A 72,089-nucleotide genomic window follows, 5' to 3' on the forward strand; every position below is an offset into this window, starting at 1 on the left:
TGATTGCCACCTGAACAATGCAGTGCTCTGCATTTCCACTCCTGTGGAAATACACTGCTATGCCATATTTGAAACAGGGAAATAAACGTATGATGGCTGTATAATGCATGGCTATATAAAGGCTGAGAGAGCTGGAAAGAGAAGGGCACCTGGCTGTCCCTGACAACCTAATGATTAGCTGTGGGGAAGATGGATCCATAGTCTTGGCACAGTGAAATGATGAGAAACAACAGACACAAGTTGCAGCAAGAGAAATTCTTGCTAGGTGCAGGAAATAATTCTTTACAGTTAGGGTGATCAAATGCTAGAACAGGTTGCCCAGAGTGCCTGTGGGATCCCTGATCTTGGAAATACTAAAAAATGCTTTGGACCAGATGGCCTCCAAAGGTCCCATCTATTTTCAATGCTTCTGTGATTCTAGATTAAGTGACAGTTTTCTTACACAAAAGCAAATATTTGGCAGTGATGCAAACAGGGCCAGGGTAGTCTTTTAAATCCAAGTTCATACCGGTAGAAGCTGAAGAAAGCAAAGCTGATGTGACTATGCCCAGAGCAGCCCTCAATCTGTCTTTTGGTTTGAGAGACTATTTATCTACATAGCAGCCATCTGCAGAAGCATTCTAGATGCCTCAAGGTGTGCTCAGAAAATTCTCGTTAGTTGCAAGACAAGATAGTATAAGGTGCACGTCACTATACTCCTCCTAGAAATACAGGGACAAATACAGGCCGTGGCTCCATTGTGTCAATTTGTCATGGACAAATGGTCCAGAGATCCCATGTTTGTTAGGTGTCCCCATTTTCTGTGCACTATGAGTAGAGATATACACTAGCTGCACTCTTCATAGCTATGCCTTCTGCACAGCTGTTAACTTCCTGTACCTTCAACCTTTTCTATATACCTCACTTAGCCATAAGATGGGCTGAAGAGTAATCATGTACAGTCTTCAATTTAATATGCTCTAGGTGATCCTGCTTGGCAGGGGGGTTGATCTAAACGATCTTCAGAGGTCCCTTCCAACCTCAGCCATTCTGTGGTTCTGTAGTCCATGCAAAGGCAATTTTTAGACTCACAGTAATGCCATCATTCAGTTGTTCTCAAAATATCAACTTCCTTTCACCAAAAGTTACAACACTGCAGTTGCTGAGTTCTGAAGTGTTCATCTCAATCTGAATCAGAAAAAAAATATGTTCTAGACGCAATTGTGTAGTTTCCGTTGTTTCATTGATATTTTAATGTTTGTTGTAACTGCTGTTCAGCTGGTATTTCAGATTGCATAGCACGTGGTGGATGAGGCAAAACATAACTAACATGTTTACTCAGCACAGCAGCAGTGTATTGTGTCACCGCACTTTGAAATAGGCTTTTTCAAAGCACTCTGTGCTCCAAAAATAGCATGATTCCCTAATTGCAGCACTTTTGCGGCATTGCTGATACTTGCTAACGATCAAGATATGACGTTGCTGAGGGAAATTTAGAAATGTCATACTGCCAGACTCTGGTTGCAAAACATTTTAAATCCCAGCTCTTTAACATGTAGGCACACCCATAGTTTTACTCTGAGGCCCTACTTGTTTCCACATGCAGTGTTCATGGTGCTCCTCCAACGCCCTGCAGCCTCCCCACAACACTGTTATTGGGGAGCATGAGGAGAGGAGCATGGACCAGAACAGCAGAGCACAAAGCAATCATTTTAATGACTTGCTGATCTTGAATATACATATATGTATATACATATGCATATACAGGCCTAAATTCCCCTTATAAATTCTTGTAAGTCTTGTAAGACGTATAAATGAACACTTACTGAAAGCATTATAACTTCATGCAGAGTGTTTCTTCACTGCATGCATTTTTGCAAGGATAAGGACTGTGTATATCAGATATATGTGAAAGCTGGGAGACATGAATGGGAAGCTTAAATGCTAAATGTATTTCTTTTTATATTTGTTTATAAAGTTTATATTTGAAGCTTGAGCTAATACTGAAAGAATTTAAAGAATACATATGTTTTGAGAAGAAATTTGAATCTACAGACAGCTTGATTGAATTATACAATTAGAATAATTTGCACATAGACATTATTCATGAATTATGAATTGTAAATATCTATATTAGCAGGTTTTGCATGGCTTTTAAAATATTTGATTTTGTTTTGTTTAATCAAATGAATTTCTTGTAAACATTGTCAACCATTTGTGATAATTGCAAATGCTCCCATCAATAAAGGAACTCAAATATGCTGAAGCAAATGATCTGGTTTCCTGGGTATTCTATCTGTAAAATCAAGTAAAAAACATTTCTCTTGTGGCTGGCTACTATTATTATGGCATTACCTGAGATCAGTAAGAGGCTTATGGTGTGTGATTATTATTATTATTATTATTATTATTTTTTATCGCTACTAGTTAGCTTAATAAATAGCTAAAGGTTATAATAGCCCTGTTGAACTGGTGTGGCAAAGCACACTGCAGGTTCTTACTAGTAGTGATAAGAAGCTGTACATTACTGCTATTAAAACATGTTCTTTCTGCTCATACCATAAAAGAGTTTCTCCAACATCTAGCAGTCTGGAAATACAACAATTTTTTATTTCAAAATTATGAACATGTAATTGGTGATTTAGAACACCACTTTTATAAAACTTTGTGTTTATGTTAACATGTGTGTACATGTATCTGTAAGGCACGTGACCTAACTCTTAAAATTAGACATTTGCTTCTTGCACTTGGCCCTGGTGATGACTGCCAGGGTGCAGCATGGGCACACTGCCACAAGAGGTTTGCTGAAGAGCAGAGCATGTCTCCGATGCTAACCAGGTCAGCCACAGTTCACTATGAACCTGTGAGGTCCACAGTGATGAGGCAGGTCTGAGGTCAAGCCTAAAAGTCAAGTTGTGAGGTCAGGATTACGTTCAGAGTCAGAGAGATTTGAGACCAGGCACATGTGTACCTACAACATGTGTTCCTACAAGGGTGAGAACTTCAGCCCAAATGCATCTCCCAAGGAAAGGGGAGAGCTTCTTGCTGAGACTTCCTCCAGGTTGTTTCCAGAGAGCTTTCTTCACAACAGTGCCAAGGCCTGACAGCTGCTTATCAAGCTTGGGTCATAACCCAAACAGCCAAACCCCCAGGAGGGAAGGACTGCACTCAGGGCCCTAGCAGTGACGGGACTGGAGATTTTGTGCCCATCTACTTGACTGTATTTTTCTTTATTTCACATTATTTATTCACTTATTCATTTCCATACAGTACAATCAACCTCACAGAGACAGCATAAGGCATAATTAATGCTCATTAAGTACTTTGAGATTGCTAGATGGAATATGCTCTATTTTACTTATTTTGAAGCATTATTTTTACACAGTGCTATTTCAGCCACTGAGCCAGAACTATAACAGGCATGTATGATTCTTTAAATAGAATAGGCACCCCATCTTTCAGTGTTCCTTGCGTAAAAGCAATGATTTTGTGTAGTCATGGTTCCCTTTGGAGCAGGGGATTATATATGTACTTGTTGGTAATAGAGAATGAACTACAGCTGCATTATTATTACAGAAAGCTACTTTATCTCACTATGAATGGACCATCTCAGTAATCAAAATGGTCATACTTTTCCATGTCAAAGTAGCTGTACTGCTGGTAAGGCTACACAATGAGGTCTTTTCTTTCCAGTAGCCCAAATGCTAGGACTCAATTACATGAGAATAAGAAGAACCTGAGACTTGAAAAAACTGCTGACTGAAGAAAATGGGAGGATTCAGGTTGTTGTAGGTATGCAAAGGATCAGACAGTGCCACAGCAACAAGCAGCAGAACAGGATAAGATCTTGGGGAAAACAAACTTGTCACTACAAACATGGGGGGGAAAAGATCTATCCAGCCCCTCTTCAGCTCGGAAAATAAATAAATAAATAAATAAATAATGAACTCTTTGAACATTGAGTTGCTTTCTGTGAACAATAGCTCTTGTACAAAAGCTTCAGCTCAGTAATGGTGTTATCCCATCAGGTTTATTGCAAGAAACTATCATAATTCAAAGTCTTTTATTTAAAGTAGTTTTAATTATTTTATTTTTTATCACAGGTAGAAGAAGCATGTATTTGTCATCTTTAAAATAATTCCAATGAAATACGTTTTTCATAATAATAGAATCCCTCAGTTGATCCAATCACTGTAATCATTATTTATTTACTATTATCATTCCTGTCACCATCCTAGAAAATAGTGGAAAGAAACAGCCTGACTTGCACAAGTTATTTGTGCTGCTTGCAGTTGCATCTTGTAAACCTCACTAGTTAATTTCATGCACGTACCAGAGATTTGGGTGGTTTTGAAAGGGTCTCACTATTGGGCAGTCAGAACTGATTCTTCTGCCATGTCTGGTTTTACCTTTCCTGGCTTAAATGGAGACAATACTGATTGTTAACTAGGGTAAGAAAGAGGAGATTACAAATCTAAGTGTTTTAGTTTAAATCTTCTGAGACTAAAAACATAAATAAAGTTTGCTAGTTAAATCTGAAATTGATTTTTCAACTAATGTTAGTTCCCCCCCATCTTTTTTTTTTTTTTTTCTTCACTGCTTTGCCTGTGGCAAGGACAAAGTGATGTTCTACAGGTTCATCCCTGGACATACTTCTGCAGGAACAGTTGCTAGGTTGCATTGCATTGATGAAACAAAGGTCTGAACTGTTTTGTATAGAAAGGATCATACCCTATGAAAGACTCCAACAGCTAAAACAGGACTGAGATGGAGTTCAGGTACCAATTCAGAAACTCCATTTTAATCCTGGGACAAAAGTCCATATGAGTTGTTCTGTGCTGCCTGAAGCTTAGTATGGTGCGCTGAGCTGAGCTGCCCCATTTCAAAAGGCTCCTCATCCAGCTCCATGCTAAATCTTGCTGGGATCCAAGCTTTAAGCAGAACAGGTCTTGATAGTTCTGTGACAAGTGATGAGAATACCTGTTAAATGCATGTTAAATTCGCCAGCTGTCTGCCTTTCTGCCCTCCACCCCAACACATCTATAGTGTTTTGCAAATGCAGGTGGATGACAAGCCCTTATTGTATGCAGTGGCGCAGTGGCCAGAAGAGTGAGCCAGAAGCTGGGGACCACTGGTTTGACTCCCTTCTCAGCAGGAGAAGATGCAAACCTGCAGCATCAGGGAGTACTGTAACAATCCAGCTATTTGCCTGGGAGAGGACGGGAGAAAAGAGCAGGGTTGAAACTGAGCTGTCCTGAAGCTGCATGATAGGGAGGTGGTTCTGGGCTCATGCTGGTTTTGTCAGTAATCTGCTTCTGCTTTCAGGTTTGCTTAAGCAATCATCGAGAAAAGAACCGATTCAACCACCACCCCCAACACCCAACCCTGAAAGAAATACTGCGGCAAGCTGACGTCAGAAGCCAGGGCTTGTAGCTGGTGGTTCTCAGCAGCAGTTTGCAGCGCTGTGCTGAATTTCTGTGCTCTCCTGTGCAGTAAATCATGCATGCTTCATTCCGACAGAAGAGGGCCTCCCAGCTTAACCTTTAACAAGACAGTTGGCTCCTGAGAAATGGGAATAGGAGCTTGAATGCATTTGGGCTGAGGAAAACAGGCTCTGGCTGTCGGGATGTAATTCAAAACATAGAGCCCTGTCACTCTGGGTGAGTAGTGGTTGTTTTCTGCAATCCCTCCTGTGCAATCAGTGGGGCTGTTCTTGTGACAGAGTGCTGCTCACCAAGCACCAAGGATGTCAGCCTGAAAAATACAGGCATTTTCAGACAGCATCTTGGAGCAGAAGGCAAGGTGCCTGCGTCAGTTTTGTGCATCTTTGGGCAATCTCTACAAATAATTGCTGGCAGGAGGAACTGAATGGCTCTCCCTGCCAGCCCTCCTCCCACACCGGCAGAGTACAGCTTGGGGTATCTCTTTCTCATTTTGCTAATTTCAAACTCAGCGGAGAACAGCGCGCACTCTTAGGAGGTAAAGGCCTCCTGTCATTTCTCACTGCAACTGCATTCCAATGAACCCTCATAACATTCTAACAGACAGTATTATTTTACTGGAAAGTCACTGTCATTTTATACTTAGATGATATTTATTTATTTACTTTTACTAGACATGTATATTTGTAATTATGCCTGGGCTGAACCTTTATTTTGGATGTGCTGTCTAGCATTGATTTATAGATTGAGAAGAATTGAACTTCTTGGCTGTCACACAGTTTTGGTAGGAAATATTACACATGTTTATATGGAAAAGGATTTAAAGTTCTTATATTTATAAAGTGAGATGAGACTGCCAAGTTATGAAACTTTATTTGGAAATAAAGTTTCTACTTAAGTGTACTTAAGATGCTAGTATAAACATTGGGAATGTAAATGCCAAAGATATGAGTGTCACCAAAGAAGGAGATTTAAAATTAGACTCTTAATTACAAATAAATATGCTGTTTTGACAGACTATCTTCTCTTTGCCAGTAGGCTGGTAGGCATCTGTTATGCTTCCATTCCTTGACAGGCCCAATAATAGTCTGGAAGTCCCCAGAATGTACATTTATTTGAAATCAAAAGTAAATTCTTCCAAACAAACCTTCATAGTTCAATCATGAACCTTTGCTTTGGGGTTAAGAGCAGTGCATTTGGGGGAACCATTAAAAGGAGTCATCTGAAAGAATTATACACATTACAAACTATAAATGTAGGTGCCATGAGGGGTGAAGCAAGGTGCAATCTACCTCAGGGGACTGCACTTCCAGTTGCTATTTTTGCAGTGCTCAGGATGATGCAGATTGAAGGCCTGATTCTCACATTTATATCACTGCCAAACAAGAGTAAACATTAAAGTCATTGGACTCATCTCAATGTTAGGCCACTAGTCAGGAAAGTCCTTCCTTGAGACAGCTGTCTAGGTTTAACTTTAAACATAAGTCTTAGCCCCATTGCTTTCAGTGACTAATTAGGCATTTCCTTAAGCACATCTTATATTTAATCCTCAAAATGGACATTAATTTAGGGTTTTAAAAGCTGGGCCCCAAGATACGTTTATATACTGTCCTCTGTTCATAAAACACAAACAAATTTTACATCTTTTTCATTATTATGTGAGATTTTCAAATAAAATATTGAATATAATTATATACAGCATAAGGGAGTCGCAAACACATTAAACAAAACAAAACAAACAAAAAAAAACTGAACACATAAGATGTTGTTATAATTAATGAATTTAAAGATATGTTGAACAGACCTTTTTTTTTTTGCTTTTTTAAATTATTTTCTTGCCATTAAAATATGACCTCCAATACTTAGCTATACCTTTTTTTTCTCTCAAAATTATTATTATTATTATTATTATTAATAATTTAATTTTCCAGCATTGCAACAGGGATATCATTGGTTCATTTGTGCCTACACAATCTCGTCGTCACAGCAACAGAATCACCAGAGTTAAGAGTGTTGCAACACTGACTTGAATTGAGTTGCTACACATTAGTATTTATATATCTTTGGAGACGTTCAGTTGGATGTTCATTCTGGCTGCAATACTTGCCAAGAGGCTGTTATGACCCAAGTCCCTAGCACAGACTCTGAAAAAGCTAAAGTATATCATAAGAGGGGGGAAGAAAGAGCATCCCCTCTTGAGCAAGATATTTAACATCAGGCAAGCATCTATCTTTTGACAGATGGAAATGTAATCTCCATGTAGGCTTTCAGCATTGTTTGACAGTTTGCTTTGAAAGCTAGAGAGAGCTGTCTGTGTGTGTAGAGCTAAGCATGAGCTTGAAGCGCTAGTGCCATGCAATGCATTACCGTACTGGAGATCTGCCATGTGCAGAAGGGACACGTTCATATGTGTGTGGTTCCGTGTGCAGGTGTCAGCCCTACCTCTCAGCATGGCTAATTAACTCAAGTTGGGAGTGCCTCATTAGCACAGCTACCCTGTCACTGGTTCTGTGTCTGAGGGTTATGGGGATTCTGCAAAATTCTTTACGGGGTGATGTAAACCTTTTGAGATCCTTGGTCTGTAGGCATCGGTATTAAAGTAAACTTACCAGCCTGAAACAAACTCAGATAAAAAATCTGCCTATCCATAGACAGAAGTCAGGGAAGGAGACAGATTCTAAATCATAAAGAAAGTTCTTAGTTTCCTCATTACTCCTAGGGGTAAAATAAGCCAATTGTCTGAGAAGAAACTGGGGGGAAGAGAATTGAGAGAGTATGATTTTTTTTTTTTTCTCAATTTTAAAGTCCTTGTAGCACAAAGTTAAAACTAAGTTAAACAAAGTTAAAACTTAGTTAAAACTAAGCAGGGAAAGACATGAGATGAAAGCTCTTAGCCTGCTGGTTGTTGTTTCAATATAACTTTGGTAAGACGGATAAATGGGGTAACTAGTCAAACATACTGTCATAATTCATATGCACAGGAAAGGAAGAATTAGTTTATATGGAAAATCTGGAAAGGGTTTAGGAAAGAAATTAAAAAAAAAAAAAAAAGTGATATCTGGAAATCTGCCCCACAGTGAGGGAGTTTAAGAAGCTCACCCAAGAGAAGGTTAAGACATGACTTGACCCCAATTTCTGCAAGGCTTCTTAATTTAGCAGACAATAGTATAATGAGAGCCAGTGCCTGGGAAATAAAGCCAAATAATTCTGCATAGAAACAGATTGCTTTAAAGTGGGAAAGTTTTTACTCATTGGAATAAGGGAGGTGATAGATTCCATCTTTTGAAGTCTTTAAATAAAGAGCAGATTTCATTCTAAAAATATATGTTGGTCACACAGATGTTATGTGATTGATATAAGAATTATGAGATCAAGTATTGTGTCTTGACCTATACAAAAGGAAAACATGGTTGGTCAACAGGTGCCTTCTACTCTAAAAATCTGTTCTGGTATTTCTTCATGTTTGAATGTTTTATATTACAACCTTAACAGAATTATTCATCTTTTTTTATAAGCTATTTTTAGCAGTTATAAAATAAAAACAAACAATCCCTTGCATGAATATCATCATACAGAATTCCCTGCTCTTTGTGGGGTTTAGATCCAAAACACTTGGGCCATATCAAGATCTCTGTTGCTGCTACCACAGTATTGGTACCAATCTTAGCTTACCATCCTTTATGTGTAGGGCTTACCAAAGGAGCTCTGACACACATACTGTGCCAGGGTACACAGCTAATAAATAGTCCTCAGAAAAATATTAGCTATTAGCATTCCTGGAATTTATGCCTGTATTTGGCAGAGGAAGACATCTATGGTATCAGTAAGTGTAGCAAACCACAGGAATTAAATGTTCTTAGTCTGTTTGGTTGGACTTCATGGTTTAGGTTTAGATTTGCCTAGTTTATAGTCTGTTAAATGAAGACAATGATCTATGTTTGCCTTTTTGGGATGGGGGAGGTAAGAATTTATTCAATACTTAACACTTTAAAGGATACAGTTGTATTTTAACAGAAGGGAAGAGATAAAGGAAGATACAAGACATGACCTCTTAGCTTGTACTGGAATGAAGTGGGAGGGAGAGAATAAAGGGGTTGCCTAATGATGTGTGGGAGGAGCTGCACAAGTTGTTGGTCTCAGTTACATCATTTGATGTGTCTCACACTAGCTACTAGTAATTGGATGTGAGCAGGAAATCCTAATGCCTCTTAGCTCATTTTAGATCCATGCCTGCTTTCTTAGGCATGCAAAGAGAAGTTGTGTTGACTCATATGCCTGTTTCTTATCAGTGGAACTATATGCAGAACTGTAGTGACACTTTGTAGTTCAAGGCTTTTTCAGTTGTGCTTCTGATCCTTCTTCCTCCATGCCTTCCTACTGTGTTCCCATTGCACATTATGCTACTTTGTCAAGACAGTTATTTTTGTGGATGCAGAGTCACTTTGAATTCATGTACATGGTCGACCTGTTCAACATACCATAACTGCACATATATTTAGAGGGACTCATGTTGCAGATTGTGGCAGGATTGAAACTAGATTTCAGAAGGGATCTCTGGAAAAAAAAAACCTTCCACCAATTACAAAGCAAAATTACACAGATGTGAAAATCATTAAAGCAACCTGCTGTGACTCAGCAGTTAAAGGACATAAAAGAAACCTTACAGCAAAACAGAAGTAACACCATGGAAACAAAACAAAACAAAAAACAAACAAACAAACAAACAAAAAATGCTAATTTTATATATGATCAGGTCTCATTTGAGGGAATCACAGAGCAACTGGGAGGCTGCTCTGCACAGTTTATCATTAGTTCTTTGGCAGAAATAGGTATGTCTGTCCTGTGTCTTAGTCATTTCTTTGACTACGAGCTATGAGCTATGACTTTGACTATGAGCTATGACAAGAGAGACCTTGGTGCAGCTCACTGGACTTTTTGCTCCAAATCAAAGCCGCTCCTTTCTGAAGCAGAACCACACTTCTATAGCCAAACAAGTCTCTCCAGACACATAACTTTCTGCTGAAATTCCAGCTACTGATTCATCCCACCCAGTTCACTCTTTTCAGTCAGAACACTGAATTGTATTTCCACAATGTTATAATTAGGAGGAAAAAAGGTCTTCTTGAGCATCACTCAGAGTTCACTCAGAGTTCCTCAGCCTGATAATATTAAACTAGGTGGGTTTCACATCTCCAATCCAATCAAATTTCGTTTCACACACACACAAAAAATATAGCTGTTTTTATTATTATTATTAGTAGCAGTAATAATAATAATTATTATTAGTAGTATTAATAATATTTATTATTATTATTATTTATTTCCTTATATATTTATTTAGTTTCTGGAGATTGTGAGTCCACTTGAATAACCCTTGTACAAGTTCTAAAAATATTATTCAAAATCTGTCTCTGGATGCAAGTACAACAACCTCACGGAACTTGGAAGTTTATAGCAGAGCTGAAGATGTCCCTCTGATACAGGAAGTAAAAGCTAGCTAGAACAATTTTAGGAAGAAAAGTTAAGTCTACAACGATACAGCAGTCTGATACCAATCTGCTTTTAGATATCTTTGAGCTTTTAAATTATAAAAATCCTCTTTTAACCCCTCAATCTCTGTGGGGCCTGAAATGAATAAAGATGGCTTAAGCCATTTTAATCCTTTTTTTTTATTGATTTTTAATCTATCTTCAAAATCACAATCTCAAGGAAAATTTCAATATAAATGTGACTATTAGTGATTATGGCTTACTGCATATACATTTTACACTGAATTTGTCTTTCCCCACTCTTCTTCATACATTCCCAGACCATCTGAAGGGATGTTCATATGTCCTAATGCAATTAATATATATTAAATATTGTGCAAGAAATGTATTTTTAACATATGTGCTTATCTGCTTATTTTCTCTACAGTTTGGAATAAGAACTGCTGACTGTTGTAAATTCAAAACGTGTGCTCTCATAGGCTGAAGTTCTATGAAATGCCAAGCATAGCCTAAAATATAGGCAAAGATGCACATTAAGGACATACCAGCTAAGTCCTATACACAAAGTTCAATAAGTAACCCCCTTCAGGAAGAGTGTTAGATCATTTGGCCTATTAAATAACAGCTGAATATCTCTGATGGAATCTGAGCCAGTATATGCTTTCACAGCCGCAGGAATCAGAAATAACTGTATCAAAGCCAATACATGCTTCATCTTATTTAGATTAAAATGGATTTGCACACCCAGCTTTCAAGCTATTGGTGTAAATGTGTTTTCTGGTCACATTCTGAAAATTAAAACCTCTGTTATTTATACAGTTGGATAAGCGGAATGAGTATTCTTTCAACTGCACCAGAAATGAAAACCTTCAGAAAATGCTTCCATTACATTTGAACTCAATAAGCAATTATAGAACAGAACTTCATTAAATGCACTGAAACATTTCATAGAATTACCTACCATATTCATATATTATAGTAATTTACTTTGATTTTAAGAATTTTGATTTTCTTTGTATGACTAAGGTAGGAGTAGTCTTTTTTGTGACATTTTTTCATAGGTCTCTTGAATTCCAGCTTTGCATTTTCAAGGCTTTTATTAATACAGGGACCAGCCAGTTTTTCTGCATTCTACCAACTTGGAACCAAAAGAAATAAAAAAATAAAATAAAATAATAATAATAATAATAATAAAAATAAATTATCTTTTGTTCTCTGGGGCCCAGATTTATCCTTTCTCACTCCAGCACCCCCTGAAAAATAGCAGAAGTGGTTCAGGGTGTATTTCTTAAGTTACAGTGAGGCTTCAAATATTGTGAACCTGGGAAATCTTTTATCCTTTCCTTTCCAAAGTATGAGATAGTGGCTGCTGCCCTGAACTACCCTATGTTGGATATAGAAGAGTTACCTATTTCCCTGCTCCATCACATACTCTTACTACCATGCTGGGAAATTAAGTGTTTGTGACAAGTAAATGGTTGATGTTATGATCTTTCATGTCATTCCTGAGCAGATTCCAAACTGCAATTCCAAACCAGTCTAGGATCTGAAGCTACCATTCCTAGACTTGAGGTGTCACACAATGCCTCTGTATGAACTGTGATTCTACAGTTGTCTTACGGAGATAAAGAGGAACCTTAACCAGAGAGTTCTGAGGTGGATTTCTGAGTCACTTTTATTTTGTTCTTGCTTTTCTTTGATAAGGGCCTTTTACACTCTACGCTGATGCAATGAGGAAGGGAGTCTTATGGAACCATCTCGTCTGGTTCTATGTCTGTTATGAATTTCTTCAACCTGTATGAAACTCCACAACCCACATAGGCACTAGTCATACCTTAACAGACTGTGCCCATAACAGCAGCAAAAGTGCCTCCAGAAGGGGCAGATGCTGGGGACAAATATAGCCCATGTTTCCTGCTGCTGAGAAAGAAAAGAATTAAGCTGAAAAGGAAATGGCAGTTATAAAGAGACCAAGCAGTGTGGAATGTAGGAAGAGAAGCAGTCTAATGGCTGGAGGGCCCTTGGAAAGGAAGCACTTTCCTTGAGCAAAGATGCTTTAGTATCAAATTTGCTTGCTATGACAGTATTCATGTTCTTGATGAACAGTCTCATTAGCAATAGCTAAAATACATATTAGTATATCAGGGGCATAGAGAAGATTCAAAAGCCCGATAAGATGATAGATATGTAAGGGAAAGACTCATGAGGCAGACCAGTTTTTGGCTCGTAAGCTTAGCTATTCAAATAATTTGAATGAAGTATAAGCGAGAGCCTTAAATAACAGTGGTTTCTTATGTTGTAATGGAATGCAAAACTCCCTTAAAGACTTAGAAAATCATAAGATAATTGAATTAAATATTATTTTCTACTTTGTAAATTCACAAAACAATTTAACATAATTTCTACAGGTTTTTATGGCAAGACTTGAACTCTACCGTAGGCAGCCTGGGTAGAATAATAAAGGAGCTTATTTTACAACTAAAAATACAACTTTGAATATTCCTTATTGACTGTGTCTGTACAACATGCTGTCCATTCAACACATGGACCAGTAGGAGGAAAGATTCTATTCACACCTGTCTGGGCATGTGGGTACACATCACCAGATGTTGCCAGTCATCAACAATGCCTGCATCTCAAACTGATGCTGAAGTTGTGGGCTTTACAGTACTGTCATAAACTCACTGTATAACATATAAGTGTTTTTATAGGAATATCTTATATGTACATTATGCTTTGTTTGTTCTGTTACAGATAGCATCTTCCATTTTTTGTGACCATATGAGCCAGTAGATCTCACAATAGAGTTTGGAGTCGGTTAAAGTTGTTGTCTGAACATGAACAGACCCCAAACTTCGTTGTGGGTGTTCAAAACTGCCAGAATGTTCTGACCTTGGTAATACTTCTGTTCAAACTTCCTTACTTCCTTTCTGAGCTTGTTTCATCCCTTTAGGAACCTTTTAATGTGTTATGCAAAACTGCAAGCATGGTGGTTCAGCCTTACAGGTGTTTCTAAAGAGAAAAAAATATTTAAAATTACTGTTTTGGATTTCATTTTATTTGTCATCTTTTATGAACAAATTACGAAATATACTTCATTCACAAATTGGAAATATTTACAATTTCTTTACAACAAGGCATTGTTGAGGTTTTGTTTTATGGCGTTCTTAGAGCATTCTGTCTTTCAAAACAAAGACATTGGTGTTTTCAGCACGCTGTTCATTTACACTCTGCATATGAAATGGGAGCATTTTGAAGGAGTAATTTGCACTGTTTTTTAATACAATCTACTGGGAAAACTGAGGCTGGATGCATTTGCAATGTGGGGAGGAGGCCTGTGCAGATGCATTGCTGGTACCATGCCACATGATCTGAAGCCATCATATTACATCAGATGCTGTTAACTGGGGAGGACAAGAAGATTGCCCTGAGCCATCCTTCCTCTGCCCTCTTCCATTCTCTTCAGGAATCCTGTGACTGGGCTAAATGTGGTCCAATTGTCCAGTTGAATTATTTCATTATTTTTTTCTGTTTTTTGAGTCTTCATGAGAAGAGTCTCGAGAAGTCCATTTCAAATACTATCACAATTCTGAAAAGTTATTCAGACCAAAAAAAAAAAAAAAGAATAGCCAGGAAGTGAATAAATATTGTATATCCGCAAAATGTTTAGAAGACAAATTCTGAACATTTCTAAAAGGGAAATGCAACTGTGCTGTTCTGCAGTTGTGACTGGAGCCATAAAAGCTAAGATACTTCCATTTTCTCAATCTCTTGGAGTCAATTTTCTTTTTCCTGAAGAAAATTCTAAAACCACTTAATTCCATGGAACTTTAAAAAATCATTTAGTATACGCTTCCATTATAAATCAGATGTGGGCCACCATTGCTTAGGTTGTCTGTCATTTCCTGTAACAAGAATAGAAAACATTGATTAAAACTACAATTAATTTATGATGTTTGAAATTTAGTTAGCTAAGGTTGTAATACCTAACAAACTGAATGTTTTATATTCAGAAAAATGTTACATTTTTTATTCGGCTTGTTAAATGTCACTGTAAAAGAAAGGAACCACATTTTTTCCTACATAAATTAAGTACATTTGAAAGCTGCTAGACTCATTGACACTGATTGAGTTGGACATTACTCTCAGACCACATATACAGCATTGATGGCATCTGTGCAAGTTTTGTGATGTTGTCCTTTAAAGTGCCTCAACTCAAACTTGTGTAGTAATCTACAAAGGAAAAAGATGGTAATTAAGTCTTCATTTCTGTTCAACCCTTTTTCCCATGCTGACATACTACAGACAGATGCCATTTGATGCTGGCTGGGACAGCCTTTGGCATGAAGGTCTAGATCCAAATAGGATTTAAGGGCTTTGACGCCTGAGTGGAGACTGCTTGCCTTGGGGTGGGACTGATTTTGGTTTTCCCTTAATATGCCAGACTACAATTTTAGCAGTTCAGCAGTTGCTGCTCAAGTGGCAGATGAGTCATCCCAAAGTAAGCTGACCTGCTCATGAGTCAGAATCCTAAGGCACCTAAAACAAGATTTATTTGGAGTTAGATTTTCTAAATCTCAGATTGCAGTCCAAACAATGCCTACTTAGCAGCTGTCTAAGCCTGCAGATGACTACATTCATTAAGCACTTCTCTGACCTTCAAGGCTGCAAAGCCATGTGGAGTTTATGTTCAGAACTGCCTAATTTTAAGCAGTTCTAAGCTTGCTTTATTTATTTATTTATCCCTCACTAAATTGAATCAGGATGCAAAAATAAAGTGATCTGCTGCTTATGTCCAACGACAGATCCCAAAGAACATCCGACTATGCCAAGAGGAATAGGCATGCATAAAAATGCAGTTTTGGCTATTTTTAAAATTCAGATAGATGAGGTAGAGTTGCCACTGTTATGCTAGTTCTAAAATTTTTGCTTGAGAACCAATAGCACTTTTCTGAATGGGAAGATTAAAATTAACCTCTTCTTCCTCATAGGTACAGTTGGAGGAAATGTTGAAGAAAAGGGATGTGGTTTTCACCATTCTTGTGGAAGTTTCTATGAAGAAAGTAAAGCAAGATTCACTGGGTTAAAAAGACAGGGAAAGACAGAAAGAAAAACCCTAACTCTATAGTATCATGGCTGAGATACCTGGTAAAGAGAAGGAAATTATAGGGCCTGGTCTTTATTTGCAGCCTTCCCCTTTCTCACTTCCCCCTTTTAATCCACAGTATTTCATTTATACATAGCTAGGGACACAGAGACCAAAACTCTGAGTTTCATATTAAGTAGAAGCATTGGTGCCTCCTCTCTCAGGTCTTACCAGATACATTTTAAAATAGATCACAGAACTTAATTGTTCCCTTCACTTTTTTCTGAAAGAAGGGATGTGCTGTTCTTCTCTACAAAGTAAGCTTAGGACCATCAAACCAAATAGACTTGCCAATCAATAATCTGTAATAAAGCACAAGCTTCAAAGAAAAGAAGGCGTGTAAACTTTATGAGCATTTTCTATCACCCAACTCTTCATCTGGCAGGTGATGGTGCTGGATGCTTTCACATGGTGTTTTATTCTCCTCATGAACTGAAGAGGAAACTGATGCATGCACTGGACTTGGGATTCCTGTCTGGAGACTGCCTGCTTTGAAGCAAGGCACTGCAGCTGCCAGTTTGTAGGTGCCTAAATCCTTTGTGGGTTCTAAGCTGAAGGTATTGGTCAGTTGGGAAAGGGAACAATAATACCAAAACCATGTAATATTAACTCTCAATTAGCCACAAGTAAAATATACTGCTCTGTCAGAAGGCAAGCCAGGAGTGAGTGACAAAGTGCATGTTTCCTTTTGTCGCTTTTACCACTTGAATCCTCCGAAGACATTAACTGTTAGAATACCATCTTAATATCAGAAAATATTGAAAACCATTTATTTTCCCCAATATTTCTATCCTCAAAAATAAAAGTACTAACAAATTAAAAAAAAAATGTTGCTGAATTCAAGAAATGAAGGAGCACACAGGTTAGAAGCAGAGTGAGTTAATGGTGGCAACATCCAAACCGGAGCATTTGGATGTCTGTAACTAGGGTGAATATTTTAAATACTCAACTTACTTCCAAATTGCAGCATTCACCACGTAGAATTATGTCACCACCTGGAAGCACTGTTCCTGACTCAGAGAGATGTCACAGCATCAGCCAACTTTGATTAGCTGAAGCTATGGCTTCCTCTTAGAGGCGGCACTTCCTGAAGTGACATAACAACATGGTAGCTCCCTAGTGTTCAGCGTACCTTGGAGGTAACTCTGGTGTCGGGGGAACCACCGGGCAGCTGGGCAGGTCGGTTATTTCAATACCCCTCAATCTCTAATATAAATATAACAATTATACAATAAATATAGCACAAATAAATGCACATGCAGTACATGTCTATATTACTGTATATCAGTATAAATATACAAAATAGTCTTATATATAAAACACTTTACAACTATTTTTATAAATTAGGGCTTAATTTGACATAACTTTTTAAATTGTTAAGTTGCCTTCATTATTTTTTAAGGGCATGCCTTGAGCATGCACTCAGACCCGCCAGCAGCAGGCGGTCCTACAGGCTGTAGGTCTGAGAAGTCCCAGATCAGGTCATCTATACATGCATACTTGATCCTACAACACACATGCAGTGAGTCCACCAGTGGTGCTCATCCCGCATTCGCTAAGCATGTGCAATAACGTTGCTCTGCACATGCTTCATGGCCCTTCACCCAAGATAGATGGGCATCTGGCAGTCCTCACAGCTAAGTGTGCAAAACCTCAACAGGCAAAGAAATGGGGCAGTGATCTACTGCTATGTATGGTCATCTCCTGCCCAAAGTGACAGGGTTGGCATTTGCTTGCATTTTGAAGGATTTTTCTTGCCAAGCCATTTCTTTTGTCTGTACATTTTTCTCTCATATGGGCTTCATCTTGTTGAGGCAAGAGCCTCTTTGAAAGGCAGGATCTAGCCTACCATCTGCAAGACCATCTGCAAGGCCTATGTAGCTCATCAGAATTATGCTTTGTTTTAAAATGAGAGGGAGAAATTTATTTTTGACTAGATTTTATGTTACTGTTGTAACCTATACTAAATAAGTTTTAAAAATGTGTTTCAAACATTTTCTAAAGTGAATTCATTCTATATTTCTGCTTGTCTCATTCCATTTAAAAAAATAAAGCAGAGAATAGTGACAAGTAATTTTTACATAATGGACAATTAGTTGCTCTATTGTATTTTATTGGGGAATCTGAAAACATTCTACAATCTGAATAAATTAATCCTTTCTCTGCTTTTCAGAGGTCTCAGTAATTGAACTTAACTGTAATGTAAACTGGCACATGGCAGTTTAGATAGGCAGTCTGCATGACATTTGTTCACTTCTCTAGTTATTTCTCAAATGAAAAACACTGGATGCTAAACTAAAATGTAAAGAACAGGGTGTCAGTAAATATTTTACTCCTTGAAAATTAATCACATCCCTAACTCCCAAGAAGCTGATTTCAATAATTTTATTTATTTATTTATTTATTGTCCCTATGTGCTTAACTTTGAGATCTTAAGTTTCAGCACTAAGCATGGACTGAGACACCATGGTAAGCATCATTTTAACAGAGAAAGGAAATAAATGCTCAGTGCTGCTGCAGATCAGACCGGTTTCATTTACATGCCTAAATATGTCTTAGGTGCTTAGGTTTAGTCTTCTAGGTTTTCGAGCCGTGGCTTTTGTGTTTAAATAACCTACTTTATAAGCTGAGTACTTGGGAGAGGAAGAAATTGATTAAATCCTGGAAGCATGCAATGATGTTGTTACAGAAAGCATTCTGTGTTTTTTCACAGTATAATACATGATAATCCATATTAATAAGGTTTCCAATTATTTATGAAGTGCTATATTTAGCAACTAAACCCCTTGATAGCTGTACAATGGAATTATGTTGAAAATGGATGTACTTCATTGAAATGGATGTACTGCAAATATACAGTACCTAAAAATAGCCCCATATAACGCAATACAATAAAGCTCACACAGAATGGCAGCGTTTCATTTCCCAGAAACTCTTTCTCATATATAACTAAAAATTGAATACACCCATTGCCAGTTGTATACATTAAGACATACAGTAGCTTTTTTTTAAAGGGAAGCAGAACAAATAAGAAAGACACACAACTCACTTTTTCTGCCATTTCATGGGAGTGATGCAATGAATGTTCTCTTTCTGAGAACATTCGCCTTTGTTCATAGCTGGCTAGCCGACAAGTGAGCCATGAAGAAAGGGTGCAACCACCAATTCCAATGCATGCAAGAGACATGGAGGCAAGATGCAATGAATAGAGAGCAGATGACTTCTTTGTCAGAGCACGAAGAAATTGAAAATTTAAAATTCCTCCGATTAGTCCACAGATGCAACAGGCAGAAAAAAGTATCATCTGTCAGGAAAGACAAGAGAGGTTATGTCACAGTAACATTTCTCAGAGACAGATTCATTCATATAAAAAATGAGACTAACCATAACTCAGTACTTTGACAGCATCACAGATTGCAATGAACTTCACTGACATTCATTTTTTAACTCCCACAGGTCCCACAGAACTCCAAGGGAATACAATACCCTCTGGTGTCCAAGAGTTAAGATTGATGTTGCATGTAAGATAAAGTTACGTAGAATTAGTTGCCTGTGTTAAAAACTAGACAATGTAAGGACTACTAGGACAAATCTTCTGATTTCCAGCATTTAATTCAAAACAACAACATGACAGTGTGTCATAATTTTCTATTGGGCGGTTTCTCACTAATTCTCAGGAGTGAATGCCTCATGTATTTACAGTGAGTTTCTCTTGCTTTGTGTAACAACCGACTGTGCCTCTTGTTCAGTTCTAGTTTGTTCAGTCTGATAGCAGATTGGAGGCTTCCTACAGCTTTTGTGGGTCTTCAAACATGCTGAAGGTGAGTGTGCTGGACAAAGAAGCAACAGAAACAACCAGAAATCTATGCAGCTTTACAGAAGGTCAGTGTGGACTACATTTTTTTTGCTTACTTTTTATTATTATTATTATTATTATATTTAATGTGGTTAAAATGTTTCTGGAAACTTTACAAGGAAGTGAAACAGGCTGCAATTAACAAGACATGTTTAAAGACCTCATCGCTTTAATCACAAAGATGCCATCTCTGGTTCAGGATGTCCTTGAGCCACAAATCACATGAGGCTGAAAGACCTTATTGCTAAATGATTGCCTTATTCACTTCCCTAGATGCTGCTGATCTGTCAGACATTCATCTAGATGGACCTTTGATGTGACTCAGTATGGTTTTGTATATATGCTTCTGTTGTAGAAACAATTTATGGAGCCTCATAGACCACTTCTGTACACAGCTGAGATGAGAATTTTGTCAGCGAAGTGGCATTCACTCTGTATTCTGCAGTCCACTAGGAAGTCACTATTGCATGAGACCAGCAAAACAGACAGCTTTTAGAAATGGAGTATGGTCTATATCCTTTAAGAAATGAGACCATAATTGTAACAGGGTTTAGGGTAACTCATTAATATTTAAAAATAATTATAAGAGAGAGATGTTGATTCCCTTCACACTTACACTTATTTTACATGGCTTACATTTGTACATGGCAGGATAACCAAGCTGACCGAGAATTAAAGCCAGACATTATAACTTACAATAAGATCAAGTCTTTACCATAAAGACAAAAGTTCTGCAGTGATTTGTGTTGCAATCACACCATTTTGCTGTAGTCAGAAAAATGACTATACTTCTTGCTCTTAGAAGAAACAGAAGATATCCATCATCATTTTAAAACTGTCTTTTTCATTATTCTGATTGTAAAAAGAACCATGAACAGTGAACAATATCTAAAATCAAACTTGGTCAGCAACCTCACTGAGTTGGTAGCCCAGTCATGCCACACTTTAAAGAAATGGTTTCCTGAAGGAAAGAAGATACAGTCCACTGCTGAGGATCTCTTCCTTGACTTGTCATCGATTTATGTGAAGAGGTTTTCCATCCAGACAGAGATAAATTTGGATATATGGCTTAAATTGGCATGACCTAAATAGGGCATTTCAGAACTGCTTTTTGTTGCTTGATGAACGCAAAGTGCTGATTGTTTTCTTTGGACTGCTGGCTTGCAATATTTAGTGATTTTTTAGCAGAAACACTTGGACACAGTATGTCCTAAGTAAAGTGTTCAACTTAGACAAGTATGCCTTTCAAATACTTATGTGTTATAAATGTATTGGAAAAACTTACAACAAGTCCAGATTTTTTTTTGGCGCACAATATTCCACATATGCCACAAAGCAGAAACTGAAAAGGAAAAACAAACAAACAATTATTTCATCGTTAAGGTCTCAAGTTTAAATCCTGTTGTGTTGCTTTAGTGGTGACCACAATAGTAGACTAGGCAATGGTTATAGTTGTTGTCAGCATTTTTATTACAAACCTTATGACTCAGGAAGTTATAACTCAGCCATAAACTTATACAAGAAGAAACTGGATTGGGAAGACAGACTGAGGATGATTAGTCATAAAAATAGAAAAAAAAAAGTAGAGAAAGAAAGCAGGCCTACTTTTAAGCTGCTTGAGTAAACAAAATATGAAAAAAACAATCGTGCCAGATGTCTTTATACTTTTTTTTTTTTATAATTTATTTTCTTAGAAAATAAGTTTAGTAAAGTAGTAATCAGTGATCCAAATCCTACTTCATCTACTTTCAAGCCTACCTAATGCCCTGATCCTGCAGTGGGAGCCACTGAGGGATTGTGTATGGACCGTTGTCCTCAAAACAGTGGAACTCAAGGCAAGAATGCAGGTTAGTTAGCTCCGTGGATGCAAATGTAAATACCATGTACATCTGTTGATGTGGCTACAATGAACATGCAGGAAAAAAACTGTTTCAGAGTCTGGATAGCCCACTCTGCAAGAGATAGTGTGAAGGGATCTGTCCTTTTTCATGTAGTTCCCTTTCACAAACTGATCTGACAGTTGTGACATCAAGTATTAGGCAAAAAGTGATTAAAAAACAAAACAAAACAAAACATACAACCCCATACCAGCTCTTATGAATAAAACTTAATGTGTTGTAGTGACCTGTGTCAAAGATGTTTTCTGATGTCTCTATTTCCTCATACAAGTTCAACGAGGGAAACATTGAACAGCCCCTGAGAGAGCAGTCATGATAGGAACTACACTAGTTGTATGCAAGCAATAAGGCCCTCTCCAGGTGTTTGCAATACTGTCAGAAAGTTCCTTCAATACCTCATAAACTCCATTGTTAAGAAAACTATGCTACTTATTTTCAGTAAAGCTGAAAACCCGACACCCCTACTGGGAAATAATTTTGTAGTTTTAAAACTGGATTTTTCCACATCCTTTTTGCACTGAGGTGGTGTTTCTAGTAAAAAGCTTTAGCTGACCTTGATTTAGGATTAAGTCACAGAACAGGCCTGGCTATTACATAAGAGAAAAAAAAATAAGCAGTTTCTCAGTATCTTTCAGGGTCCCTATGATATATTACATACGTACGTCATTTGCTTACCAGAACTTTGCAACTTCAGTATCCCAGCTGAGGAGCTGCTTTACTACATAGTTTATCTCCCTTCAGCCAAAGTTGTTCATGCATGTAGCTAGGCATAAGCCTTGAGATGTATTTTTACTCTGAGTTAGGCCATTGAATCAGTTCCCCACAGTTAATATAGTTTCATTTTGTACATTATTTACCTCTATACTAAGCATGGGATGTGAATTTAATACCAATCTAATCATGTAAAGGGCTGGGTCATGGCAGTGAATAGCTCAGGACATGCACTGCACAGCTGGTAATTGCTACTAGAGCTCACCAGTTGGAATAATAATAATAAAATCAGATGAACAAGAAGGGCTCCCTCTGCCCCTTTCCCACAGGTAGAGAAGATTTCAGCTAATAACTAACACACCTGCTTTGTATGTTATTACTCAAGCTTTCTGTGAAGTTTTAATATTTCACTCCCAATTCTGTCCTTGCGGATTGGCTTCAAGTCAAACCATGGTTTTCATACGCAGTGCTTTCCATTTTTCAACATTCATGCAGAAACCTCAAAAAAATTATTTATTCAGAACATCACTGTAATTAAGTTTTATTCAGTCAGTCTTGATAAAGCAGACTAATAATATCATTTCTCTCTATAGTGATTGAATAGGATTAAAAGGAAAAAATGTATAAAGAAAATCTTATGAGTTATAGAAAGTTTATGTAAAGGATCTGGAAGATATCATCAAAAGCAGTTTCAACTTGTAACAAGTGTACCTTAACTAGATTAAAAATAAAATGTACATTTCCAAAGATGTGTTTCTGATAAATTACCTTCAGAACTAAAAGAATAGGTCACTCACTTTTAAAAAAAAAAAGAAATGCTCTAATTCTGCTCCTGTTAAAATAGATTGATTTTTTATCATTGATTTCAATTGGAGAAGACTTTCTATTTCCATTGTACAGTCTATTCTATCCAGAAGGTAAAAGTAGGGCAGCCTGTGATGAACATGTTATATTGGTCTTGCACATGACCAAAGGAGCAACAAGGAAATTACAGGTTCCCTTAGCATTAGAACCCACCCATGTGGGCAGTTCTACTATTCTTTATTGTTTTTCAAGGACAGGACATACAATCTTCCAAATCACCATTATACAGTGCCAAATGCTTATGTTACCAAGGATATTTTCCTGTTGAAAGCCAAAGAATAGTGAATAAGCTGATCTGCAAGACCTAAGATACTGACTTCCATAGAGTAAGGAGTGACCTTGTTACTCCATAGACGTTAAAGTATTGGAAGGGACTACCTGGAGTAATATTTTATTGCATCAGGGTCTGTGTTTTCTGTACATCTCTGCATATCTACTCTCTCTCTCTCTTTCTCTCTCTCTCCACACACAGGAAATAAGGTGCCCTGTAGTTAAATAACTCAACAGAGACCTCAGACAAATTGAATTTTCCTGGTTCTTACACATAGTTCTCTGTGAGCTTGCAAAGGATATGCCAAATTTTTATAATTCATATGACTACAAGACAAGAAAGTTGTAAAACTGAATGCACTACTATTCATGAAGGTACTAAAAATCTTGGAAGAAAAACATTTGGGCAGTATCAAAGGGTCAGTATTATTTGTTTTTGTTTGAGATACCAGTGTGTCACACTCACACAGAAAAGGCTTGTCCAAAAAACTGTATGGTTATTTATTTATGACAGTGGGCATTTTGCTATTAAAGCCAATGGATGAATTTGAACCAGTGTTAGGAAACTAAACCTCATGCCATGCTTTGAAAATGCTTCTCTCTCTCTTCTAAGGCTGTAGAAAATTCTGATCCACTGGAAACAATGGAAACATGCTTTATGAAGAGAATATTAGCATTACTTGAGGCATGAGGACACTGCTCATGCAGAGTTGCCTTATCCAGGCTTCTCAATATACAGACCTCTAGAAGGGCTGTGAAGTCAGTGGGACATTATGTGATTGACTCTGATCATTGCTTTTTGATAGATCAGCTAGTGGCTCAGGATTTTAATGAATTTATTTATTTATTTATTTATTGGTAGTGCTATAGTAATTTTCTATAACGTTTCTGGGGTTCCAAAGTTATGGCCAACAGTAGTGAAAAGTAGATAGGAGAAGCTACAATCACTTTTTGTACCAGTAATTTCCTGGGTTCTGGTTTATCTTTTAATTTTGAGTTCTTCTCTTTATAATACTGCCATTTGGAACACAGCCATCAGGGGCTCTGCTGTCTTGCCACTCCCTGTCTATTTTTGGCTATCTTGAAAGACTTCATCATGTCAATATACTGTTACTATTTAAACTTGACTTTTAACAGTTGAGCTACTTTTGGCTTCATTTTACCCATGACTAACTAATACTGTCATGCTGAGGAATCACTCCTTTTTGGATAACCATTGGTTATACTCCATTGATTTTTACTAATCTCTTGGACTCTTTATAGTAAAATTTTCTAACTATGTCAAACCTGAAGTAAATTAAGGCAAACACTCTTACATTAAATACAGTAAATCAGGAGTGGAAAAGAAATATACCACTGAAGATTGAAGACCAAATGTTCAAGTGTTCACAACTTATGCTGAGAATAAGGCTAGAACATTTCATAAAGGATAAGCTAAATGAATAAGCCCTCCAAAATGCCCTAGAAGTTAGAGAGGGACTTGTTGAAGCTATGTTTCACTGTTAGATTTTTTATTTTTTTTTCTTTTGTGATTATGATTCATCAGAAAATTCATAAGAAGCTAAAAGATCAACATCTCACTTTAAAAAAAAACTACATAGATCACTATTTGCAAGCAATTCCTATTTTTTTCTGAGGTAACTTTTGGTTGCAGACGTACTCATACCTCCTATGATACATGTTATTTCATGTCAAGACTATCACAGAGAGGCAGGAACTGAATATATCATCTGATAATAGAGAGGAACAGAATCTCTCTTGGATGATTGGTTAAAAAAAAATACAAAGAAAAATGTTACAAAGCACAAAAGCCTCTTAGACTGCTTTTGAAACTCAGTGGACTGTGAGTGCCTTTGTCCCCCTTCCAGGAAGATTTTCCAGGAAACTAGCAGAGTCAAAGTCCTCCTGTTAGTGTGAGTGTGATTGCAACGTGATGCATTAGTGTCTATTTGCCTGTGGACCCTTTGCCATTCACACTGTGTCTGTGCCTGCCTTTGTTCAATATGCACATTTGAAAATCTCTCTTTTGGCCTGTTGAACTTTGGAATAAAGAATCAAAGACCTCCCAGAAAAGGAGAATGTTTATTTTGAGCCTGCTTTAATTTTTTATATTAAATACGGTCTTGAAACAAAACCTCAGATCCAAACACCCAGAAATTTTGGTAAGGAGGCTGAAATCTCAATTTAGATTCAAGTTTTGTGGTTTGGATCCATCCCTATTTCATATTTGCTGAAACAGAAGACTTGGCTTCATTCACTTTCTCCTGGAAAAAAAGAGGACTTTCTTAATTGTACTGAAAAAAAAAATAAAAATAATCAGTTTCAGTTGTATTTGCAGGGAGCCAAAGATTTGTTGGTTTCCATCATGCAGAAGAAAATGAACTGTTTTTATGCTGTATATTAAACCTAGGAAATCTTTTTTTTTTTTTTTTTAAGGAGGTAAAAAGGCAAAAGTAGTAGTGTAATTCCCTTGAGAAAATGAAAACTCTCTATGGGAACTCTTTCTGGAGACTGGTGACTGATGAAAATGTTAGAGAAAACCTGTTGAATGTAAGGACAATTTGATTGCCAGTTTTTGTTCATGACAAAGAAACTCAGAGTAAACCCATTGTATATAGAGCCCTCCAGCATTCCAGGTCATCCATATGTATCTGATGAAATAGAGGAAGGGAAATTATTCCAAATCTGAGTTGGATTAGTGTTTCCTTTCATCTGTTTCTAGGCCTTCAAAGACACTTTAAAAATGGGAAGTGCTTTTCAGAAGAACTTGTGGAAATTTAGAAGTGGGTCTCTGGACCTGAATGTCTACCTGCCATTAGTGATTCACAAAACCCCTGGCTATCTGGAAAAACACTCAACTTCTCAGCACAAAAGAAGAATATTTATTTACTTGTTTAGGATTTACTTTAGAATAACAAGCAGTAAATAATGTTTAATTATGCTATTTTGTATTAAATACTTAGAGCATGCTTCTTGCTTGCTTCTTGAAAACTAACAAATTAAGAATAATTTGCAGTAGGTGAACTAGAGTCTTAACAAAACATTTTAACATATGCTTAAGTCAATCTATATTCAGCAGATTCTCTTAAATCTGGCACTAGTCAGGCACTAGAAGTCTGCTTGAACAGGCCAGCTTGAAGAACGGCATGTGCTTCTGGAAGGTCTGAATGATAAAGAAAACCTGCTGAAAGACTCCTGAGCTCTAGTGAATTGTCCTGGTTCCACACAAGGCAAGCAGCTGCCACACTTGGTACATCCTCCCTCGTGTATATGTACGGAACGCTCTCCAGTTTCTACCGAGCTCACTGACAGTGCTGAAATTAATTTCATTAGGAGCAGGAGCCAGTCAGAAATATGGCCAGTTTGATGAAAATTCAATGCACATGTTAAAATAAAGTAGGATCACATCTGCATTTTGTCTGCATGCTGAACAATAATGTGTTTTTTTTTTGTGTGTGTTCATTTGAAAAAATAGTTTGACTGTTCTTTTCCAAAAGAAACTTGGCAGCAGTAAAAACTAGATGTAAAAAAATGAATGTTTTAAAATTTTAGGCCACCAACATTGATTTAACTGTCCAAAATAATACTCTTGCTCTGGGATAGTTCCCTACTGACTGAACCTTAAGATTTCCCTTCAAGTACTGTATTAAAAAAAAAAAAAAAGTAATTGAAATCAAGTATTTCAAGTGACAACTTGGAGCATATTTCTGTAGCCAAACTATAAATGCTGATTTTTCATGGGCAGGAAGAATTCCATAGTGCTACAGTCACAAATCATGGGAATAGTAACTCTGCCCCTACAGACAGACAGACAGATAAACTTCCAGAGAATGCACATCAGTTAAACACATTTAGATATTTGTCTTTACAAGGGAAGAGACTATCATTCTTGAGGGGCATAGCCAGAAGTGAATCATCAGGTATTTCTCTTCTAAGTGAAAATAGATGGCATATTTGACTAAGATGTGGCTTTTGTCTCATTCTCTTTCTTTCTTGTTGTGAGAGAGTCTTGTTTATAGCAATAATTTATTCACCACTGCAGAATAAATGAGAACTAGAGCCATATACATATGTGTGTGTAAATATATAGACACTAATCATAGTGACTAATATGTTCCAAATATAAATGGGAAAGTATGTGGCCATTGAAAAAATATCAGTGAATATGTTTTGAAAGATTATGTTCTGATTTTTTCTTTGTACAAAAGCCTTTCCAATGGATGGCTGTCATTCCTGCTGTGTTGGTGATAGTGGTTCAACACGCTCATGCGCTAGATCATTTCTATGGTACGTCACATAATTGAATTGGAACAATAGATTTCAGAACTATATCTCAGTTTCTGGTTACAGAAATCTGGGAGACACTGAATATAGTCTGTGGAGTAGATCATGTCAATGCAATCATAACAAAACATAAAGAAAATCCAGAAAGCAACAACACATCCATCTTAAGATTTTTTTGAGTTATATATCATTTTTTAACTTAGTAGCCATGGAAATTTTTTAAAAGATGGCATATGATGTAAAAGAAATCAGTCAGTTGTCTCCACATGTTCTAGATAATTTAAGAAGTCATTCTCACCTTCAGCTGTTTTCTTTTGGCTACTTTTTAAACAAATCTTAGCATCTTAATCTAGCTCAAATCCAATGAGAAGAACAAATGTTTCCCATTTCCATGCATTTTTGATGTAGACATTCTCTAGACTTTCAATTTCTTCACTGTTGTCTACTCCACTTTCCCTGGCTTGCTAATGTATAATGCAGAGCATGCAATGATCAGAGCACTTCAGCCCATGCTTAACTTCACTTGTATCTCTAATCCCATGGGTGGGATTCACATCCTTAAAGTTAGTTATGCTAGTAAATTATCTGGCTGAAAGGAGAAAATGGAAAAAAAAAAAAAAGGAAAACAAGGAAAACTCTTAAAAAGAAAGCTAACATATCAAATAGAAGCCATTGTAGGAAGGCAAGTATAGCAGATAGAATGTGCATGATTTTAAGATTCCGAAATGTTAGGAATCCAGGTTAGGGTTTCCATGGTGATGCTATCTTCATCTATTTCCTTACGAACTTGGGCCTCTGCTGAGTTCCACCCACTTAAGTAAAGAGTAAAATAGGGTCAAAAGTTTTTAGAATCTTTCCAAGTAAATTACTAGAGGAGACATGACACTGTTCAACTTAACTACAGTGTTTTGCATCCTAACATGTCAAAGAAGCAGTTATTCCTTTATTTTCTTTTCCTCATTGTTTATTTCTCAAGGGGAAACTTTGATTCAAGAAAGTGAATCAGATATATATCTGATATATATACATATCAGATATATCATACATATATATATACATATAGTGCATACATATTGTTTAATACAGCCAGCATGAGCTCAGTGTAGGATCCAGTGGGCAGAAAGGTGGATTATGCTATTTCCACAGCATCACAATTCTGAGGATTGTGCAAACAAATCTTTCTCCAATCATTTTAATTTGGACACAGTTATTCATGGCCCTAAACATCCCTGGAGAAAGGTAGGTCTGTGGCCCTTTTCTTATCCTGTCTTAACTGCCAGTTCTCTAGACAGAAGAACACAACCTTACAGACAGTTTGAACTGCTGGAGTGGTACAAAAAGGATGGCACAATGGTGATGAATTTGATCAAAGTTCAACACAAAGTAAGTAAACCTTTATAATGGTGTCACCCCAGTCTGCGCAGTGCTGTGATTTCTCATTTTCTCAACTACATGAAAAATAAGATACGTGCTTTCACTGTACAGTTTTTGTGTGTCCTCTCTCTGCCTACCCAGTGTGCTGTTGTTTGCTCAGTTTCTAACAGCTGATGCCTGCCTCTGCTGACTCTGGCTGTGGGCATCCTCCACCCACCTGTTACACATTCAAACAAGTCCCTTCAGTTTCCTTTCCATGACTCTGCACACACATATGGGGAGAATTTCCTATAAACATCTGCAAAATCACTTCATTGTCCTCTGTCTTACTCCTCTCTAAAACTCTACCTACAGACAGCTCGAAATCAGCCAGACTGCTGGTGTGTTAATGCAACCACCTGTTACACCAATCAATTTTGCTTTGCTGTTTCTTTATCTCCTTTAATCCTGCATCTGTCTCTTGCTTTGCTTGTAAAGTCCTTGAAACCAACATCTAATGTAATAGGATCTTAATCTGTGACTAGCATAAACTATGTGAGGTAACAGAAACCATAAAAAAGAATGAAGCAGTTGTGCAGGAAATGTGCATCGTCATGAAATGGGATCAGCTGTGATTGCATTGTCACAAAATGCAATCACTGCATAAAAATCAGATCGCACTGACTGGTCAGGATTCTCTGACTTCACTGAAGCCCAGGATATTACCCTCTGTCATTAAATCCTCGGATAGACACATGTTTTAAAGTAATCTTTTTTCTTCATCAGCAATGATCAGAAACCTCCTTTGAACTGATTTTGATAACAACATTATCTGCTGGCCAGTGTCCTATATTATCGTGTCTTCATTCTCCTATCTCGCCTACCTGTTCTGCAGTGCAGAATCATGTGTTTATGTACTGCTACAGATATTTATGACTGTTGTCAATAATTAATAATTATTGGCAGTGAGAATATTACATGAAGCACTTTGTCAGAATGAATCTGTAAATTACAGGAGTTATGCTGATGAATAACCATGAGTTTGTTGCATTTAACATCTTATCTCAAGCAATACAAACAATGCTTTTAGAAATATTGCTGTTCGATCCAAGCTGGCCAAAACAGCTTTGGAGTTCAAAAATGCCCACTCATGTTTAGGTTGAATATTCGATTTTTCCTACTCTTTTTTTCATAAATATAAATAACCATTTGGAGGAAAATGCTTCCTAGAAACATGTTTATCTCAAACTGAAAAAAATAAAGGTTTTTGAGAAGTGAGAAATGCTCACTGATATGGACATGCTTCTGCTGTGTTATGAACCTGTTCCTTCTATTAACCCATTATTGGTGTTGTTTTTTTTATTATTTTATTTTTATTATTATTATTCATTTTGCTAGAAGCTCAGGATGCCCAGATCATTAGAACATTTCTTTCATTTTCTTGCCCATTTTCTCTTTTGCTTTTTTCCTCCAAAGGCTCAGAGCTCAGCTGACAAAGCCTTGACATTCATTATTTTAAAACACCTTTTGACAGTCTAGTCATAAGGGACAGGGCTGTTCTTTTTTAAAAACAGAGCTCCTAGTCGACTGAAAGATTACAAGCTATGGCCCAGGCTCCTTAATGCTGGAAGCATTCGAGGCATCGGGCTTCCCCAGGTGTGAGAAGGGGTTCACGGAAAGTTCAATCGTTTACAGCAAAATCAAAACAAGGTAAAAAGCGAGCAAGAAGGGTGTCCCCCCTATCCCGACACACACACCCGGCTCTCCCCCCAGCCCCACGAGCATGCAGACTCTTCCCCATGCACATCGGCGATGGACCCGGCGCGGCTCCCGGCGCAGCATGCACACGCGGAGGGGAAGGCAGGGGAAGGGAGGGAGGGGAGGGTGCGTTCGCACGGTCTGATCATCACCGTAAAGAGTTAAAGAGAGAGTGAAATGGCTAACGTACACACACCCCGCTCCATACCGGAGAAGAGTCTCCCAGCTGAGGTTTATGCTCTGTGAGGACCAGGCTGAAACTGACCGCCCCCACGGCCACGCTGGACACCCCTAACCCTATCTCCAGCACGGAGAGCACCAGGAGGCTCCCGATGATCTGGCTGCTGGTGCACATCCTCCCTCGGTCATCCTTCCTTCGCGATCAGCCGGCGAAACCGCGCATCCTCCTTCTCCTCCGCCGCTCCGGCGGCCCTAAAGTCGCCCCCCAAACTTTTCTTCCTTCGCCGGCAGCGGGGGCGGAGCGGCGCATCCGCGGCCGCCGGGGGATGCCGAGGGGCGGCGGGGCAGCCCCGGCCCCGCGCAGCAACGCGCAGCGAGCCCGGCAACGAGCCCAGGAACGAGCCCGGCGGCGGCGCGGAGCTCTCCAAGGTGCCGGGCCGGCGGCGGGCACGGGGACAGGGCGCCGCCGGCGGCCGGCTGGGCAGCGCGGCGGTACGCAGCACCGCGCCGCTCAGGGGCTGCGCCTCCTCCAGAAGAGTCGACCTTGGCTCATCGCCTCCTGCGCTCTCATTGAAATGACCTCACTGGGATTTTTTTTTTTATTCCCTTTTTTTTTTTTTTTAACCTCCCCCCCTCCTCCCCCTCCTCCCTTTTCCCGGGTTGAGGGGTGTGGGTGCCCACCCCGGCGATATTTATGTATGAATATGGACCCAATGTACGGGCGAGGCGCTACGGCAGCCCCGCCCCAGTGCCACAAGGCACGGCACCTGCCTCCCGTCCTGCCCCCGGCACCCCGCACACCTCCTCCGGCCCGAGCCCACTGGGCTGCGGTGGGAAGCGGGGTGCCCCCAGGCAGCGTGTCCCTAAAAAGTAAGCCCCCTCCATGGGGTGTGCACAGGCCTCCCTCCTCCCAGGCTCTGCTGTCAGGATACAGAGGAAGTCTATCTTCCCTTTGTATTAGCACAAGGGCTTGAGGCTGGCAGGTCTTAGCCCTGCAAAACTCTCAGTTCTCTTCCAAACCACTGCTGCCAAATTAGGCAACATCTGTAGCCAGTCCTGTGACTCTGACAACGGCCAGAACTGTGTCGGTCCTAATGCAAATGACCAGCAAAGCAAAATGCAGCAAGAGATCCTGAGCCACTTCTTGAGCCATCCTGGATTCCTTGGTATCAATCTTTATTTCTGCTGCTCGGGTTCAGGGAATGCTTTGCCACTCTGCTGTTTTAAAACCCAGATGTGCTGCACAACATGGGAACACATTACAGTGATTCTGGAACCTTGGCTCTCCTAAATATTGATAACCAACCTGCAAACTGTTAGCCTTAACAGGGCAAAAGTGCTGCTTAAACAATTCTGTCCCCAAAGCACCAACATCATGCAGGATTTACCAAATTTTCTCTATTTGCATACCAACTTTTTCTTTATTCTCTAGGGAGTTATTCCCTGTATGCAAAAATCTGAAATACTTAACTTGTATGGAAATCCTACATCCAAGCGTCAGAATCCAGAAGGGTAGTCTAGACATATCCAGTACTTTGATGGTACAGTCTGGAGGCTAGAGCATAAAATATCAGAGTTGTGACTGGACTTCATTCTTTGGACTCCAAAACCTGTGTCTTGTGTTTTGAAAATACATCCATTGAATCACCGTCATGAGAGGGGATAGAACACCAATGTGCAGGAGAATACGCAATACATGTATATTATACACACTTGAGAAGGTCAGATTCACCAATACAGGCCAGAGTTTAGACCTCATTTATAGAAATCTTGCATACTTAATTGCCATGAGTGCAGATAGGCTGTGTTCAAAGTCACCCTCAGCTGTGTTCTATTTGTATCTAAGAGGGAAAGAAAGGGGTCCTAAGATAAGATTTTCCATGTTTTCTAGTTTTAAACTTTAACTATTTCATATTTTCTCACACTTTTCCCAGTTCACAGAAGCAGAACAGGTGACTACATCTGTACACACAGTCCATGCTTATCAAGCAATCCAGCTTTATAGTTAAAGCTGTATTGTCCCCTTTTCATCTCTTATGTTTTAAATGGTACCTGACATCTCTTATCATTAAAAATCAAGGCACAGCATAAAAGTTCCTAAGCTACTATATTTATGTGGGAGGATGGAGAAAGCACAGATTTTCAAGTACCCACATGGGTGTAGGAAGGTGTTTCTGCAATGACAGTATCCTTATTATGTCAGATTGTTATGAACGTTAAAGTGTGCTAAGGTGCAATGGTTTTACTGCTCAGAGTATATTTTATCAGGACTATAAAAACCAGTGGTGATAAGAGGGGAATTGCATAATGACAGATATAATGAATATATTTAATACTTGCAGCCAGATAGAGTGTCTGTCATATCAGGATAGAACTCATGTGACAGAAATAAGATTTCCATAAACAACTTGGTTTATGTAACATTTCCACTTCAGTCATAATAAGCTGTCAGAAAGATGAGGGGGATAGAGACCTTGTGAAAAGTGTGTCCTAGATGGAGATCACTTCAAGCGACAATTATTACAACTGGGATACAAAACTGGAGTCCAATGACAGGAGAGGAAGTGCTCTAGGTGCTTGCTTTCTAATCTGCAGACTGCAGAGACGTGAAGAGCTAAGCAAGACCTCAGTCAGAGTTAATAAGACTGCCCAGGAGGAGCTGCATGAGTTATCTCTGTTTTGCACCCTTTCAAATAAAGGCAGGAAGGAAATGTAGTATTCTAATCATGATATTTTTTAAATTAAAAGATACAGTCTTTGTCCATGTAATCCCTTTAGTTTATTTGTACTATGGTGCTGCATCATCATTATGTGCTGATCTAGGCAATTAACTTTACACATGGGACTATTCACGCATACGTTTTAGCACATACTTACATCTTTGCAGCATTAAGGCACTCTTTCCCAGGGTTATTTAACTGCTTACTGTCTCAACTGGCTGATTTAAAAGGTTTCCTATATTTTTGTTTCCCATAACAAAAAGATAATGATGAAATAACAAAATAAAATAAAATATATCTTTCAATGTGAAAGCAAGTTTTCATTACAACTGCAAAAGGTAAATACTGAAGTGCCATCTCCAAAGTGCAATTAACTATAATCATGAGGACTTTGGATCTTTTAATTTAAACTGTTGGATTCATGAACAAATGTCATCAATCTTATTCTTCTTCACTTCTCTGAAGGATTTTTTTCCACTTCTTTTTATCATAGGAGGCTTTAAAAATGGTTCATGACAAAAAATTCTAGTCACACAGTGGGATGGCAATTGGATGACAGAGTGTTAGTAATAAAGAAATAGAAATCAGAGTACAAATATTTTTTTATTTTTGATTTTTATATGGCTCTGATGGTCTACAACCTAAAAAGGTTGTAGGCTCTCCATCCACTGCAAACAACCAGCTTTATGTATCACTTTTGAGCATGACATGGAGTTATAGTTTGCATAGCTGAATACACCTTATTAAAGTGATTGAGCTTATTTATTCTGTTATTTCTTGTTTTTCTAAACCAATACTATAAAGATCTTTATTATGAACTTGGCCTATAGCATTACATAAGAATTCAGGCTATTAAATTCAATTCAGCTTAGGTAAATAGTGAATAAAATTGAAACTCTATAGCCATCCCATGGCTGCTTAGTTGGTGCAGTTCCAAGAGGGGAGGTACTCACCCCCTAAACATTGGTTTTACTAACATGCAAGTATAAGGTAGCACTCTTAAGCAAATAAACAGACACGTGAGTGTCTTTTGAAGCTGGATTACTCATTTACCTCATGGATTTTCACTACTAGTTAGTCCTAAGGAATATTGGTTGATCTATCTTGGAATAAATGACATTGACTAAATGACTGCTACCAAGACATCTTTTAGGAAATAGTTAACCTTGATGACAGCTTGCAAATCCTCTTCTTTTCACAGGCACCTTCTTCTTTCCCCTGACTTTGCATATTCCATCTCTTTACACTGATTTGTCACCTTCATCCCTTCAAATAAGTTTGACTGAAGTGAAAGCAGTGGAGACCAGCACTCTAATGGCTTTCAGTTGTCTGGGGTGATACATTGCCTTGGGTTCTACAGAGAGATGGCCATTGATTTCATTATAAAACCTGCTCTATCAATTCTACCCTATCTTTAAAAATGTGTACAAAACAGCCTTTAGAACATTTCCTCTTGTTTTTGTGCAAAATCAGCTCTTAATACATTTTACTCCTTAGCTTGTTCATACTTTAAATTAGCAAGTACTGTTGGTCTAAAACGGGAAACAAAACCCATCAGGAGAAGATAAGAAGGGACCATCATTGATTTTGTCTGTTTAAAATTCAATACCCAGACAATCTTTCTGCTGAATGGGTAGCTCAGCCCCGGCAAGCTAGTATCTGTGGCACTTATGTGGCTGTTAAGGTTGTTAGGTCACAATTTTTTTCCTTGGATCAAGTCATTAAGTTATTGGCTTATAACACACAGACAAAAAAAAAGTCTGATTGCATATTCTAAAAATACTTGTCACATGTTTTCATTCAAGAGAAATTAGAGGAATTGTCAGTCATTGATTTGGCTAGAAAAATTCACCTGTTTTCATGTCTGGGTTTGGTAGTGAAAATTGTATAGCCCCTATGTAACCCAAGTTAAAAGTGTGTATAAACTCCTTTTTCCTGGATTTAGTCTTAACTACCCCCGGTGGTCTACAGCTATGAGAATGCCTGTTCTCTTTGAGTTTAATTAGATGGCAGAAGGATCTTCCTTCAGTAGGAGAGATCAAAACTCTGCACAAATTCTAACTTTCCTGCTACTGCTCAAAGGAGTAATTGAATGCATGTGAAATTGTTTACCCCTGTGTAACATACCAGGCTATGAGTCACAGAATCTTAAAAATGATTTGCCTAATATTGTACATACAGTCTGTAGCTGAACTGAGAAGGTGTCTTTCATCCAACATCAATGTCGTGTTAAATAGATGTTACATTAATATAGTTTCTGTGGAAAGAGCAAGAAAGTATGTTAATTAGAAAATACTAAAGTTTTCCCAGGAACTGTGAATTTGTGGCTCCCCAGAAGATAATTCCCTCCAAAGAAGACCCCTGGGTGCAAAGCCTGGGTGCACAGCCATGTTCTCCCAGCAGCTCTGTTCATGAGTATAATATACAGCACTGAAATGCCTGATTAAACAAGTACTCCTCTGTTATTAATATGAATTTAATACTTGTAAAAAAAATTCTACCCATTTCTTGGTGTAGTAGCACCATGCTAAACAGGCTTTCATAGAGATCTGGGGAATATAAAGTAGATTTAATGATATTGGGTAACCCAGAAGCTGAGCTTTATAGACCCTTCACTTCTGATTCACTTAAAGGAGATGTGACCCACTTGGGAATCTGGGACAGAATGGAAAACTGGTTGCTCTAGGAACTGTTTTGAACTGTATAGTCCAACACTGTGTATATGAAGTCATCATGTATTTATCAGATTATTATTAATATATTTACCTTCTATAAAAGGTTGGATAGGTTTTTTACTAGGAGAGTTCAACTGTACCCACTTTCTGGTGGTGGCCTGTCAGCACAGTTTCCTTTGAAAAGGAGCTGTCTCTGCTTAGTAAGAGGAAGTAATTTAAGCTGTTAAGGGAATGGTTTCTGGAGATAGTATCCACCTAGGGTAGTACCCTGCTGAGTAAGATCTAGATGTAAGGAAAAATGATATTCCCATGGGATTATCATGGGATTCCAGATTAAAGAAGAATGGAGAAAAAATTATTTCTACCATGGAGAGAACAAAGGTTTAAACATATCTTCTTTTGGGGTACAGAAGTAGAAGGGCTGGAGACTGACAAGGCTGGAGGCCAGCCACTTCTAATTCTGAACTGAACTGTTGTTTTATGCTAATAGCCAGAACATTAATGGAGCCTCTTGTATTTGTTTCTGTGAGGAATGAAGGAAAACAAAGCCAATACTAGTCTTCTTAACAGTGTAGGCAAGCGTTACATTTTTCCACTCACTTTCGTCATTATTTTTGTGATAGCAAATGCAATTTGCTGATGGTGACAGCAAATCTTGTTGAAGAAGGGTGAGAAGAAGGCCAGAGAGGGATTGCTGGGGACTGACAGGGATGTGAAGTGTCAGCAGTGCTTATAGGAGTGAAGCAGTTTGGGAGGAATCGGTGTTTATTTTGGTTGGCTGGGACTGTGAGAGAGAGAAGATGGGACAGTTCCATAGCGCATGAAGGAGAAATGAGAGTGTTTGGAAGTACTGCAGGTTCTTCTTGTCTCTTGCTTATCCTTGAAAGCATGCACAGACTTGCTACAAACCCTTTACATGAATGTTTCTAATAGGTGAGAGGAAGAGAAGGTGCACATAATGCCGTTCTTTCCACATGAAGGGAAAAGAACAAATAGTATGGAACAGAGAACTGAGAAAAACCTTGCTGATGACTTTTCATTTTGATGTAAGGGCTTGTGAGTTAAAAAGTTTTGGGGCAAAGATTGCCTTGCACAACCTAATCTGTGTATCACCAGGAACAGAAATCTATGTTGATCCATTCATCTGTTTCATCTGACATATGTCTGACCAAATAATCTGTTCCACCCAGCAACCTGATGGCTTAAACTATTATGTTTAAGATGAGGCAGGAACAGGGTCTTATACTGAAGGAATGAGTCCTTATTTAACTCTTCATATGCTCTCCATCTAATGTGTATATTACAATCTGCATCTTAACATCTCTTAAGGTTAATGCTCTGAAAAAATCAGGACAGGAGGATATTCACACTATCTCTGGATCTACATTTGAAAGGAACTATCATCTAGGACCCTCGCCTAGAAGGTCACCCAGAAAATGATCTGAACTAAGACAGTAACTTAGGAACTTTGAATTTCTCCATCTCATTTTGAATCATCAGAGAATTTATTCCATAATGCTATAGTACATCTCATTGCTTCACTGCTGGAGCTGTGAAACTATGGACAGGTGTTATAGAAGTATAAAGCGTGCATATAACAACTCCACAAAGAAAAAGCCATTGACATGCAGTGCCTCATACTTGAACCAGTATTCATTAAACCTGCAGATGGAATGAGCATTTTGTTCAGATCATTTCTGAAATCTGCCTACAGTCTTGAAGTTATTGCACCTTATGTAACACACTACCATACTAACTGTGAGCATACAAAAGTTACCAGATACAGTTTCTAGCACCAGCTATGCCACAAGAATCTCACTGACATTTTCTGAATGCATCTCATTTTCATCTTGACCTCTGTGAACGAGCAGCTTCCAAATGACATTTATGTTGTCTCCGCTTGCTAAAAGTCTCCACCAATTTGTTCTACTGGTTGGGATGAACAGCAAGCATGCTGATCTGAAAAAGAAAAGAAAAGAAAAAAAAAAAAAAAAAAAAAGGAACACAAATCTTTATCCCAAATAATTCATTCCATGTAACGTCCGGGAAAAATCCTGACTTAGTCACCTTTTTTTTTCTTCTTCTTTTTTTTTTTTTTTTTTTAATACATTAACCTTGGATGTTCAAAACAAAGCAGAAGTGAGATAACATCATTACTGTCTTGCTGTATAAACAGAATGTATAAACAGTCTCTGCAGGATAGTAAATTAAAGTGCTCTTTGAATTGCTTGACTTACATAACCCATCTGACATTCTGCCATTTTTCAGTCTCTAGCCTTCACTTTGTGGGGTAAGTTTCATATCCCACGGAAGTCCATTAAAATGAGATTTAATTAAACTCTTTCAATCTGAATGCCGTGAAGATATTTTCTTACAGTAACAAAGCATTCTCAAAGCTAAAGTGCCATGGAGTGAGTGTCCAACTAGAATATCAGTACATTATACATTTGCCATCATTTTTTAGAATCCTGCAGTGCATTCAAGTCATAAAGGTTAGAAGGTGTCTTACTAATATCAGCCCTAATACAATTCAGCACTCTACTGTGTGTTCAAAATTCTCCTTATGAATAACACTTTCCTGAATGAGGATAAGCCTAATACATGTATAACTAAATATGCACTCAAAAGCTTTGAAAAATCAGAATAACAGCCTCCATAATGTATATTGACAAAGCTCATATTTGCTTAAATGGGAGCATGGCCTGAATGAGGGCTAGAACAAACCTGCACATGTTAAGTGCCCTGAAAGACTGTATAATAAATGCACAACAGGGACTTATGCTGCTGCAGTAACTAGGATTATTGCCAACACAGAAAGTAGCACTTGAGGACCTCAGGCCCGGTATCTGCTCCCATTTTTGGCATCTGATATACTGTAGAAAAAGTCCAAGTCCAGGCTCCAGCCTTTGCCTGCTCATTTTCTTTGGATGAGTCATGAAGGAGATAACAGCTGGGAAGAGCCCTGTTAACAACATTAACCTGAAGCCTGTTCGGATGGTTTTGCAGATGAATAAGGAGAGTGTTATTTCCCCTTTGCCTACTTTTTTAATTACATCAGAATCTGTCTCCCACTGAGTAATTTTTTTCCACTGATAAGTTAAATTGTGTCAAACAAAGTAATTCAGCATGTGGGATCTGGGCTGTTACTTGAGGAGATTTGGAACTGGATTTTCTTTTCTTGCATTATGCTTTTACAAAACAGTCATTAAATTTTTGTGCCCAAGGTAGAGTATAGGAAAAAATATATAAAATCCAAATTAAAAATGAAAGTATTTAGGGACTAAACTAATTCCCATTCTTTCAAGGTTAGGCAAAAATAGGAATAACCAGTTAACATAGAAGTTTTCCTTCAACCGTACATGCCTACATCAACCCCGTTTTTCTGCCAAACTGTAATAATCATTTTTATAGGAAACACTGTATGGAGAAAGTGAAAGAGGAGTCAAAAATGGTAAACTCAGAGGTCACTGAGTTGAAAGAGTGATTTGTAAGCATGCCTGGAAATCATAGTTTTTCTTGGACTACACCCAGCATATTGTTAGATTCTGTAACATCTGTTTTTATTTAAGAGCTATAGATCTGATCCAATTCCTTGTCTAGTTGAAAGAAATCTTTCTACTGAACAACATATAAGTTGAAATGGGCATAACTGTATAATGGTTCTTAATGGTTCAGCATATGCAAATAACTTTTACAGCTGAAACAACAAAGAGTATCTTGCTAAACTAAACTCTTGCTATATCCATCTATAAAACTGAAACCATTTTTCATTAATAATTTCTCTATAATGAGGATTTTTTTACCAGCAACAGCTAGATCTGCTGTCTGGCTGGGAATGTTTTCCAGTTACATCACTGTTGTAGGATTAGGGAGTTTATGCAAATGTGTCTGATGTTAGCAGTGGAAGGAGTCCAAAGACACCTTGGCTTTTTTTTTTTTTCCTAATAAGATCACATCTGGGCTTTATAAGAATATATGTGATAAATGTAATATTGTGAATTAGAATTTTGGCTTTCCAGATCATAAAAAACAAGCATATAATAAGGTGGATGATACTTAATTAGGAGGAGCTGCTGATTCCCTTGAGGGTAGAGAGGCCTTGCAGAGAGGTTTTGACAAGTTAAAGGGCTGGGCAATGACCAACCTCATGAAATTTAACAAAAGCAAGCTCTGTATTCTGCACCTGGGACAGGACAACCCTAGATATATGTACAGACTGGGGAAAGAGAGGTTGTAAAGCATCCCCACAGAAAGGGATCTGTGGGCTTTGGTTCATGGCATGTTGAATATGAGTCAACTGCATGCCCTGGCAGCCAGAAGGGTTGCATCAGGCATGGCATGGCTAGCCGGTCGAGGGAAGAGATTGTCCTGCTCTGCTCTGCACTGGTGTGACCTCACCTCAAGTACTGTGTGCAGTTTGGGGCACCACAATATAAGAAGGACATAAAAATACCAGAGAGATCCCAAAGGAGGGTTACAAATGTGATGGAGGGTCTAGAGGGCAAGACATATGTGGAGTGGCTGAAGTCACTTGGTTTCTTCAGTCCAGAGCAGAGCAGGCTGATGGGAAGCCTCACAGCGGCCTGCAGCTCCCTCATGAGAGGAGTGGAGGGGCAGGCACTGAGCTCTGCTCTCTGGGGACAGCGACAGGACCCGAGGGGATGGCATGGGGCTGGGACAGGGGAGGGTCAGGCTGGGTGTTAGGGAAAGGTTCTGCACTCAGAGGGTGGTCAGATAGTGGAACAGGACCCCCAGGGAAATGGTCATCAAATGAGGCCTGCTGGAATCCAAAAAGCATTTGGACAACACTCTCAGACATAAGTTTTGGTTTTTGTGTGGTCCTGTGCAGATCCCTTCCTGGTCAGTATCTTCCATGATTCTATGATTCTATGATATCTGAGACACTCATCGCTAGAGACACAACTTGAGTCCTCTGGACTGCTGGTTGGTCCTTCATGCATTTGGCTGCCAAACATTTCAGTCAAATCAGTTCACACACATCTGACAAAGAATCAAGGTTGCATCATCAAAATCTCCCATCACCTGTGTATTACTGATCTTTGAGCAAGGAGATCTCTACTTACACAGGTAAGAGATGAATTGGCACCTGCAGGTAATGGAACAAGATGCACCAAGGTTTCCATGTAAGTGTGAACGATCTGTGCAATCATACTGTATTCTTAATCAGCTTTCTGACTCTTTCTAATTAATGTTAAAAATAGCTACACGTCAACAAAGGGAGAGCTGTATTCCTTAGCTAAATTGTACAAAGATTAATTTAGTAGCATTTTAACCTGGGTGAGCAAGAAAAGAATGCAGCTCAGCAAGAAGTGCTGAAAAACATCTTAATTGCAATTGTTTCAAGACAAAATACTGAGGTCACAGGAAGGATTACAAATAATGATCTTAAAATTGCATCCATCTGGCACCAATTACTGTAGCTGAGGAAAAAAAAAATCACATACCTTCCCAACTAGCAGTATTTTCTTTCTTGAGTACTTTCTAATTGTAAAGACTGATTCTGTAATACATTAACATTGTAATACCAGTCATACTGCAATATTATTTTCACTTTCATTTACTGCTTTCTGTCTTGAAAAGGCAATCGCAGAGCTGGGTTTTTGTTTCTGACTCAGAATTCATTCCCCAACATGTGTTCCTGATACATTTTTTGATATTGTATGTTGTATCTCAGTATGATAATTACACCAAATTACTTTAAAAATGCATATTAATGCATGGGTATTTTTGAGGTATTTAATTTTTCACAGAATCACAGAATGGTTTGGGTTGGAAGGGACTATAAATACCATCTAGTTCCACCCCCCCTGCTATGGGCAGGGAAACCTCCCACTTGACCTGGTTTCTCAAAGCCCCATCCAACCTGGCCTTGAACACTTCCAGTGATGGGGCATCCACAGCTTCTGTGGGCAACCTGTTCCAGTGCCTCACCACCCTCTGAGTAAAGAATTTCTTCCTAATATCTAATCTAAATCTATCCTCTTCTAGTTTAAAACCATTACACCTTGTCCTATCCCTACAATCTCTGAAAAAGAGTCTCTCCTCAGCTTTCCTGTAGCCTCCTTTGGGTACTAGAAGGCCACTAAAAGGTCTCCCCATAGCCTTCTCTTCTCCAGACTGAACAACTCTAACTCTCTCAACCGCTCTTCATAGGAGAGGTGCTCCAGCCTTCTGATGATCTTCATGGCCCTCCTCTGAACTCACTCCAACAGGTGCATGTTTCTCTTGTGCTGAGGACCCCAGAGGTGGGGACCACAGAACTTTTTGTGTAGAGAGAAAACAAAAGTATCTTAAAACAATAATACTGTTAAGATATTTAAGAACCTTCCTAGAACGTCCCTTGCCTTCTTTAAAATGTTTCTATGAGTGCTGTGGCCTCTGATGGAAACTTTGATGGGTTCCCTTCATGGAAATAATATTTTCTTTCAGAACTGGGACCGGGCTGCTTGGAGAGAGAGAACGTTTTCATCACACCTTTGGTAGGGGAAGAAGAGCACACTGATTTGTGCAAAATACTCTTAGCCTTCTCCAGAAGACTTTCTTCCCATTTGCTTTTTGTGTTTCTTGTTTCACTGGGTTTGAACTGACTGTTTCTCACAAAAACATAATTTCCCTCACTGTACTTCCAAATTATCTCAGTTTAAACAATACCCCCAGAAGTGATTGACTGTGCTTTTCATCTTTTGACTATTTTAACACTACCATTAATGAAAATGTGGAAACTCTTTTTATGACATACCACTCATTTCAGGTTTTTTCCCTTTCAGTACATTCAATATGAGCTTTTTGTAATAGACACAAGTGTATTAGAAATAACTGCTAATGTACATTTGTATGAAAATTGAATTGCTAATCTAAAGTAAATATCCACAAATCAGTATTTTCCTATTAAAAATAAAATGCTAAATGTACACATTTTCTTTAAATAAGATGCTTTAAATTTATTTTAAATGAAATTAAGATATAATACAAATGGTTTCACAGATGCCTACATGAAAAATGCTAACATTTTAGAAATAGATACTTTTACACACACACAAAAAAAAAGTGAATAAAAGAGGGGCCACTTAAAAATGTTTACCAATGATCATACTACCTCATCTCCCTTCAATAACACTCTTGAGATAAACACATAGATTTCTGTTTATTCTATGGTATTTGGAAATTGTAAAGAACAGAAGACACATCACTGAAATGAGTGTATTTTAATTAGTTCATAGCTAATGTGCTCAAATCTAATTCAATGTAGATCAAACAAATATATTGCTGTCATGTACAGACTTAAACAGATTTAAAATTAAATATTGAGTATATTAATCTATTTTAAATCTGGTGGAGCTGAACCAATGAATATCACCCAAGAAGCTAATCTCTGGGAATATATATGAATAAAAGCTTTCCAAACCCTTGTTTTATCTACAGAATAATTATGACTTTTAACTTTGCCTACCACATGACATACACCTTTTTATTCCTCAGCTGTTTCTCAGAGCTGTATTACCTCACAGAAAACCATTGTCCCTGATACATGGTCTTGCCATTCGTACTATGTTTATGGTTGCCCTCACTGTAGATATAGATTACAAAACAAGATACAGAATTTGAAGAATATAGAAAAAACACATCGTTGTTTACAGGAGACTGTCTTTTTATGTTATATCTGCTTTATCATTGCTTTAAAATATTTAATGTTCATCATTCTGGTTACTAAATTAGAAGAATATTTCCACTTACAGGGAAGAAGGTTATTGCCCCACTTAGCCACATACATGTCAAACAAAAGATATTCTTAATTGCTTCGAATTGAAACAAAGCCTTTTCTAAAATCTTCCTAGCATGTAAAGTCGGATAAGCTATTTGTATATGGCTCTATCTATGTAAAATTGATAAAGAAGAAAACAGGGCAAGAGAACTTGGAAAAAAAAAATCAGAAAATATTCACCAGAGTAAAACCTGTAAGTCTAGTGAAATACACCATGAATTTACTAAGCCAAATTCATAATCACATTTAAAGTTAAATGAAGACCCATCTGGATGTACTTTGTATTCCCTTATATTACTATTTATAAGGAATATGCAACTGAAATTAGACTGACATCAGTGGATATAAAAGATGTAAAGGAAAAGGACCACTTTTTGTGGAAAAAAATTTGTTTCTACACCATATGCTCATGTATAACCCCTGCATTTCCAGAGCAACATAGAAACATCTAAGTATATATATGAAATGGAATTTATGCTTCTCAGTAAGTTACTCAGTCTATTAAGAAGAAGCTATTTTCCCCTGAAAACAACATTAAAATGAGTGAATAAGCTATTCCACAAATAATTTAAGCTCAGAGGCACAGAGTAAGAGGCTTCCTGTGCCATTGGATTGAGGTCAAGAAGTGGCAGGTTAGGTTTCCAGGTTTGCTTATGAGAGGGAATCACAGAATGGTTCAGGTTTCCAACCTCTAGAGGTCACCTCGTCCAATGCCCCTGCTTAAGCATGGACACGTAGAGCAGGTTGCCCAGGACTAAGTTTACAACATCTCCAGACAACGCCTCTGGACAACCTGTTTCAGTGCTCCATTACCTGCGCAGTAAAGAAGTGCTTTCTGATGTTTAGATGGAACCTCTTTTACTCCAGTTTGTGCCCCTTGCTTCATGTCCTGACACGGCACCGCTGAAAAGAGCCTGGCTCCAAAGAGCCTGGCTCCATCTTCTTTGCACCCTCCCTTCAGGTATATATATACATTGAAACCAAGTGAACCAGCTCACAAGATGATTATTTTTGCATTCAATTTCCCATTTATAAAGTAGAAATAATGTGTTTTCCTCCTCCCCCCGCCCCCCCTTTTTTTCTCTTCCCCCCTGCCCCCCCAATTTAGAGCATGCCCTTCTCAGAGACTAGTTCTTGTTAATTGTCATTGCTGTGCCTACTCTACTGCAGTTTGTTCACATAGAAGGCAGTAAATATATATACAGGTCTGAATCAGTAGGATTTTCTGTAGTGCCAGTTCAAGACATAGTATTCTGTCTTTATGAAACAGATACGATGATGCTTCGGCCCAGAGCCTGTCATCAAGACAGTACCCTCATTAAAATGAAGGTCCCCAACTGTTTATTGAATCCAAGCAAGGTTTCCTTGTGAGATGGTTCATGGTGACCATCCTGGCTCTTGAGGACAGACTATGTCCCTGACCCCCACTCTCATTTCAAGCAGAATAAAGGGCTCCAATTTACTAAAGAGACACTAAATGAGCCTTTTCTTGTTTCGAAATAAATGAATGATCTTGGTTTCAGCTTTTTTGCTTTTCACTTAAAAAAGTAAGTGAAAATAAACTCACATTAACTACAGTGGTTTTTTATTTATTTTATTATTATTATTATTTAAAATCTTTGCTGCTGGGCAGAGCAAATTCTGTATAATCTTTAGAATTCATAACATGCCTGTAGGCATACTGTTTTCTTAATGTAAATAAACAAAACAATTAGTAACTTGACAAAAAATGTTTACATTATTGCTTGTTATTCAGTTTCCAAAACAACCAACTATTATTCAGTGTATTTTAACTTCAGAACAACATTTCTTCAAATTAAACAGATTCAAAGAGATCTCAGGAAAATGCCTCAGGATGAAGTAAAAACAGCATAATCTCTGACACAGGCTATTTTAATAGATGTCTGTGGCTTCTGTCCTTTGTGTTGCTGTATAAGCATGAATCACAATTTGCAATTATTTGAGCAGTAATACAAAAAAAAAAAAACAATATCAAACAATATCTATAAATAGATTGGGTCAAACTATTTTAAGAGAACACATGAAAATGACTTGATTTCAAAAACATTTTTAATTTAAAAAGCGCAATATTTCCGTTATTCCCTCTTGTTAATTTTGCTTTCTATTTTTTGTGGATTGATGTTAAATTATTCTATGTATAATAATACCTATTAACTTGATGTTGATAATCTGTAGCAAATGGAAACATTTGAATTTGACTTTGTTCCAACAGGATAGAAATCAAGTTGAAAGTATTTCTCACAAGAAGAACATTCAAATTTCTGACATCCTCCATGAGTTATACCACTCTTCTTCACTACCTACAGGGCTGAAGGTGTAGGTCTACCCTCTATGGAACTTGAAAACTAATGTTTTCCATGTATAAAGAAATTGCCTAGATTAAACTCCTGAGAAGTGAGGTGCAGGTCATTTCCTGCTGTGCTAGTCAACCTACAAAAGAAAAATAGTTTCTCTTTATACTCAGAATGTTGTTCCCTAGTTGTTCCCTACTCAACATCTCTCATTAACTATTTGTCACTCTTCAGCAGATGAAAGAGAAGTCTCTCAACAGCTAACTGATACAGTAGAAATGTCAATATCTATAAATATTTCTCTTCTACTTTGGGTTCTTCAAAATACCACTTGCTTGAAACAAATATTTTAAAATACCAGCTTCTTCTTGTATGTGTCTGCAGGTGCTGGCCTTAAGTATTACAGGTTTGGTTCTACTATAACTGAAGTCACTTGAAAAACTCCACAGAGATCATGTACACTAGAATAGCTGCTGCAGTAAAACCTTCTACAAGATTGTAGAAATTAAATGATAGCAACATTGTGGAGTATATGCATTTTCTACTAGGTGGGAGCCCATCCCACTGATTTCATTGGTCTTCTAATCTGCCAGTGTGAATGGAGTTACCTATTTGCTTACTATTCCAACACCAACACAATACAACTACTGTATCGGCAACATACAGCTAAAACAGTTTAGGAAGAAAAATCTGGATTTTCATCTGCCTTGTGTATTAGCAATGAAATTGCCAGCTAAACCCTAATTGTGGATTCTTTATGACAGGTAATAATAGAAGATGCAGAGAAGAGCACAGCTTGTATTTCAGCTACCACGCTGAGTTGAAAGAGCTGGTAACTTAAAGAAAAACAAACAAACAAACAAAAACACGTTTTGATTTGTTATCAAAGCACATTTTATTTGGGTGTCACCAAGAAAGGATACATGAGGGACCGTTCTGTAGATGGAAGATGACCCTGGGGAAGTCAATAGGAATTTTCCCAATGACTTTAGTGGAACCAGGACTTCATCCATTATCTAGTTTCGCATTATTTTCTCAATATCCTGCAGCTTTGCAGGCTTATAATAAAAACAAACAATACTCATAAAGAACACAGTCCTACAAAGATTTCACTGCAGAGATCCATCTTTGTTTCTTTGTTAAACTCTCTGCCTTGCATTGTAGGTATGCAGCTCCCACTGACTTTGGCAGAAACAAGGCATACTCATGCAGCGAAGAATTTCACTCTTGAGCTTGGTGCCCACTTAGAGTTTTGGCATACAACCGTAAGACCCTTTGGATAGTAGTCTTCTTCCTTCTGACTATGCATAGAATGGAATTTAACATTAGGTCCACAATTAATCTAGGTCTTGATGTGTCTCAGAGCAAAGTGCAACCTCAGATCATAAAAGAAACTAATTAAAACTTCCAGCTGACAGAGGATGGTCTCTAAGCTAGCTTTGCTGTAATATTACATAGGATATTTTGTTTTCATCAGTACAATGTAACTCTTGTTATAGATAGCATTTTTGCAGTAACTGGCTCAGTAAATTTCTCATTTAGAAATGTACTGGAGCTGATGTCTGAACTTGGAAATACATAGCAGGGCTTTTAAAGTGAATCTCAGACAAGTTTCCCAGAATATGAAGTCTGCTCAAGGTAGCATTTTTAAATATAGTCTAGATGGGAATGACTTTTGCCCTCACCACCTTGTAGTTGTCAATTATTTAGACAGGCATCTGACATTCCTGAGTCTGGTGCCTCTTGTAAAGTCTGATGCCTGGCAGCAGAGAAGAGGTCTTGAATCTCATTCTTTACTACTTTGCACCCATCAAGCTCATGCTCAGAAAAAGCATTAAGTGACTATAAAGCATCACTAAACTGGAATAAAGTCATCTCATCCCAAGAATACATGTCATAGGCAAAACAAGCTACCAGGAAGGGAAACTCTGTACCAAATTCTGCTTTCTAATGCATGATATTGTTATTCTTATTTTTATTTTCTATCTCTTCTTTTCTGTGGCAAAGTAAAGGTATAGGTTAAAACCTGTCTTCACAGGTGTCTTTTTGATGTCTGTGTCTCCAGTCCCTGAAAGCTGCCATTACTTTTGCCATGTGCATATTAAATGATTCAACATCATATTACAGCAAATACCTTAGAGCAAGCAACTTACAAAATAGATGCTATATTCTCTTCATAAATTGTTTGCAGTGTGCCCAGGCTGTTTTCTGATTTGTTTGCTGTTCAAGTTTATCACCTGGGTGGCTCCTGAAACTAATTCTTCACGTGTAAATCAGCTGCAAACTCTTCATGGTAAGTATTCAGTACTCATAATTCTAGTCACATAACTCCAGCGCTGTATTTGCCATCCAACATGGGTTCAGAATGCCTCCTAAAATCTTGTTCCTGGTGATACACTTCTATTCAATTTAACATTTCCTTAAAATACAGATTTTATAAAAATTCCTATGTTCCTATCTGTAGATTCATTTACTAATAGAATGACTAGAAATAGTCATTGAAATGGGGGGAAAAACACACAGAATAAATTCAGTATTTATTCCAGTAAAATTGTGAAATATTTTTTTTCCTTATGTATAATTCAGTACTGAGTAACTGGGAAAGAAACTGCAAAGGTTGATTTAAGATGCTTTTATACCTTCAGTTGTGCTGGTAATTCTCCACTCTAGATCCCAGACTGCCAGGTGCAACAAGAGGGCACTCTTTGGTAGCTGAAACAGGGAAACATCCACGTCATGAAAGCTCCTCACCAGCCATACCCTGTGTAAGAGGAGCCCTTCAGCATTCTTGTGACACCAAAGCACTGTTCCAAAGCAGGAACTAGGTTCTTCCTAGAGCTGAATCTTAAGATAGATTTTTGCTCACTATAATAAATAGTTTAGACCAATATCCTTAATTTTTCTTCCATGGTCTTCCTGATTAATTTTTGTCCAAAATTTTTTCCATTATGTTGAAAGCTGGTTTCAATGAAAAGCTTTGATTAAGTCTGTGCAGAATTTGACTTACATACAGACCAGACCAGAATATAAGACCTTGATGATCCTCAGGATATTAGAATCATAGAATCATATTTTATGATTCTATGATTCTATGATTCTAATATCCTAAGGATCATCAAGTCCAACTTCTGCCTCCACACAGGACCACCCAAAAATCAGACCCTATGCCTGAAAGCATTTTCCAAACACTTCTTGAATTCCAGTAGGCTCGATGACATGACCACTTCCCTGGGGAGCCTGTCCCAGTGCCCAGCCACCCTCTGGGTGAAGAACCTTTTCCTAACATCCAACCTGAATCTCCCTTGTCACAGCTCCATTCCATTCCGTTCCCTCGGGTCCTGTTGCTGTCCACAGAGATAAGAGATCAACACTTCCTCCTCCTCTCCCCATTTATCACCAGGACACCTTTATCTATTTATTAGCATTATATATTGATTCTTCAAAGTATAGGCAGAATTTTTGTTTTTGCTTTTGTTCTTTAAGGTAGATAATTCATTGACCTAAAGCTTCACAGAAGAACAATGAAACTCTGAAACAGAGACTTAATTTTGATGGAATTCATCTCTTTACTCCTTATTTTTAATAAATGTTTGTAAGGAAGAATCTTTTAGAGACACCGATCCTTGAATTTCACATCAGCATTGTTTTGCTGGTGCTACCACAGGAATGCTTGATAAAGGGAGGTCTTTTGCTGGCTGCAGTTTCTTTTTATCTGTTAGAATATAAATCATCTTTGGGAAAAGGGAAGACCATGCAGAGATCTGTTCTGCTCTCCATCACAGCCATGAGGACAGGTCAGTCCCTTCTCCCTCAGCTCATGGAAACATCATTTCAGCAGCACTTTGCTGCTCCATGCACTGGCTACTAGGATGAGACCTCAGCTCCTCCAGAGAACTGAGTGGCTGGGACTTGTGAATGAAAGTCAAGTTAAAAAAATTAAAAAAAATAAACAAAAAAGAGGGAGAGGGAGGGAGAAACAATATGTTTCCTCTTCATCATTTCTATGAAATTAATTAACTTCCTTATATTTAGCTACTCTGAAGATAATTGTTGAGAGAGCTATGTCTTAGTCTTTTCTGCATTAACCCGTGGGACAGAGCAGCAAAGGTGTCTCTCTGTGGCACACACTAGTCTGAACCCATACCAAAAGACTGCTTACCATCACTCCACATCAACACTTCATCCTTTTGAGCTCAGGAGTAAGAGGTGGCTGAGCCAATTCCCTGTGTGGTGGTGCTCATTACTCAGTCTGCTTTGACTTAGCTACATTGACTCAGAGGATCCTCGAGGCTTGGAGTGAATCATTGTGGTCTAAAACATCTAACCCTGCTAAGTATTTCAGCTGTTAATTATTCTTGTGGAGACTTCGTCTCTCCACTTCTTGGCCTTGTACTCAGTTTTTGCACTGGGAGGTGCTTTGTGTCTGGAGGGCACTAATGAGTGCCTGCTCATGAGTCAGTATCAGTGCAGTTTTGACAGCATAACTGTTGCAAAAAATGCAGATCATTTGCAGAAGTATGTATATACACATTCTAATGAGACTGGTTGCACCAGTTTCTCCTGTCAGTAGCACTCTTCAGGTTCCACCAATAGCTTAGGCATAGAACTTTACAACCTTTGGATCAGTACCAGATTTAATATTGCTAGACATCTTAATACTAGAGGGGAAAAAAAGCCATCCACTGCAGGTGCCAGCTGAGCCAGCCCTTTAGCTCCACAGAGCTTCTTGTGTCTCCAGCTTCATTAAGACCCAATTCTTCTACTTCAGTTGAGGTCCTCATGTACTATAGGGCCAATGCTGAAGATTAGTACTCTGCATAAGGTCTTAGATACAAAACTAGGCAGTACTCATATTCTGGTAAGGCGTGCCCCCTAAATTATGTTTTATTGATGAAGAAAAATGTCAGTCAGGCAAGCAACTATTGTCATGCTTTTTTTTTTTTTTTCAAGCAGGAAGTGTGATTTCATAGCAACTGAATTCATTCTCTGTAATAACGTTGCTAATGCGTGTTAGGGGATAAATTGAAAGGGTTTTGGTAGTGGTGGCAGGGAGGACTTCCTGACTGCTCTCTGCGTGAAGGGGTCAGAGCCTGCCCTGTGCAGGACACAGCTGGTTCCAGCCAGCTGTGCAACCGACCAACTGCAGGACATAGCTGAGCCCATCGGTAGAGTCTGTGAATCACTCAAAACCGCATGCGTTTGGATAAGATGTACTGACAGAAGTACAAGTCCCCAGTAGCAATGTTCATATGTTTCTTTTTTGTTTCCGTATATTTAAGGTTTGACAGGTTACATACAATTTCAATTTCAAGTTAGCTGTTGGGTTTAGTTTCTTCTAAGTGCACAGAAATTAATTCTTTGAAGAAAACTGCATTACTAGACATATATTTTCAGGAAGCAAGCTGTCAATGTCAGGGTAAAAAACTCATATTTGAATCCATCCAGCCTTTTCTCTTCTCTGTACAAAATCAACAGTTAAATTTCTCCAACCAGCAGCTGTGAGATCTTATTCATTTTTTATTTGGGCACTGTGTGTGTTTATATACAGGTAGCTTCCTTCCATTTTAGCTCAGACAAAGTTCAATATAGACAAAAGTGGCACAGCTCATCTGTTTCAATCATCCAGAATAGCTTTCTATATTTATCTACCTCTTCAACTCATTTCAAATGATTAGAAATACTTTTTCTCCTCTCCTTAGTGTACCTCTACTAATCTTCAATTTTTAGTTATTTTACTCTTTAAATGTACCTTGCTTATTCTGAAGTTTGCTTCTTTGTGATATCTGATATTTTATTATTCAACAGAGGATATAACATTTTGCTGATTACAAATATAACAGTTACTGACCTCACTAAAAATAAAGACTAACCAGAGGAGTGTTGAGCAAAAATACTAGAACTTACTATCGGACTTTGTAAATTTCATGTGCAGTGCAATTTGTTTGAGAAGACTCACTTCACTTTTCAATTTTCAGTTTATCTTTTTTTTTTTTTTTTTTTTTTGCTTGTTTTGTTTCAGTTTGGTTTGGTTTGGTTTGGTTTGGTTTGGTTTTCCTTTGGAGTGAGCTCTAGAATATGAATCTTTAATGAGCAATTGTCCAACAGGAGAGGTTGCTGTGCAGATATTTCTGAAGTACAAAGAAGTATCTTAAAAAATAAAGTCCTATATATATTTCAGATAATGCTCCACATGAGCAAGAACCCATACAGATGATCTGTTGAGTGACAAATCTAAAGAAAGAGGGAAGATGCATCCCACTATAAAAATCTCTTCTGGAAATAATAGTAAAGCTGCAGAGTACATGAGAAAAAGAGAGGTTCATAGACAGTAAGAATAGATTCTGGATTACCTTTGTTAAAAGGAGAAAAGTATATGAAGAAAGAGAGTAAAATTTTATTTATTTATTTGTTTGTTTATTTTTGTCAGTAACTAGTTCTTCCATTCTATAATTTAATGTCTCAATATACATGAGCTTCAGGCACCTAATAATGATAATGAAAAAGTGTTTTGCCTTTAATAATATACATATACATGTAATGAAATATCCTGCAGTGGTATTTCACAATGTTATCTTTGGAAACCCTTAAATAAAACCCAAGTAAATTAGAAGCTGTATACACTTCATAAGGCTGAAAACAAGTTAAGCACACCAAGAACGAATACTCAGCAATTATTTTCTCCTCAGTGTCTTAATACAGGGTGGTTCTGATCAAAGCATCTGAAATGTGCACAGGAAGAGAAGCTGGGATATTTGCTGCTGCTTCCGGTAGGGTGCAACATGCTTATTCTGGATCTGGTCAAATTGTAAAGTGATAGCCTAGTGTTGTGCTCAAGTGAAAGCACCTTCATGCTCTCCTTTTCACTCAAGCTCGTAGTCTATTCTTCTCTGGATATTTGCTTGGCCTTCAAATCATCTTAACTATCTTCTCACTGTCTATTTTGGTGAAATTTCCAAACAATTACCTCCTATTACGTGCTTATTTTTTCTAGATACACCATACTATTTTTTCTAGAGCCATACTAATGGCACAATTCATTTTTCTACCAGGTGACAGAATGAGAAGTAAACAATATTTCCTCATGGTCAATTTTTAATTTAAAAACAAGCTTACTTAAATAAGCACATTTATTAAAATCCTTCTCACACAGTAGGTTTTTAGTTTGGAATTTTGCATAGAACATTGTTCTACAAAATGCACATTAAAAATTAATGAAATCAGAATGAATTAACATAGTAAATCACTTCTTTGTTTGTCTGGCCACAAACTTTTGTAGACCTTTCCTCTGTTTACTTTAATGCAAGAAGAAAAACATTCACAATATTAGTCCCACATGACTGTGGGGGTAGATGGTTTCTCTTCATCCTAATAATGAAGGAATTTTATTTCCAGTTCTTCATTCATTACAGTCCACAAACAATAGAGCTTTAACTGCATTGTCAAAGTGTAAAATAATTAAGCAACACCACCAACAACAAATTAGACAATTAAAATTCAAAATACAAAATTTCAACCCAAGACAGCCTATTTATACATGAGTAAATTTTCTACTGTAGTAGCAAAAGTAAATTCTTTGAATCAAGGAATCAGTGGGAAATTATGATAATACTAAGACAATGTCAAAATGGCAAAGAATTCTTTTAACCCTGATTTCATGAAGGTGTGGACACAGCAGGACACATTTTGGATGCTGTTAGAATGCAAACACTAAACATTTATAGCTGCCTACAATAGCTGCTTTTATAGCCCAGAGCACTTAGATATCTAACAGGATGTGTGTGTTTTCAAGAGCTCCTCTTTCAGAGGCTCACTTTGATCCCATTGGCCTTAGTGGGAGGACTGCTTGATCAATGCTGAGTGTTTTGGCATCCCCAGTTGAGGAAGCCATAAAAAGTTTTGGACAGAGTCTAATTGTGCTCCTAAAAAAAGTTCCCTCTGCAAAAAGAAGTTTAGTTGAATAAAGCAGAGAAGTTTTTTTCTGTATTACTCAGGAGACCGAATATCTGTCTGGATAGCCAGACTGGGCTGTAAATCACACTGGGACATCTTGCCTGAGGAAGAAATTTTTCTAGATAATACTGGAGACAAGTCAGAAGGATTGGTTATTGTAGACTGGCCTGAGAAATAATCAGTTCTCTGTGATGGTTCACAGCAAGCTAATAAAATATATTCTGTAAGTCTTTGCTGATTCTGGAGCAGTTAGCTCTCTTGAATGCTGGGGAAATAAAGCTACTTTTTAGAACTTCCTCACTAGTTCCTTCTCACTCTGTGGACTGTCAGAGCATTTATTGCTATCCTGATAATGACTACGTAAAGCAGAGGTAAAGCTGATGCAAAACACAATAAGAAATTACTGTGAGGTCTACCACAAATCCTCAATGAGTTCAAAATAAATTGGAGATCAAATAATGTTCATATGTTATGGGTTCAAGTAGTACTGCAATACAGAAAAAAAAATTAAATCTAAAAACAGGTATGAAATTCCTCCCACAATCCAATTCTCAAGTAAATGTTTGAACTTGCTTTCCAAATATCTTGCCACATCAATCCAGCTGGGCAATTCCACACACCACAATAGACTTGCAAAACGATAGGTTTTGAATGATCTTTAAAGTCCGTATGTTTTGTTGCTGAGGAAGAGAGAAAAAATGGTGACTGATTGGACTTTCCTCAAACCCTCTTTTTCAAGCACCACCCTGGCTAGGAAGATTTTGTACATGGTGTGAACAAAGCCATACTGACCAGGTTGTGCAACACACCAGCCTGTTTTCAGAGTCCTTTTCTTGGGAAGTCTTACCCATGTTTAAAAAGTGGGAAGGAACATTTTTTGGCAACATAGTCTCTGAAAGAGAATCAGGAATATAACTAAGAAGAAAAAAAATCACAAGTGGTGAGAAAACCAATAAATAAATAAATAAATAAATAAATAAATAAATAAATAAATAAATAAATTCAGCCTACAGAAGTCAGCTCCAACTTCATTTTTATTTTACTTGGTACCACAAAACTATCAATAGGTAACCTAAACATTTGATACTGGACCTACAGCATAAGTAGTACTATTCTTTCCAAAACTGCAAAATAGTTGTTATAGTGCAAAAACTTGCAGTATTACTTTGATCAGCAAGGACATCTCTCTACTCAGTAAAACTGCCAACAAAACTACAAAACACAGGATTTTGCACTTCGGGGAATGAAAATAAAACAATGGAAGACTCATAATTTTAAGAGGGGTGAAGAAAAGAAGGAAGTTATAGTCTCCAGCAGAAGAATTCCTAGTAGCATGATTTATTGATGAATGCAAAAGCCTGAACAGGGGAACAAGTCTCTGAATAAGACACCATCTAATAAAATACTATCTAAATCCATCAATCTTGAGTTATAGTAGAGTGCACTTCAGAAAGCATTGATGATATTATCTCTCCAAAGGTCACAACCCAAAACCATCACATACATTTTTGTTCAGTCTTGTATACATAGTAGCTTCATCTGAGATAAAACTGAACTACAGCTGAAGTGAGCTGCATAATATATCTTGACTCCAGAGAGGAGTTCCTTTAAAATTTGAAGTGACATTAAATACATATGTTTGTACATAAACATATTTTGTGCACAGTAAGTCTTTCATATGTAGCATCCATAAAAACACTTACAAGAAATTATATCTATCATAGTAAAATGAGGTGAGGGAAAAAACATGCATCAAATTTACAGTTAATATAAATCCATTAGTATCACATTGCTCTGTGATGTGTATCTCAATTCAGTTACGGCAGAGATTAATATAACCCATTGTCTAATTTGCTGAAGGCTTGAGCTCAAAGTGCGTATATGTTAAACTTGTATGTGTCTAATTAAAGCAGACTAATAAAGAGAGAAAAATGCAACCAATATCCTGTTAATGTCTAACATTTGTCTGACAATTGTCTGACAAATATTTTAAATTTATGCTTCAGCTCGCATGTGTCAGTTTGCACCAAATGAGGTCCTGCATTTCAACATTTCAACAGATTTATTTCTAATTTAAATGCATAGGATTGCCCGGAGAAGTTGTAGATGGTTCTGTGGTTCTGTCATTCTATGGCCCTGTTTATCAACACCCTTATCAATAATGTGAAGGAAGTGACGGTGTGCTGCTTGATGATCAAGTTTGCAGATGACACCAAGTTGGGTAGAGCAGCTGACATGCTGGAGGAAAAGGTTGCCATCCAAAGGGACCTAGACATGCTGGAAGAATAGGCCAAGATAAAATTTAAGAAGCTCAAATAGCAAAGGTCCCTTCAGATCCATGGAATAATCAAATCTGAGATGACTCAGCACATAGATCACATGGTATGATTCTGCCCCATTCCTGGATGAGTTTATTAACTGTGTTCAGGAACGAATACTGATAGTTGTGAAGGATAAACTTCCCTTTTAGTACATGCTTTGTAATTATCCCTTACAAGTCGCCGTTCCAGTAAATTTAATGGAAACTGGATTCATTTATCAGAACATTAGCAGAAATATAAGACAAACACTAAAAATGGAAAGCTTTTTTTAAAAGTTTTTTAAAGGTGAAATTTTCCAGTTTCAACAATTTTAACTGTTATTCAGTTACTGCTAACATGTACACGTATAAGTGGCCGGAGAATCAAAGCTCATTGTTCATCTAGCTTAGAAAATTGTGATATATACAAGGAGGGGAACTGTGAAGACAAATATTGTAGTAAGTCAGCTTTTATTTATTTATTTATTTATTTATTTATTTATTTTAAAATGAACATAAAACTCACGATGAAAGGCTTAGTCTCTTAATTATCATAGGTGTTAAAAAATCTCTGGATAAGATTAAATTAAAGTAATTTAAGTGGAAAACCCTTATCAGTACTAGCTATTCTTTTCATGTTTCCTATACAGCCTTTCTTCCTATTTTAATCATTCCAATCATTTTAAGCTCTCAGGGGTATGTGCTCATGTAATTTTCCTATAATCATTTCCTCTTAAGGTTATTGAATATCTAGAAACAATTACCACCGGGAAATAAAAGTATTACTAATTTCAAAGTAGTATAATTTAAGTACAACTTGAAAACATGAAGGGCTACTCTAGAGAATTTAATATGGAGCAAAATAATCCATTGCAATGAATATTTCATTTCGAAAGTGGAAATGTAAGGCTGTAGTTATAAAAGATTCACGTACCATTTATAAAGCTTTAGTTAGCCTAAACTACAAATGTAAAGTCATTCGTTCATAAATGCAGTGCACAGCTGTGTAAATTCCAGGGTTTGGGGGTTTTCCTCTTGGCCATAACCTGTTTGCCATTACACTCAAGCCACAGATGACAATTTGAAAAGACAGGAAACATGAAAACAGATGTTTCAACTTTAAAATAAAGGAGGGAGGAGGAGACAAAGAGAGAATTATAACGCCAAAAGTGAAAACATAATGAATTTACTAAGTATATAAAAAAACATAGGTAAGGAACAGATGAACAAGCTGGTCAGGAACAGGTCAGCATGGTCATTGCCAGAGTCTTCATCTGCTAAATTCTGCATCTTTATTAACACAACCCAGAAGTCAATTCCTCAGTAGATTTTTATAGCATGGTGGATCTGTTTAGAAGGTGATTATTGTCCAGAAATTAAGAACAATAGAGTTTCATATTTTTAAAACTAATGAAATGAAGGCAAAGTATTTGACTGTAGAATCAGATGCATCAGAGTGAGGAAATCTAATCTACAGACACTGCGGTAATTCAGTATGAAAGTTAAACATTAAAGACTCAACAGAAAAGGCTTGGAGTGTTGCAGTTACCCATAGCTGCCCTATAACATACGACACACTGAGTCAGATTCTATCTTCAGCCTAAATTCACTTGTTGCAGAAGAAGTACATGATCACTGAAAGCGAACTGTATCTATGCTGCAGTGGCTGTAGTTTAGTTTGCTGCTCACAGCAACATAACCTAGGGCAGCCCTAAGGTTCCTCTAATTTAAAATTATTTCTTCATGCCTTGTAGGGGAATGCATACTTGTAATTTAAGGTATTAAAACTCCCTTCTGCTTCCGCTCTTTATCAGATATAAATACAGTTTAGCCAGTTGTATCGAGACAAAGAATAAACCATCCCTTTATGAGAAAATCATATTAACAATGACAGCCCAAACTGTCTGTTTTGTTGGAAAGTGGTCAGATTATCTCACGAAAGGGACAGAAAAACACCAATACAAAATATCTGAAGCATATAAGTGGCCTCGATATAACCCACAAAATTTGCTCTGTTTTTCCAAAGCAGAGCCTGAGCTGAACCCTCCAGTCAACATTTGCAAGAACAAAAAAATAGAAAGCCGTAAAATTCTTGGTTCTACTTAAAATTCTTTTTCCTGTTAGATTGGTATAGAAAGATTTTACACCTGCTGTATGTAGGCAGCTCCAATTTAGTCAGCATTTGGGAATCCCCAGATGGCAAAAGAAAGGAAAAAGCTTTTGCACAACATACTGTAATAGTTCTGGGCAGAAGAACATTCCTAGGAGAGCTAGAACAACACTTCAATTTACTTGGGAACTTGTTCATCTCTGTGCTAAAATCACCAAAAACATTGAACCAGCTGAGCTGGTGAAAATCAAAGCTGTGTAGCTCCATTTTTCAGCCCACAGCGTGGCCCAGGAAGTGATAATTATGTCAATATGACAAGCAATTCAAAAGAGTCTGATCATTTTGGCTTCTTCTCAGGAGAGCAGGGAATCATTTTAAGGCAAAAGTTGAGTCATCCTTTCATGTTCACTCCTAAAACAGAAAGAAAATCTAGTCCAATGGATTTCCCCAGCCTTTACTAAGGAAAGTCACAAAGAAAATCTTGAGAAAATCAAGAATAATTGCCCACATCCTTTCCTGATCTTGACACAGAAATCTTAAGAACAGCTTCACTGAATTACCAGCAAACTTGGGTGCTTTCTATACAAAGCAAATATAAAATGTTCTAAAATCAAGATCTACTGTCCTTTGTCACCACAACTTCCATTTGTCAATCCATCTTGATGGGGACAAATAGCTACAGAGAGGGGAACCAGATCTTTAGGTAGAACAATTTGTTATATTTCTTCCATTTTAAATGTCACTGCATCATCTAGACCTTTCTTTCTTACAGAAAAAAAAAAAAAAAGAAAAAGGTATTCTTGAAATAAATACAACTCTCCTGTAATGAAGTAAATAAATGTCTAATTCATCTTCTGGTTTGTGGACGGTTTCTGGAAAATTACTGAGCTTCTGCATTAAATTATAGTCTACAGCTAATATCCCTCTTGCTATTGTGCTTTTGAGTCTGGCTAGCATTGTTGTTAGACAATTGCCAAAAACATCTGGGTTTTGGTATACAATGCCATGCAAACTTGTCCATTTTTTTGGGTTTATCTAATACAGTTATCGTGAGATATCTGTCTGGGTCTACTTAATTAATGTAAAAGTGTGCAGTATCATTAAATGCTTTTAATTGAGACTAGCAGAGTTTTGGAGGCAGCCGGTTTGCAATCTGCAGCCAGGCGATATGGGCCTACAGCAAAGAGCTTTCTGCTAAGCCAGGATTTGTGAGCAGTCCAAGACTTCAGCATAGCACAAAAATAACAATTTTATGTGATTTTCTTTGCAAATGTACATATTAGGATGGTAAATAATTACATACTTGGCTTTCCTTTCTGAGAGGTTATTAGTCTTTCTGTTCAATGAGGAACAATTTTCCATTCTGTTAATCTGTTTAAGCATTCCCATGAATGGTTCACTAATGAACTCCACTGGAATTTGGCCTTCTATATGTATGTAAAAAAATGGAAATCAAGAACCTGTAGTTTTGCCTATTTTTTTTTTTTTTTGGTATCATGTATCAAGAACAATACGAACTATGGAGGATGGGGTTTAATATTATTCTGATATTGTGATGAATGATTTCAGAGAAGTAGCAAAAGAAATAGCTTTCAAGGAATTCTGTCAACCAGTTAATAAAAAATGATATGAGTGCAGAAATAATAAAAAAAAAAAAAAGAAAGAAAGAAAGAAAAAGAAATATAAAATATAAATTGGCACCTTGAATCAGAAATTAATTTTTGGTTTCACCAGAATCCCCATTAGCCATTCAGAAGAAACTCTTTTTTTGAAGTAGCACAAGATGGCATCTGTCCTTGAATATTTTGAAAGCCCTTTCCCCTTTTGTATTTCATTTTTTCTGATAAATGCTTTGTTTGACCAAATCGAGGGGACTTTAAGAATTGGTGAAGCAACTCTACGAACTGAATTCTGGAAAGACAGTCATGTGAGAAGCATATGATTAAAAAAAATAAAAATAAAAATAAAAATAATAAAAATAAAAATAAAAATAAAAAGCTCTTTTTAGAAAGAGACACAGATAAGGTAAATATATGTATCACTGTGCTGAATGATGGAGATGATATGAAAGGAGAAAAGGAGAGGAGACGATGATGGATACTCTACATTTTAAACAAGCTGCCTAGGGACTAAAACAAAGCTAAATGTTGACCTGTTAAATGTGAGCTATGCAATTCAGACTTTCCCTCTGTTTTCATCTAAAATGGCTTATTTGATAATTGATTTTGGCCAACAGAGTTTATTTTAATACTAAATTATACAAAAGACAGAAAGTTGGCTGTCTTTGTATTTAGGACATTTACATTAACTTCCACGGTAACAGGACAGCCATGAGCACACCTATAAGCTAGCATTTTAATGTAGTGATTTTGTGCTTAATTCCTTTCGATTGCTTGTGTAAATTTTACATTATTATTTCAAGTTAAGCAAATGACAACATTTTCCAATTAAGTTAATTGAAATTTATTAAAAAATTGGTCTTACATTTCCTTAGATGGAAGCAAATTTTCACCCAATGCAGAGCTCAAAGAATAAACCCTTTAAAACAAACTGACATGTTAAAGAACAAGGTTCAAAATGACACAGGTTTTTAAGCAATGAAGATTCAGGAAAGACTGAAAGAATATTTCCCTAAAAGGTTGAGTGAGAGATGTATCTCCATTGTGAGAAGTATTGCTGAGATTTGTTTGACACTTCATCACAATGAATCCAGCATAGTTATAAGCATTTGCAAAACAGTTGCATCTTTGAAAGGAACACTATCACTATGAATTATTTATCTACAATGTTATGATCCAGAAAAAAAAATCTATAAAATCTATAAATAAAATAATAATAATAAAAAATAAAAGCAAGAGACATGTAATTCCAAAGAAATATTTGTATACCCATTCTTTTGGTTTTGTATCAGTTTCACTAGTTGCCACTCACAAAGCCAAGATTTAAATTTAAGAGTGTTATTTGCCTCACAGGTTTCCTGAGTGGTTTTGACATATTTCTAAAATAAATAAATAGATAGAGAAATATAAATATGGGAACTTCCTGATTTTTTCCATTTGCCAGTATGAGAAAAGTTACAAAAGTCTGTAGAACTGGGGAAAAGAAAAAGAAGAAATTAAAAAAAAAATACATTTGTTAAAATTTAAAAGCAAACAACAAATCTTGGGCACTTGACCTTTACTACAGAAGTCTAGTCAGTGTAACAGATGTGTTTGGAATGTATACTTGCTTTGAGTTTAGCAAGAAATTTCACACACTGCAAGAAGATTAATGATGGATACATAATGAAGCACTTTCCATATGTCAAAACAAGCCTTTCCCAGCATTTTTGCTAGAATTCTGTAAGAATAATTGCAGAGGTTAACTTCTCCATGTAATTTATGAACCCAAGAACCTGCCTCAGAAAAAAAGGCCAAATTAACTACATTGGCTGGAAATGGGTGATATGGATTTCTGAGGTCAACTGAAACAACTACTCCAAGAAATGCATTCACTTGTAGCAAAATGCTCAAAATCACTCATTTATATCAGAAAACTTTACATTCAATCACTTTGAACCTGTGTGATGATCTGCATGTCTGTTGTGGTTTAACCCGGCCAGCAGCTAAGCACCACACAGCCATTCACTCACCTTCTCCCTGCCCTCTGTGTGGTGGGGAAGAGAATCAGGAAAAAAATGAAAGCCTGTGGGTTGAGATAAAGGCAGTTTATTAGGACAGAAAAGAAAGGAAAATAATAATGATAATAATAACAGCACTACTACTAATAATGTGTACAAAACAAGTGATGCACAATGCAATTGCTCACCACCCGCTGACTGATGCCCAGCCTGTCCCTGAGCAGCCGGTCCCTCCATCCTGGCCAGCCACCCCATATTAATTGTCCAGCATGATGCCATATGGTATGGAATACCCCTTTGGCCATTTGGGGTCAGCTGTCCTGGGTCTCTCCCCTCCCAGCTTCTGCTGCACCCCCAGCCTTCCCACTGGCAGGATGGCGTGAGAAGCCAAAAAGTCCTTGGCTTAGTGCAAGCACTGCTCTGCAACAACTAAAATACATGTGTGGTATCAATATTATTCTCATGCTAAATCCCAAACGCAGCACCCTACCAGCTACTAGGAGGAAAGTTTATTAACTTATTAACTTTCCTGTGCATGCAGCATGCAAAATAATACAACTTGGCCTGGATCGTGATTTCTACACAGAAGGTTAAAAGTAAAAGATTAGAGAGCAGGTGTTTTAGGACTAATAGGCCTACAGAATCCCACAGGTTACTTACTTTCTCTGTATCTAAATTCAAGGTCAGACTTTCAAAGGATGCCTTTCACTTCTGTAAACACAGAATTCACTTGCTTTTTAGAAGGGATAGTCATCAAGTTATCATGCATGTAGGTCTCTTCACAAGCATTTGAATAGCTATCATTTGAGTACTGTTTCATTGTCTTGGTAATACTTGCTTGTGAGTTGTTTTGCTCTTTTGCATATAATATGCAGGGGTGCATATAATATGCAGAGGTGAATTAGGGGAGTGCACAGTCAGCAGTGCTGTGGACATTGTAAGTTTCTTCCTAATTCTCATTTAGTACGTGTCCTAGTAGTAAGAGAAACGTGAAAATTAAAGAATATGTCTATTAAGAGAAATATGGCAAGCAAATTTTTGTTTGTTTGTTTGTTTTTTCAATTTATTGTTTGATAATATTGATTTATTTTTTTTAGGAGCTTTGTTTTATTTACACAATCCTTTGTATCAGTGCTGCCTTGAAGGTTGTAATGAACTCGTCTTTCGTTTTCCTTTTCCACAGTAGATGACTGCAGTGCATATGTTATAATTTGATGAGTTTGTTTTTTATGTGGATTCATAAACCATAGCAACTTAATATTTCAAGGTTTATTTTGTAAAGTCTGTGATGATCATTTTCTGTCTCGGCTGGCATGTTCTCCTTAAATGGTTCAAATTATTTCCTCAAGTTAGCCTCTAAGCCTATTCTGAAAGTATTGATACATGGAAAAATATTACTACATAGTTGTATTTCATAGAATCATAGAATGGCTTGGGTTGGAAGGGACCTTAAAGACCATCTAACCCTGCCGTAGACAGGGATGCCACCCACTAGATCAAGTTGGCCAAGGCCCCATCCAGCCTGGCCTTGAACACCTCCAGGGATGGGGCATCCACAATTTCTCTGGGCAACCTCTTCCAGTGCCTCACTACCCTTCTACAGTGAAGAATTTCTTCCTATGTCTAATTTATATCTATCCTCTTTTAGTTTATGATCTTTCCCCTTTGTCCTATTGTTATCTACCTGAGTAAAGAGTCCTCCTCCATCCTTTTTATAAGACCCATTTAAGTACTGGAAGGCTTCAATGAGTTCTCCCTGGAGCCTTCTCTTCTCCAGGCTGAACATTCCCAGCTCTTTCAGCCTTTCTTCGTAGGAGAAAGAAGATTCATAGGAGATTTTCACACCACTGCAGCTTTTCTAAGCAGAGATGACGGTGTTATGCATGAAGATTGAAAGTCAGACATTTGGTGCTACCTTGTGTTCCCAAAACTATTTTTGTACCCGTAGCCAAATGGGTGTTGATACATTCTGTATACACGTTACGCACCCACATTTCTGTGGTGTACTGAGCTGCTGAGAAGATGAGGGTCATGGCAGTTACAACTCTCAAAGAGAGAAGACTCACTTCAGCTTCATTTTGAGCTAAGTTGTTCCTAGCCTTCATTTTACTGACATCAGGTGTGGTAGGTGTCTGGGACAATGACTCAGGATGAAACCAAGATATTGTATGTGGTTGTCACATGTCTGTTCACTAGCACAGAAGACGACATTTAATCTGCTGCTAATTTGTGTTTTGCATGGACCTGGCCTTACCCTAACTGGTATCTCAAAGTGATGCATGTTAATGCCTTGTTATGTATTAGGGAAGTCTTTTATAACCATCAGGACATCAATTTATAATTAGTACAAAAGCTCATCTAAGTAGTCTAACTTTGCAGGTGAAAAGACTGAGACACATAAACATGTCTCAATGCTGACTACATGTTTAAATGTTTACATGTTTAAAACTGCAGCTGGTGCTTAGTCATGACACTGATAGCAAAGTCATAGCATACGAATATCTTCCACTCAAACACAGTTCAGGGAATGGTGTGTGTTACCAGCTTGACAAATGATGAGGGAAAAGTACACCTATAATGCTTTCATAATTATAGTCATTTCAATACCAGGGCAAGCCAATTTTACACAATTTCTTCCAAGCTTGAAATCACGCAACAGGCTCTTCATTAGCCTATAATAATACTTTCAGGAACAGTAATGTCCTCTTACTTCCTGATTATGTCTTATTGTATCCATGATGATGTTCTTCTGTCTTGGACAGTTTGCAAACTTCCTTTCCTGTAGGCATAAGGTAAAAAAAAAAAAAGATCTTAGAACTAGAACTCTTCGTGCCCATTTCAGCAGTACAGATTTTCAAATGTTACCCCCTGTTTTGCTTCTGTGCTGAAAGGTTCATAATTACAAGATTGACAATTTTGCAGATTTTACGGAGTATTTACTACCACTTAAAAAGTGAACTCAGAGTTTCAATCATATGAACACAACTGCTGAACAATTTTATAAGATTCATTGTGAGATTATAATGTAGTCCATCCATCTATTCTTGAGCAGTTGTAAAACCTATCCAGAAGCATTCATTCTTTAATGAGCAATAATCTTAAATGTTAAGATGGAGTCATTAATCCACTAATAACTCATTTTATAGAGTTTGTTACAAAGTCATTCTCACATTATTATGATTTTCCCTTATGTGGAGACATGAAAACAAGCATATAGCTATTGTGTTAATGATGTCACAGAAAGAATGGTTTCACTGGAAAAATAAAGCAGATGCCACTAATATTCCTGACCTTTGTTTATCATGTAGCCTAAGTGGGGTGAGGTAAGAGGAAAAGAGGGAGGCTTAGTGATAAAGTTCTGAATACTGAAATGAAAAAGAATGAAGCATTAATAATATTTCTGATCCTTAAGGTTGCTGCCCACTACTTTCTCTTTCTCAGTTTCACTGTCATTACTAATGTAATTGAAACATTTTTAATTAATCTAATTCAAAGTACTTCCAACTGAGACCCTGAGCTGTATGCATATGGAATACCTACACTTTTCTTTCTTTCTTCCTTTCTTTTTTTTGTTTTCAGAGCACTGAAAGTTCATCCAATATAACTTTTTCTGCAGCCTAAAATATGCATATAAAATTAAATGCATATGAAAAATGGATATACAGTTTATAAGAATCCATACCCTAACAAAACTTTACTATGAAAACGAATTGCATTTTATTCTCTTCATAGCTTAGCTTCCTGGACTGCAAGAATTATCCAGCTGCCAAATATTTTTTGATAGAAATGCTCATGCTGGGATATACATTTTGCAAAAGATGCTAATGCCAGAGAAATGTTACCTGTGCATTTATTAAGAGGTTTAAGAAATACAGGCAAGCTACATTGTAGGTCTACCAAGTAAATCTGAAATGGTAATACTTTCAGTTGCTTAATATTAAGAGTCATTATTTACTCTTAAGTTGATCAGTCTCCCCTTATGATTGTGTGGTGGGTTAGTCTAGCACTCACACAGCTGTGCTCTCACTCCCCCCTTCCCCAGCAGGATTGGGGAGAGAAAAGGAAGACCAAAATTGAGAAAACTTGTGGGTTGATGAAGAGACACTTCTATAGGTGAAGGAAATAATTAAAGAAAAAACACACACACACACACACAAAAAAAACACACACAAGTGATGCAAAGTCAATCACTCATCACCTCCTGCATGCAGACTGATGCCTAGCCACAAGCAATGGCTATCTTGGAATGCAATGCCCTCCTTGCTTCCTCTGTTCCAGTTTTATAGCTGTTCATGGTGCTGTGAGCTGTAGATTATTCTTTTGGCCAAGTCGGGTCAGATGTCCCAGCTGTGTCCCCTCCCAGCTTCTTGCCCACCCTCAGCCTACTCATTGGATGGGGGTGGGGAGGGAGCAGAGAGTTTCAAGTGGCAAAAAGTGCAAGTCTTGATGTTGTGCAAGCACTTTACAGCAGTTGCCAAAACATTGTAGTATTATCAACACTGTTTTAAACACAAATCCAAAATACAGCACCATATGGGCTGCTATTAAGAAAATTAACTCTTGGCCAGTACAAATACAATTTTATTCTTTATTTTTTTTCAATTAAGAATCACAGTCAGAGAGCAATTCTTTAGAAAAAGTCTTCTTTATCCAGTGGTTTGATAATTGTGGTCCACATAAGGAATCACAGTGTTTTTAACAGTATGTTTTAAACTTTTATTATCCTTTGGGTAAGGAATTTGATCTGTTCTGAGTAGGGAGGGGAAGAATTCACAAAAGGACTCTATGCCTACAAATACAGCTATTTACTAGTGCAGGGTTATTAGTATCTCCCCTGCTATGCATGCAGGAACACCATACAACTAAGGGTAAGAGCTCAGGCCCAAATTTACTAGCAGAAGTGAAGACATCAGTCTTTATAGTACTAGCCAATGAAATGAATTGACCACAGCCCAGAACTTCTACATCTCAGAATCCTAACTAAATTCTACAACTTTGCTTAAGTGTAATTTCAATAACAGCCACAACACCATTGGAATGCTAATCTTGCATACATGTTAAAGTCCCGTAATAACAGGATTTCGTCTGATCTTCCATTTCCAGAATAATGTACTGCAAATGCAAGAGCTAAGATTCTGTACCAAGCCTCACGCAGTTGTTACCACTTGGCCTAGCATAAACTCATGGCTAAAGTCAGTGTTAAGACTCTGAAATGCAGGAAAGCCTCAACTGTAATCAGTGCTGGCTTTAACCAAATTGGCTCATCTTTAGATTGGCTCTATCAAGCTGATTGCTTTAGTATCTTTTAGACATAACATGTTGTGCTCTTTGGTAGTACACTTTGTCATGCAAAGCCAAAGCTTTATGTTCAAGAACAGACTTGGGTTTTGGACATGGAAGTGACCCAAAAATATCACTACCTTCCAAACCTTCCCAAACACAAACATAATTGTTGACTTGACTTTTGTTTTAACCTTATTTCTAGCCCTTAACTGGCAATAATTAACTCCAGAGCAAAGGATTTCTACATATAGCACTTACTTCCAAAACAGCATCCTTGAATTTTATATCCTAGTCTAGGACCCTAACTTTAGTACAGAACTTGCTTCTAGAGCAGTAGACCAAAACCAGCAAGTTGATCTCGATCATTTAAGGCAAGTCAAACAAGCCATCATCTACACTGTTGTTCAGCCCTCCCTGTTTTCCAAACACTACTGTATCCCTATCAGAGAGATCTTACTCTTTCTCTTGCCCAAACAAGTTGCATGATGTTTCCCTATCCCCTAGCATAACCAGCAGTATTAGTATGAGTGCAAACTTACGAAAACCAAGCAGCAACTGCAGTTCATCTTTCCTGTCATTCTAAGCCAAACTCTAATCCTAAATTTTTACTCTAGCAGTCATTTAATGTGTTGCCCAAATCCCTACCAATAACTCAAGAACAGAGAAGAGGCTTGGTTTTAGCAAGTGATTCCTTCAAGCAGAATACTAGGTATAATCCTCCAGCTCCTAGCAATACTTGTCCAAACCCTTCAGCTAAACCCACCACCAGCTGAGAGCAGGTGTCATGTACTAGCACATCCACTGCCATCAGTAAAAGGTTCAAAGATATAAACTGGTTATGTGTGCCACAGGACCACCCCTTGTATTCTGCTTGTCCTTTTTGTGCCTTCCTTAGTCATCATGTCTGTGTGTAGAGAACACTTGTGGAGAATCCCTTACAGTACCTCTACTTATCTGCTGCAGTTTTTCAATAAGGTAGCAATTTTCAAAAGAGTGAAAGGTAGTTGTAAAAAGAAGAGGAATGAGCTACTAATAAAACACTCAAGCCCTGAATTAAAGTGCAGCAAGGACAATTTAAGTTAGACTCTAAGAATACTTTTCCATTGTATAAATAGCTAGTTACTGAAACAGATTCCTGAGATGATGCTGTTGTCTTTCTTATACTGGGGGAGGGAGGTAAAAAGTGTCAAGGTTCTATGCAGGAATTACACAAACATGGCCTCACTCAGGAAGAGAAGGTCTTATGTCCCCTCTTAAATTTGTTTTCTATGATTTCTATTTATATGGTAGAATCAAGTAATACAAGAATGAGCTACTATAGCTAAACCAAGGAGTCTATCTCTGGACTCCTGCAGTGCATAATGCTGTGTCCCAGACAAGCTGCGTGTTGGAATGACCCAGCTGGTTTCTTTTTAAATAACAAACATGAAATGATGCTGAAGCTTCTTCACTGCATCTTGATTTTTATTTTATGTTTTGCATTATTTAAATACCAGTCAGACTCAAACTCTGGAATGCTTTCAAAGGACAGAATTTTTGCCTTCACAAGAATAATTCTAATACACTACTGTTCTTAAAGATGGTCACATCTATTCGTGAGTCTTCTGGTGGGATGTTTTTCAGAAAGGGGTTTTGAAAACAAGGCAGACTTGCCTATGACTCAGAACAAGTTTGGTTGAAGAATACCAGTGAAATTCAATTTTAGCTGTAGTTAAAAAAAAAAAAAGAAAAAGATATTTGTCTAGTTTTTAAACATCAGGATTGACAGCATGGTCAAACACACTTCAAAAGCATTAGTTTCTAGATTTAAGAGAGAAAAAAGATTTAGATCATGAAAATGGGATACGAAAATAGTCATCACAGCATCAGTACCTTGCATTTTTAAAATTAAAAAAGAAAAAGAAATAATGCATTCAATTACAATACAAATATCTGTATTATTCAGTGTTGCAATAAAATTGACACTTTGGTCAGAGTATCCTCCAGAGGACTTTAAGACCCCAGTCAAGACCTTTAAATGACATCAGCAAATCTTTTTTGTCAAAGCAAACATCTGAGCAGAAAAGAGTGGCAAACTGCATGAACCTACACCAGTGAAATACAAAAAAAAAGAAAACATAGAAGGGAGTATCACAAAAGAAGGAAGTACAGAACACAAATAGTTTAACTGAAAGTTGAAAAGGTATTTTAGAAGCATAAGGAGAAATAAAAATCTCTAGATGATTTATAGAAGTGAGAAGAAATGATGTGCTTTAGCACTTAGCACTGTAACTGTTACATAATGCACTACCTGACTGCAGAATTCCCAGCAATTAATGCAAGCGTTCTCTCTCATAGACTGTACTCTGGCATAACATATATAGGAAAGAACAGTTATCAGGAATGATTTCCTAAATGCTCTGGTCTGATTAATATAAAATGAGGCCAGTTTCAGTTTCAGTGGTCAAATTCTGCTCATAAGGACCATCTGCCCTGTTAGTTTGGATATATTTATATCCCTGATAAAATTAATAAGGAGCTAGGTTTTTGTTTGTTTGCTTTGTTTTGTTTTGTTTTTTGGTTGGTTAGTTGGTTGGCTATTTTTCCCAGTGGATCCTTATCTAGCAACAGGAGAGATTTCAATCATTGTCCATTATACTTTCAGAACAACTCCTGTCATATCACTGGAAAAGGCACTGTTGAAAGCAAATGTCTTCTCTTTGTTTTATTGCATTGTTCTTTGTCCCCACTGAGGCATTTTAAATGGTGAGGCTTTAGCCAACTGCCTGTAGAAAAAAAATTACTTATTTGAAAAATCCTCCATAGAACTAGAAATGTTTATTACAGCAGATCTGAATAAGTCATGATACCTGTAACTCAGGTGGTCTTGGTGTAGGGCACTGATATGCACCCTCCACCAGAGACAGCAAAGTTGCATGCAGGATGTATAATTGTGGGTCAAGGTACAGATAGTTATGGGACAAAGGCCACACCATATAGAAGCCACCTACGCTACCACCTGCAGAAGAAAACATGAAAAATGATGAGAAAACCTATCTACCTCTAAAGCCTTGAGGATTTGTCACCAGAAAGACCCTGGCAAGGGCAGCGTAGATGTAGCCTCTGTTCTCTGAGCCTTTTTTTTTTTTTTTTTCCTGTCTGTGGAAGCTTGAACTATATCCAGCTTTACTGAACTGAGTGAAAAAACAAAACCTCCCCAAACAGAAATGTCAACAAGTGGCAATGAAAATTTAACTTCCTGGAGGAAATGAAAAAGTTATTTGACTACAGGGTTGTTTATACTTTAATCAGGGCTTGGGAACAACAAAACAGATGAAATGGAAGGAGTAAAGCAAATTCTGTGGTGTAATTAGCTTTGTACAAATGTGTGTGCATATAGAGCTCATTGTATTGGTGTCTATAAAAAACTATATATCATGAATACAGCGTTACTTCATTGTTGAGGAGTAATACACAATAGAGTAAATACAAGCGGCACAACGTAACACGTTTTCTGTCCTCCAGTGGCCCGTAAACCCCCTAAACTGTCACCTGCATAAGTTATAACTTAGGACACTTTCTTAAGTTCTGTCTGATTTCTTGTAAAATGTTGGATGCTACATAAGGACTTTTGAAGTCTTGTATGTCCCTACCCAGTGAAAATTCAGACATATTCCAGGTTTCAGTGGTGTTTCAGCTTCTCTAAAATACTGATGTGGTGCTGTCTCATTATTTTTCAATTTAAAAGTATCCCTTGCAATGGCATTTGCTATGTTCCTCTGAAACCATCAACTTAGAGGAATAAAAAGACAGTTCAATACTTCAGTTCTCAAAAATGGCATTTTATACTTCACAGTAAGGGCTGTTTAGCACTCTAGAAATGCGGGCAAGCATGTTCTGTTTCAGTTAAACAGTCTCTGTTCACATCCTTTAACAGGCAAACAGTTTGCCTTTTAAAGAAAATGTTTGGTTAGATGCAACCACAAAATGTGTTTCTTTGATCACTGTGAATAGCTGACTTCTGTTTATACAATGTTTCCATCGGCAGAAATACCATGATTTAAGCTTTAGCACAGCTAGTAAGATGCCATAATGTAGCACTTTCTTTGGGAGTCTTTCTGTCTGAGTTT

The 72,089-nt window shown here is 37.5% G+C and overlaps 1 protein-coding gene across 6 annotated transcripts; it reads right to left on the reverse strand.

Annotated features, from left to right (window-relative positions):
* Nucleotides 1–13,951: 13,951 nt before the first annotated feature.
* On the reverse strand, nucleotides 13,952–31,900 carry TMEM196 (transmembrane protein 196). Of its 6 annotated transcripts, none has more exons than XR_013947368.1 (5): nucleotides 31,258–31,891; nucleotides 21,197–21,253; nucleotides 19,105–19,359; nucleotides 17,010–17,261; nucleotides 13,952–14,814 (listed from the first exon to the last, which is right to left on the reverse strand). XR_013947368.1 is itself a non-coding variant. In XM_080582194.1 (5 exons), the coding sequence occupies exons 1-5, from the start codon at nucleotides 31,402–31,404 to the stop codon at nucleotides 14,808–14,810; spliced, it is 558 nt and encodes a 185-aa protein (XP_080438320.1). In that variant the 5' UTR covers nucleotides 31,405–31,900; the 3' UTR covers nucleotides 13,952–14,807. The 6 variants fall into 6 exon arrangements, 5 of the variants coding, with proteins under 5 accessions (XP_080438320.1, XP_080438322.1, XP_080438321.1 ...); XM_080582194.1 differs by having other exon boundaries at nucleotides 17,188–17,261; nucleotides 31,240–31,900; XM_080582196.1 differs by having other exon boundaries at nucleotides 17,188–17,261; nucleotides 31,258–31,890.
* Nucleotides 31,901–72,089: the final 40,189 nt, after the last annotated feature.

Source organism: Anser brachyrhynchus (assembly GCF_964034855.1).
Source record: "Anser brachyrhynchus genome assembly, chromosome: 2".
Classification (NCBI taxonomy): Eukaryota; Metazoa; Chordata; class Aves; order Anseriformes; family Anatidae; genus Anser; species Anser brachyrhynchus.

What these genes read in the sequence shown, in the direction of transcription:
- TMEM196 (XM_080582194.1), bottom strand. Translation starts at nt 31,404, where the DNA reads ATGTGCACCAGCAGCCAGATCATCGGGAGCCTCCTGGTGCTCTCCGTG. An exon ending in AAAAAAAATCTGGACTTGTT is followed by an intron (nt 19,360 to 21,196) that starts GTAAGTTTTTCC and finishes CTTTCCTGACAG; the next exon opens with ATGATACTTTTTTCTGCCTG. An exon ending in CCCATGAAATGGCAGAAAAA is followed by an intron (nt 17,262 to 19,104) that starts GTGAGTTGTGTG and finishes TATTTATATTAG; the next exon opens with AGATTGAGGGGTATTGAAAT.